Consider the following 72,089-nt stretch of genomic DNA (forward strand, 5'->3'; position numbering starts at 1 on the left):
TCAAGAGTATATCCAATAGCAGCACGATGCTTCTTCAGAGTTTTCAATAATCTTTCTTCTTCATGCTCTGAAAGGTTAGCACTAATAATAACAGGATATATCTTCTTTTCATCAAGATAAGCATATTTAAGATTATCAGGCAAAGGTTTAAGCTCGAACACGAGATCACCCTTGGGTGGAGGAGGATCCCCTAAGATTTCAACAGGCAAGTTGTGTTTCAGAACAGGTTCCTATTTAAACAATACTTCATCTATTTCCCTTCTTTTATTCATGAACATATCATTTTCATGGTCTAGCAAATAGTGTTCTAAAGGATCACTAGGAGGTACTGCAATAGAAGCAAGACCAATAATTTCATCCTTACTAGGTAATTCTTCCTCATGATGTTGTTTACTAAATTTAGAGAAATTAAACTCATGAACCATATCATCCAAGCCAACAGTAACAACATTCTTTGTGCAATCTATGGTAGCATTGACAGTATTTAAGAAGGGTCTACCAAATATAATGGGACAAAAACTATCTTGTGGGGAACCAAGAACAAGAAAATCAGCAGGATATTTAGTTTTCCCACACAAGACTTCAACATCTATGACAATTCCCATTCCTGAAATAGTATCTCTATTGGCAAGTTTAATTGTGACATCAATATCTCCTAACTCAACAAGTGCAATTTCATTCTTGATTTCTTCATATAAAGTATGCGGTATAACACTAGCACTAGCACCCATATCACATAAGCCATGATAACAATGATCCCCTATTTTAACAGAAATAACAGGCACGCCTACCACATGTCTATGTTTATCTTTAGCACAAGGTTTAGCAATTCTAGCAGTTTCACCTTCGAACTGAATAACATGCCCATCAATATTATTAGACAAGAGATCTTTAACAATAGCAATATTAGGTTCTACTTTAACTTGTTCAGGAGGTGTATAAGTTCTAATATTGCTTTTACGAACAACAGTTAAAGCTTTAGCATGATCCTTTATTCTAACAGGGAAAGGTGGTTTCTCAATATAAGAAGTAGGAACAATAGGATCATTATAAGTGACCGTCTTTTCTTCAACTTTAATAGGTGCAGCTACTTTTACTTCTATGGGAGGATGATATTTAAACCACTTCTCCTTAGGGAGATCAACATAATAGCAAAAGATTCACAGAAAGAAGCTACTATCTCGGAGTCAAGTCCATATTTAGTGCTAAACTTACAGAAAATATCGGTATCCATGAAAGATTTAACACAATCAAACTTAGGTGTCATACCTGACTCCTTACCTTCATCGAGGTCCCAATCTTCAGAGTTGCGTTTAATTCTATCCAATAAATTCCATCTGAATTCAATAGTCTTCATCAGAGCCAGCACAAGAAGTATCGAGTATGTTGCGATTGTTTTCAGAAAGTCGAGCATAAAAACTTTGCATAATTATTTCTCTCGGGAGCTCATGATTGGGGAATGAATATAACATTGATTTAAGCCTCCCCCAAGCTTGAGCAATGCTTTCTCCTTCACGAGGCCAGAAATTATATATGTAATTGCGATCACGATGAACAAGATGCATAGGGTAATACTTTTGATGAAATTCCAACTTCAATCTTTTATAGTCCCAGAATCTCATATCATCACATAGCCTATACCATATCAATGCGTCTCCCTTCAAAGATAAAGGGAAGACCTTCTTCTTAGCAACATCATCGGGTATACCTGCAAGCTTAAATAATCCACAAACTTCATCCACATATATTAAGTGCTCATCGGGATGCTTTGTTCCATCTCCTGTAAAAGGGTTAGCTAGCAGTTTTTCCATCATAGCCGCAGGAAATTCAAAAGGAGTTTCATTTTCAATAGGTTCAGTAGGTTGAGGAGCAACTCTTTGCTCTACTGGACGGGGTGAAGATACCCCGAACAAGACCCTCAGAGAATTACTTTCCATAGTAACAAGTGACAATAAATTTCAGCACACTATATAAATTTTTCCTTACCAAATTCCACCTACCAAAGGCACTACACTCTCCGACAACGGCGCCAGAAAAGAGTCTTGATGACCCACAAGTATAGGGGATCTATCGTAGTCCTTTCGATAAGTAAGGGTGTCGAACCCAACGAGGAGCAGAAGGAAATGATAAGCGGTTTTCAGCAAGGTATTCTCTGCAAGTACTGAAATAAGTGGTAACAGATAGTTTTGTGATAGGATAAATTTTAACGAGCAACAAGTAACAAAAGTAAATAAAGTGCAGCAAGGTGGCCCAATCCTTTTGTAGCAAAGGACAAGCCGGAACAAACTCTTATAATAGGAAAAAGCGCTCCCGAGGACATATAGGAATATCGTCAAGCCAGTTTTCATCACGTTCATATGATTCGCATTCGATACTTTGATAATTTGATATGTGGGTGGACCGGTGCTTGGGTGTTGTTCTTACTTGAACAAGCATCCCACTTATGATTAACCTCTATTGCAAGCATCCGCAACTACAACAAAAGTATTAAGGTAAACCTAACCATAGCATGAAACATATGGATCCAAATCAGCCCCTTACGAAGCAACGCATAAACTAGGGTTTAAGCTTCTGTCACTCTAGCAACCCATCATCTACTTATTACTTCCCAATGCCTTCCTCTAGGCCCAAATAATGGTGAAGTGTTATGTAGTCGACGTTCACATAACACCACTAGAGGCTAGACAACATACATCTTATCAAAATATCAAACGAATACCAAATTCACATGACTACTAATAGCAAGACTTCTCCCATGTCCTCAGGAACAAACGTAACTACTCACAAAGCATAAACATGTTCATAATCAGAGGGGTATTAATATGCATATAGGATCTGAACATTTGATCTTCCACCAAATAAACCAACTAGCATCAACTACAAGGAGTAATCAACACTACTAGCAACCTACTAGCACCAATCCCGGACTTTGAGACAAGAATTGGATGCAAGAGATGAACTAGGGTTTGGAGATGAGATGGTGCTGGTGAAGATGTTGATGCAGATTGCCCTCTCCCGATGAGAGGAGCGTTGGTGATGACAATGGTGATGATTTCCCCCTCCGGGAAGGAAGTATCCCCGGCAGAACAGCTCTGCCAGAGCTCTAGATTGGATCCGCCAAGGTTCCGCCTCGTGGCGGCGGAGTCTCGTCCTGAAAAGTTCCCTCCTATTTTTTCTCATTGAAAGACCTCATATAGGAGAAGATGGGCATCGGAGAGCCACCAGGGGGCCCACGAGATAGGGGCGCGCCCTAGGGGCGGGGGCGCCCCCCACCCTCGTGAGCAGGGTGTGGGCCCCCTGGCCTTCATATTTGGTGTGGATTTTTCTTTATTTCTTTTAAGACGTTCCGTGGAGTTTCAGGACTTTTGGAGTTGTGTAGAATAGGTCTCTAATATTTGCTCCTTTTCTAGACCAGAATTCCAGCTGTCGGCATTCTCCCTCTTTATGTAAACCTTGTAAAATAAGAGAGAATAGCCATAAGTATTGTGACATAAAGTGAAATAGCAGTCCATAATGCAATAAATGTCGATATAAAAGCATGATGCAAAGTTGACGTATCAGCTTCATGTTTATCTTCAATGTACTGATTTGGTTTCTGTCCTCTACAGTATTCACTTATAGCTATGTCTTCTAGTTAAATCTTTTGAACTAAGTGAATGTGATCGGACCCTGACCTTTCTATGCTCCCGTCTTAAGTCTATCTATCCAAATCATATGCATTCTATTGAAACTGTCAAAACGTCTTCTCTGCGTCCTTGTCAGCAGAAGACACAGAGACAAACATTAATCTGTTTTCAATGCTCAATCCTTTTTACCTGAAACCCGAAGAAGTGGGAACGACCACCCGACAATCCAGGTGTGCGTGGGAACATGGAACAACCTCCAATGTGTTGCATGATCACCACGTGTCCTTCAGATGTGAACCGCCAGGGGCACCTGTGTAATAACATTGTGTCATCCCTGTCCCTATAAATACACGCCTCATCCCAGTCATTATCTCTTCTTCCACTCTCGCACAAACCCTAGCACCACCGCTAGCCCTCGACGACGCCGGCGACGAAGCGCTTAGCTGCCGTGACCTCACCGACGCCGTCCTCACGCCGGCTGCGGACATCGTCTTCTCCATCGTCGCCGTAGGTGTCCTCCGTCGCCAAGTTAGGGCACGGAAGATCGAACTGCTCGGCCTCCTCTCCCACTCCGTCTAGCAGTTCCTCGTGTGGTAAATAAAACCTTTTTTACAGTATTTTTGATCCGATAGATTCATCCATTTTCAACCACAAGTGGTTTCTGTTCCTATAAGTTGGATCTATCTCATTCTGCATCTCATAGCATGCCTAGTATGTTCACTTATGCTTCATAAAGTAGTTAGATTACTCACTTGTACTTATCCGTGGATTCGTACAAATCTGGAACCAACTCTCTACATATGAGTGAATGTCTTCGCACTATGAGGTCAATGTCTTCTAAACTGATATATCTTCAAAATCTTCTAAGAATGCATATAACCTCTTCCCCTTCCCTCGCATCTCTAATGCTGTCACAGGTACATGTCCGTGGGAGAATCCCTTGGTTCTCATAGTCTGCATTCATTTGCAGAGTTCTTACAACGTCACATAAATTCTCCTGAAGCCAGTTCCTGTCTGACCAGTAGACGGAAGACTTCGACAGTGTTGAAGCCTTTCAGTCTAAACTTCAAAAATCAGTCAGGAAGGGCGGCAGACAACGCCGTGGAAACACTGCTAAGGACCTACCACCGGATCTCTATGAGTTATACAAGTCAGATCCAGAAGAAACCTATGGAGAACGCAAGAACCGAATCCAATGGATTCGAAGACATTGGGCAGAGGAATGGTTCAAGTACAGATTCGTCACCAAGGAGTATGCTGAGAAGAATGCCTTAAAGGGCCCCTGGGGAGATATAATTTACAAAGGTCTTCAGCCCAAGTCGAAGTCCGAAGCTATTGCTCAAGGCTTCTACCCCTGCATGATTCGTGGACCTCGGCCTGCTAATGCCGACCCATCCTCTCTGTTATGGTGTCGTGAAGATAGTCTGTTCAAGCGCAACTATCAGGCTGCAAAGAACTCGACCAAGGAAAACAAGAAGTCTTTGGGATTAGACTTCAACCCAGGCCCCTCTGCACCACGAGCTGATGGCACACGCGAAGCTGAACCCAATCTTATTGGGCCCTTCTAGAACTTAGAAGGTTCTCACATTCAGGTTCAAGGGGCAGCCGTGGACCACTCTGCAGATGAATCTGATTCTGATGAAGCGCCTGCACCTCCGAAGCCTGTGAAGCAATAGAAACCAAAGGCTTCAAAGCCCCCCTCTGCACCAAAGGTCTCACGGGCGAAGCCTCTGGCCACTGCACCTCCTGAAGCCAGTGTGCAGTCTGAAGATCTCTCACGCATCTCCAAGTCTGCCAAGTTGAAAAAGCCCATGCAACCCACTGGTCAAGCACTGACCCCTGCTGCTGTTTTGAGAAACGAGAATGACGCCATTGATCTGTCCAGCGATGATGATCTTGGCAATGATGCTCTTGAGCAGTTGATAAAGAGCAAGCAAGAGGCAAAAATATTCAATGCTCTTCCCCTCTTTGATGTGGAAATCTTATACAAGTTTATTGATGAGTGGTCTGACAGCCCAGATGTCCGTTTTGATGATCTTCAGCTTCCAATTGGCCTCAGCATCTCCTTCCATGGAGCCATTGCTCCTGAGCTGGCTCTTGCTCAGAAAATTATTGAGCTGAAGTATAAGATCGATTATGAAAAGGCTCAGTTCAAGAGGCACACGGCCAAGCTCAATGTTGAAGACATTCAAAACTTCAAGGTCATAATGCATGAGCTCAAGGAGGCATTCCACAAGAAACGAGAAGAAGCAAAAGGTTCTCGTGAGCGCATGAAGAATCTTGCTGCCAAATGTGTTCAAGGCTACAATGAAGCTGAAAAGCGCAAGGCTTTGGGGCGACCAGACATCGACACCAGAATGGCTGCTAAGAAGAAGAAGAAGCCAATTGTGGCTGAACCAGAAGCATCAAGGCAGGAAGAACCTCGCATTGTCTTCCCAGCCAGTATGACAGGCTCGAAGCCTAAGGTCCCCACATTGGCTTCAGAATTCAAGAAAACTAGAGCAGCTGAAGCCGAAGCCAGAAAGCGCAAGACCAAAGACACCACTGATGATGCTCCCCCAACCAAGAAAAGAAAAACAAAGAAGAGAGACCGGGCTGCTTCCACAGAGCCCCTTGTTGTCGAGCCAATTTCTATTGCTCGTCCTTCCTCTGCACATCGAGAACGTCGTTTGGTAGTTCATGAGCCTGCTTTCACAGAGGCTCCTGAAGCTGAAGAGAATCCAGCTGTTGACCCCACCGCAGCTGAAGACATTGGTCCTCACGACAATGTTGAAGATGATGAAGTCCTTCCTCAGATCGAGCATAATTTGGTATCATTGCCTGTTCTCACGAACAGCGAACTCATCAGCATTGGTCGTCCATTGACGCCAATTGCTCAGGATGACTCATGGGTTGATCACCCTCAAGAATCCCCTCGTGCTGAAGAAACACCAGTCACTCCCCCACCACAGGTCACCACTCCGGTGATTGACAGTGAAGACTTTGAGGCCCAACCAACTCCATCTCCACAGGCGTCGCCAGCATTTCGCAGGCTTCGCAAAGGACCAAGGCCACAGGTCACATTGTCAAGTTTTCCAGAAGGAGAAGAGCGCCAATCCGTTTCACGCGAAGTCTTTCCTGAAGCCTCTCCTACTGTGAACATTCCTGAATCTGAAGCCAAAACGGCTGAAGATATTCCGACTGCATCAACCGATGACCATGAAGAAGAACCAAGAGAAGAAGAACGTTTTGGTACACCCCGTCCAACCCTGAAGTTGTTCTCGAGGAGAACGTGTTCGACCCTCCAGCTCCTGAAGTGGAGGTTACCAATACTGAGGCGGCCACCAACATCAAGACTGAAGCCAATGACGTTTTCATGGCTGAAGCTAATGTGGCGCCTGAAGCTAATGTGGTGCCAGAAGTGAATGCACCTGAAGCCAATGTAGCACCCGAAGCAAATCCGCTGCCTGAAGCCAATGCCTTTGCTCCTGTACCTCCTCCAAGGTCACACACACCATCGATCAAGCATATGATCGTGGATAGCTTGTTACCGTCCGATGGCCAATCCTGGTTCCTCCGCCTGCTCCCGGACCTCAGTTTGCCTATCATGTGGAGCACATGCCTCAGGTCCAGAAGCCAAAGCCAAGGCTACCACGGTTTCCATGTACTGCAACTTCACCAGGATCATTTAATCTGAATGGATTCAAGGCACACAACACATTCTTCAACAGTGCCAAGAACCCCTACACAAGGCCAAGAATCTCTTCGGACCGATTCTGGAGCTACCAGCAGCGAAGCTATTATTCATGCATCTTGTACAATCAGGGACGCATGTTCCCTCACATGCATCTTGATTGTGAAGCAATTGCTGGACTGCCATGCCTTGAAGAAGCCCTTGACTGCCTCTGTGATGCGGGTCTGCTTAATTTTGTGACTGCCAAGGAACACTGGAATGAAGAACTTTTGCTTCAATTCTATGCTACCCTCCACATTCGTGGATACAACAGGGATCCGAAGATTTGGATCCTTGAGTGGATGACAGGAGATGTTCATCATGAAGCTAAAGCTCAAGACATCATTGAGCTCACAACCCTGCCCACTCCTGGTGAATACTATGAACCAGGTTGTCACCAACACCAGAATGCTTTGGAGAGCATTTTCTAGAAGCCATAACCCAACATGAGCCAAATTGTGAGCATGATGAAGCCTTTGCCTCACGACGCTGAATACCCAACCGAATTCTTTGTTGAAGACATAGAGTATCTGCCCCGCACCATTTATCATATCATCAGAAAGACTCTATGGCCTGTCAAATGACATTCATCTGCAGCGAAGTTTGAAGGAGCAATGAAGACTTTGGTTTTCTATATCTTCAATGGCATAAGCTTCAATGCTCAAGACTTCTTCATCAGGCAGTTGGCTGCATCTGGCTCCGACATTTTTGGTCTGAAGTTCTATGCTCCATGGGTAATGCGCCTTATCAAGCTTCACTCTGCCTTCAACTATCAGCCGTCTCCGCGCAATCATCTTGTATTCTTGCCAGAGGTTGATCTGTCTGTTGAAGCTATTTACCCAGAGCCCGCTAAGGATCCAATCTATCTTCACAATGTTGATCGTCAAAGCTTCACCCAGCCCATTGAAGGAGTTCAGGCAGTCTCTCGTGTTTATCCCTTGGCTGGTAACACACGTGCCCCTCGTGCCCAAACTGACGCCACTAGAAGCACCATTGCCCAAAGGCCTCGGAAGTGATCTCGTGTTCTCAATGACCGAGAGCTTCTCGTCGCGCTACATCAGAAACAGGATAAGCATCATGACTGGCTTAAGCGTCAGATGCAAAGCCTCTTGGTGGATGTCAATCGCATTCGAAATCTTGCTACCGAGAATGCCTTTGTCACACATGAAACATGTCGGAGGTCTTGGAAGAGTTTGACTTTGCTCACCGCTGAAGAAGATCTTCAAGACGATGGCTTCACAGAAAGATTCAAGTTTGACTCCACTCCTCCAAGGAATGCTCACTTGCGTCGGACTCCCTCCCTTGAAGACTCTGACTATTCTTCCTCAGCTGCAACAGTGAATGCCAGAGTTATCGATGATCAAGATGATGCCACTTCACCACCTCCACCTTCAGTGCGTCTCGACACTGCACCAAGTTCTTCTGCACCACCGGACCTCAACGATGACCCTGCTGCTTCGCCTACTCCTCATGGGAATGAGTAGAAGCTCTATGTTTTCAAACCTTTTTGGTCATTACTGACAAAAGGGGGAGAAGCATATGAGTTGATAGTCTTCAAGCGGGTCCATATGGGTGGTTGCTTTACTTTTTGCCACTTTTGCCAAGTGCTTACAATTCTCGTTTTTGAAACATTTGGTTCGTTTTGAGTTGTAACACTTAAACTTGATGGTCATCTGCTACCTTTTTGACACTATGTGATGCGATGATAAATTTTGCATGTGCGACGATAAATTCCGCATGAAGTCATTTTGCAGACGTCCATTTTTTATTATGCATGTCATTATCTTCGATATATATCCTTTCATGTATGATGAATTGTCTTCATAAGTAAAAGAGGAGCTCCGCAAGTACAACCTGCCATGTGCATTTGCATTCAAAAGCAAAATACTTATATGCACATCTTCAGGGGAGCCTTTCTGGTACTTCCGAAGACAATACTTAAATCCTTTACAATTTCACATACTTTATCCCCGTTGAAAACTTCAACCAGTTTGTCATCAATCACCAAAAAGGGGGAGATTGTAAGTGCATCTAGTGCCACCCCTAGTTGGTTTTGGAGTATTGATGACAAACCTGGTTGAGGGACTAATGTGTTTGTGAGAATTGCAGGATAACACAGGTAGTAGTCCCTCACTGATTCAGTTTACCAACCGGAGATGACCCATAAAAATGTATGAAGACATTGAAGACAAAGGTGGTATGTGAAGGTATTCACATTGAAGTCTATGACAAGAGAAGACATTGTGTGAAGACTATGGAGCACGAAGACTTAGTTGTTTCGTCGTTCTGTGCTTTTCCTTGTTGAGTCATAGGAACCATCGTACTATTAAGTGGGGTCCAAGAGAACCAGTCAGAATGACTGAAGTGATGCTTAACCAAAATCCTATGTCTTCGAGTGAAGACTATGAGAGCAAATCTTGTCCAGAGTTGGATAAGTCAGCTTTGCTTGTAGCCCAAGTAAAGTTGTCGTGTGTGTTTGAAATCTGACGGTTGGAACACATGTCAGTTCCTTAGTGACCCAGGATCATTTCGGACAAATCAGGTCGGGTTGCCTAGTGGCTATAAATAGCCCACCCCCTACAACCATAAACGGTTGGCTGCTCAGAGTTAGTACACGGCTTTTGTCGTTTGAGAGCAACCCACCTCGAAGCCTTTGAGAGAGAATTCCTTGCGAGGATAAAGCCCTAACCACCCAGAGCCAAAGAGTGTTAGGCATCACTGAAGTCCTCCTGTCTGTGTGATCTGAAGACTTATTACACTTGAGGACTGTGAATCCTCCAGCCGGTTAGGCGTCGCGTTCTGAGCATCCAAGAGTCATTGTGGATCGCTGGTGAACGAAGTCTGTGAAGGTTTGGAAGTCTACCTTGAAGACTTACCAGAGTGATTGGGCGAGGTCTGTCTGACCTTAGCTCAAGGGGAATACGGTGAGGACTGAGTGTCCTGAGCTGCATGTTCAGGACTGGGTGTCCGAGACTGTGTGTCCTCAGGTTTAAATACCTAGCCGCCCTAACCAGACGTACAACTGTCACAGCAGTTGGAACTGGTCTACCAAATCTTTGTCTTCACCAAGCTCACTGGTTCTATCCTTCCCATCTCTTTATTTACAGTTGGTCCTTGTGAAGTCATTGCCTATTTGCATTGTCCATTTGTCTTCACTGTGTGACTGTTTGTTCAGATTGGTTTCATATTATCTTCCATCCTGATCCGTACTGCCTAGCTGCTGTTAGTCTTTGTGCTTTCACTTCATTGAATACTTGACTATGGCTTGTCTAGGGTAGTCTACCTTCCGGTGCATGGTTATAGGTTCATTTCTATCGTTTGTCTCCAAAACTCCCATGTATTGAAGACTTTCATAAAAATCGCCTATTCACCCCCCTCTAGTCGATATAACGCACTTTCAGAAGCAAACTAGTGACACTCTGTTTGTCTATGTATTCACACATGTACTAAGTTTCCGGTTAATACAATTCTAGCATGAATAATAAACATTTATCATGATATAAGGAAATATAAATAACAACTTTACTATTGCCTCTAGGGCATATTTCCTTCAGGAATTATAACTTGTAAGCATAATGAAGACAATGGATTTGTTGATACAACTCTGCGCCTAGTTGTAGGGGCTGAGACAGATTTCCGAAGACACAGAAGACTCCCCCCTATTCTCCTTGAGCTAAGATCACTTAGACCTCACCGAATCATGCGTGGCGGATCTTCAAGGCGACCTCCAAACTTTCATAAATTTGTTCTTCGGTTAGTCCACATGTTGAAGGTTCTGGGAACACCTAACTGCATGGAAGATGCACAATCTTCAACAGTAACAAGTCTTCAGTGAACTATAATCAGTTTCTTCAACGATGCTTAACCACTTAGGTTTTTAGGCTCTGGGTTTTCCCCCACTTAGGATTCACTCGAATTCTTAGAAAGGACGGGGTGCTTAGACAACTTGTTTCAAAACAGGTTGAGCAACCAACCAACTTATTGTGGAGGCAAGGGCTATTTATAGTCGGGGTCGCAACCCGAGGGCCGAAGCGATAGTTAGATGGGATGTGCCCACCAACATGCTGTTGCAATCTGTCTCAACAGTCAGAAATTTGAACTCTCAAATTCCCCACGGTAGGATAAACTTACAACAGGTTCCCTAACTCCTCAACGAAGAATTCAAACCCACATGTACTGAAGAATCACCTTCAACACGCAAGCTTGAAGACTTTGCCTGAAAAGGAGATTTCCAAGTCTTCAACTCTAAAGAAATTGGTTCCATTAAGCACAACTGAAGACACACTATCTTAGTAACACTTGGACCCTGTCAATAGCACATTTTTCCCTATTGACTCAGAATAATAAAGAAACTATAAACTAGCTAACTCTTCACGTTCTAGTTCTTCAGCTAATTCATCAAAGGGTGCACCGAAGCCTCCAATATTTCCATAACATTTTACGGGTCACAATCCTTGGTTAAACCAAAATCCTTAGGGTCTAATACCTTTGTATGCACTTAAATACATATTAGTTCCTTGATCACTTTTGACAAAATCAACCAAAACCTATAAGGAGTGCTAGATGCAATTACAGAAACATAAAAGAAGAAGCTAGGGCCACTGGAGGAGGAGATTGGGGTGCGATGGTGGTTGACCAGAGGTGAGTAAGACGGCCATGGCGTGATTGAATGGAGGGTTCACTCGCCGATTCCTTCGACAAGAATACCAAGGAGGATGAGGAGAATCTCCGAGACATTGTGGTTGGGCCGAGGAAGGCCGTGTGCTATGGTGAGGATGGCAACATGCGTGCTCTAGGTGTCAAACTCGGTGCTTGGGACAACAAAGAGGTAGAGACTTGGAAGGGGGGGTGGAAAGCGTCATCGAGCGGCTTGATCGCAACAATCGGGAGGGGGTGGATAGGGTTGCTCCAGGTGATAGACACCATCGATGAAGCCAATATCGGTATAGCTTGCGAGCTCGATTTTGTCACGGTTAGTGCATGATCATGGCGCATGAGTCAGCCATGGAATGGTCATCCTAGTGATCACGTTGGTGCTGAGAAACAACTCGATTGGTCAACAAGGGAAGGAAGCACAAGGTGGCATGGCGCGACCGTGCTATTTGCCACACGACTGCCTGAGGAAAAAGACGACATGCTTGAGGCGCTTCTGGTGCTGAGTTTGCCTTGCTGGGCTAGCTGGGTTGCAGTGTTAGACTGGAGACTGGAGAAGAAGGGTTAAAATTTGGTCATATGCTATCAACGGTAAATTGACATTTCATGTGCCATTTAACAACGTTAGTTAGTTCAAAAAATGATGAAAGTACTATATTTTAATTGAGTTTCTGAATTGATGGTAAACCTAACTGTCAAAACATCTTATATTTAGTAGAAACAAGGGGTGTAGGTAAAAAAAAATTCAGGGGAGCCACTATTTGGACGATGTGATTTTCTCTCTCTCTAATAAAACATCCCATTTAATCTCTCCCTAATAATAAAGCACGGATTGACTCCGTGGGTTCACCGTCACAATGCGCTTCTTCCCGTTATTTTACGCTTTCACTTTGAATTTTAAAACTTATTCGAGGTGGTACTATTCCTGTAGGTCAAAAACATTACGATCCTGCCGGTATGATTAAAACTTGGTCCTCTGTACGTTGGCCCAGCTTGCAACGCAGGGAGGAAAAAAGAACATTTTAAAAATAGAGAACAATTTTGAAATATGAACAATTTTTTACAAAAAGAACATTTTTGAAAATTCTGAACCATATTTGAACTTTTTGAAAAGCTTAAAAAGAAAAAGGAAAATATTAAAAAAGAAAAAACATAGAAAACGAGAAATAATAGAACAGAATAAGACTGTGAAGAAAAACCAGAAAGAACCAGTAGAAGGAAAAAAAGTGTTTTGGTATATATTCGCGAACTGGTTTTAGGTTTTGTCGTCCCTCTTAGTTTCTTAGTTTCTTTAGTTTCTTTAGGAAAAAAACGAGTCAGTCGTTGTGGCCACCTCGGCGTGTACCCCTTCTGTAGGTCGTGGGTTCGATTCCTAGCGAGATCATTTTTTGCGGTTTTTTAGTCTCACGAAGCGAAACCACTCAAATGGGCTGGCCCAGGTTGATCTGCGCCCCTATGCGAAGCGGCGACTACTTGCCGCAGTAAGCGGCGAATAGGGAATTCCGGAAAAAAGGCCCAGCTTGCAACTCAGGGAGGAAAAAACACTTAGGCCTTTTGGCTATACGTTGGCCCATCTTCAGTATAACGCAGGGAGGTAAAAAATACATGCTTGTGATAAAAAATGCATGCTTGCGATAGAATTTGAACTCGCAACCTTCCATGCAATACCTCTAGCACCATCCAACTGAACTAGATTGGCCTATGTTATTTATCTTCGCTTGGTTTTCTTAACAAATAGTATCACCTCATGTTAACTGTTTTTTTTCATAGGCCACACGCAGCTGCTGGAAAAAGAAAAAAAAATGGCAAAATGGCACGCACAAGAGTTTGAACACACGACCAGCAACTTTGGGGTTGCAATCTCTAGCCACGGGGCCAAACCACTAATGTGTCTTATTAAAGAGGGAATATATATATATTTATACATATGCGAGATAGCATAAAAAAAGTAAATAATCCCACCTCGCCCACATATATTGAATCACTTCTGTTTAAATATGTCCGCAAGTGGCCTAGGTAACAAGCTGGCTCAGGAGCAATATGAGGTGTATGGAAACACATAATTACCTTCCAGGAAGGAATTAGTCAGGAACGGAAGGCCTTGATTCGTGGGCTAATTAAACGAGATTTAAGGAAGGGAGGCCACAAAATGAGTCAGGAAGGAATTAATGCATGAGGAGGAGTGTTGGGGCCTCCCTGCCATTGGCTAATTCAACGAGATTTAATCCAAGCAAGGAAGGAAATAATTATCCATGAGCAGTAACGAATGTGATGAATTTGGATTTAAAGAGGCGTGAGGCCACGTAATAAAAGAGCAAGGAAGGAAATAATTATCCATGAGCAGGAACGAAGGTGATGAATTTGTGTTAGGTGGTGTGAAGTCTGAAGGAAGATGGAAGTCCATTGAATTCAGGTTGTCACATATGCGTAAGATTTACCTAATATTTTAGGTCAATTAAAAAGATTCTTTATTTTTTGAATTGCTATTTTGCTTTTGATCCAAACGATGTTCCATATTTTTTTTATATCATAACCATATTTATTCATATTCATGTACAAAATGTGTCATGCAACTGACCGGAGATCAACTATAAAGTTAAAAAGATTTACATAATATTTATTCTAAAATTTGTACTCTGAATTAAAATTGATTCAAATGATGTTCCATATTTTGTTTTGATATCGTAAACATATGTTTAGTCAAGTACAAAATTATTTTGAGACAATTAATTCACACTTGCTAGATTTCTTTGAGATGCTTCATGAAATGTCTGAACCTGAACTTATTCATAAACTTACATTTAATGTTAGACCACATTATCCTTAAATTTGATGATAACTGTGTAGCGGGGCAGTTCCTTGACCAGACCAATTGTGGATCATATGAATCAGTGTTTTCACCGTTGCAAAACACATACGTTGTGCTAGGGAGCATGGGTGTGGTGATGGTGCATGCATCAAGTGCAGTTGAGAAAATAACTCACCATCATTACAAGTTCGCAAAATTACAAGTCGGCACGGGAAGGGGCTGTTGAAACATCATGTTCAAGTATGATGATCAAGCTCATCGCCTTGGGATTGATCATGTTTGTTATAAATATGCGCACAACAAGACCATCATGAACAATGATGGCGAAGGGAAAGAAGTGGTAATGCAGAGGGTCAGTAGGGAAGTGTAAGGATTTGTTTCTCCCGTTGCAACGCACGGACATTTTTGCTAGTCCTATCTAAACTCACTTATCAGTCTATAACAGTTTAACAGTTTAGAGCAGGCGCCGTTTATTACGCCGTACACACACGAGCTCAAACTATGGAGCGTGAGGTCTCCCCTAACTCTGTGGACTAGTCCTAGTCGCTCCGATGAGGAATTGCTCCGGCGTGATCCTCATCGTCTCCCTCGCCGCCCTGCTCTTCCTCCTCTCGCCGTCCCCCCTCACCACCCACCAGCCCGCCACCTACCCCGCCGGCTCAGTCGCCGACCTCCTGCCCTCCCTCCCCGGGCTCTCGGGCCTTTACCCGGCGCCCGCCAACTCCACCTCGCACCTCTCCTGGCACCTCCTCCGCCCCATCCTTTCCCGCTCCGATGCGATCCCGGGCACCGCCGCGGGCGTCCTCGAGGCGGCCGCCGCCTGGCGCAACCTCACCGTCGCCGTCGCAGCCGGCAGCAACCAAGAGACCCGCGACGCGAGCTGCCGGGCGTCCGTGGATGGAGATCTGCGCGCCCGTGGGGTCAAGATCCCGTGCGGGCTCGCGGAGGGCGCCGCGGTGACGGTGGTGGCGGTGCCCAAGCAAGGGGCGGCCAGGTTCCAGGCGGAGTTGGTGGGGGGAGGCGGCGAGGTGGTGGCGTGCTTCAATGTGAGCCTCGGGCCTTCTGGGATGGTGGTGGAGCAGAGTTCTTGGACCCGTGAGGACGGCTGGGGGGAGTGGGAGCGGTGCCCGCCGCTTGGTCACATCGGCAGCAACAGCAGTTGGCAACTAAGGTGATACTTTTTCGTCGGTGTTGCTGAGATCTGCAAATTTGAACTCTTGAGGCACGCTCTTACCACCAGTTATCATGCTTTCAGTTGATGCGTCTAGAGATATCAGGGTGTGTTGGTATATTACTCAATGCAGAGATTATCTCATGCTATTAAACATTGTGCTATGCCATGCTATTAAACTTAGGTTGTTATAAGGAATACATTACATAAAAGACTGGTATGTTGCATCAGTGCATATTAGTGGTTAGACTTTGACTGGTTATGCAAGATGATAATGCAGTATTTCTCTGTGGTATCATCCTAGAGTATGCGGGCGCCACTTTTGATATGATAGCCTGCATTTAGGATCCCTGAGTTAAACATTGTGTTGATCTTCAGTTCATCATAACACAGATTCACAATAATTATGTATGCTAACAATGAGAGCGATCGACAAATGGGCCATAATAACTCGGTTAGATGCCATGTTGTGTCCTCAGCAAATTTATCACGACCAGCCTCTAATGGTGGTTGATGTCATTTTGAACAGACAGTAGATCAGAATATTCTACTGCCAGCTTCCAAATGGACGGATTTAGTTGGTACCAGGCTACCAGTGAACAGTCTTTATTTTCATTGTTTGTTGGGGTTTTAGTTGTTGATGGTCGTGGTTAAGTATATCTATATCCAAATAATTTTTGGGTAAAAGCAATATGTTAATTGCCATTAGGACTTGGATTTGCTATTTGAGTAGCTGCAGTGGTGATGACCAAAAGGTGCAGTAATCCCATATGCCGAATGAACGTTATGGTTTTGTTCTAGCGTCCTTTTATGGCTCTATCATGGGTCTTATTATTAATGATGTTCTTGTTATGGAAACAACTTTTGGCTAGTGTATCCTTAGTAGGGTGGTTAGAGAAATGTAATTAGGGCTGTGTACAACGGCCTTATAGCGAAGGTCATTGTACACCGACAAAGTGACACGGCTATGTTTTTTAAATAGGTTCAGCCGCCTCGTGGGAGGGTGACCTACGTCCTATGAAGAGAGCCGTTGGGAGAAGTGCTCTGCGCACGGAACATTTAGAACGTTGCCACTTCCAAAGTCCCACAACTCCCGACAGTCCGAGCCTTAAAAGGTCCCTCGGACTCCAAAACCTGGCCCTGGCCTCCTTCAACCTTGGTTCTGAGGGCTAAGTGTCTCTCCTCTTGAATTTATTCAAGTGTGAGTGAATGAGTTGCATGCCATGGGGGCTATTTATAGGCTAGGGGTCTTTGACAACTAACCGAGGTTACCATTGAACTAAGGAAGTGGAACCATGGAAGGGCAGAACTAGGTAATCTTTTGTCCATGAGTCCATGCGCTCATGGTGGGCTAGGAGGGGAATTGTGGCCCATGGGAGCCCATCACCATATAAAGGCTTTCCTCTTGGGCCTGGGCTCCTTTGCTTGTTTGCCTTCATTTTTGACCTGGTCTTTTATTTTTCTTCTCTTCCTTTGACTTGTTGACCACGAGGACTTGCTTGGACTTTTGTTGACTATATGGTTGCTTGCTTGGGCCCATGGTAGATTGCATGGAGTTGTGTTGACAGTCTTGTACTTGCGTTGACCATCCATGTGGATGCCATGCCATGTAGGACTTAAGTGGCTCTCCGGTATAATTTAGCCATTCCCTCAACAAATAAAAATATATCTGTATGTATTATTTGAATTATGTAATATTTTTCTTGTTCTTATAGTTTCTGGTGGTTATGATAAAACAAAAATTTCTTTTGATCAGTCCGGTCGATGCCCTTGTTCGTTGCAATCAGCAAGTGAGTGTGAATAACATTCAGGGGAGTAGCAACACCACACAGAATGTTAGTGCGAACCAGCTTGAAGATGAAAAGAGGCTCAAAGGACGTGCACATTTCAGTGGCAGTACTGCAATTGTCGAAGGAGAACCTTTTACAGCAACACTGTGGGCTGGTGCTGAGGGGTTCCATTTGACAGTAAATGGGAGGCACGAGACATCGTTTGCATACAGAGAGGTAAGCTTACGCTACGTGATAAGATTGCATTCATAAATGTTCATGGGTATTGGATACTTATGAATGCTGTTAGGTTTTTGATAGAGGTTGGAGCCATGGTCAGTAGCAGGAGTCAAGGTCTCTGGGGATTTGGAGCTCCTATCAATCTTGGCTAATGGATTGCCAGTTTCAGAAGATGTAGACATGGCTAGTGTTGAGCTTCTGAAGGCCCCACCTGTTCCAAAGAAGCGGATTTTTCTTCTTGTTGGTGTTTTCTCTACTGGAAACAACTTCAAGCGCCGGATGGCTTTGAGGCGAACATGGATGCAATATGAGTCTGTCCGCTCAGGCGAAGTAGCCGTGCGGTTTTTCACTGGCCTTGTAAGCTTACTTCAATCGCCTTGAGTGCAGTTACAGTTTTTCAGGTTCTTTCTTTTGCATCAATATTTCTGTTCAGTTTTTTTTTTGGCGGGGGAATATTTCTGTTCAGTTGTGATTGCTTATTGGATTGAGTGCCACTTGCTTATTTCTTGGATCTTCCTAATCCTAATTTCTCCAGTTTCCTGTAGGCAGTTATTATATCTACACAGACTAACTTCTACGCAGTAGTACATGAACACCAATTCCATTCAAGAGGGTACCATTCTGTGAGAGACTGACTATGTTTCTTGAAAATGAATATTAGATGAAACAACATCACAGTGTGTTGGATAACTTGATAAATTTTTGTTTTGGACTGAGGAACGTTTAGTTACTATATCCACACGTTTTGACAGATGGGTTGTCACTTACTCCCTCCGTCCCATAGTGTAAGACGTTTTTTCACACTACACTAGTGTCAAAAAACGTCTTACATTATGGGACAGAGGGAGTAGTTGCTTACTTAGTTACTTCAACGCTGATTAATGTGAGAAAAAGTTTTAAAGGAAGGGGAAGATAATAGAATAATTTTGGGGAGTCAATCCCGTATAGGAATGTTTTGGACCTAAGATGCAAATAGACCCTTACACTGCTTCTTATTGGACTAACAACTTCTTGTTATACTAATGCACCAATGAATAGATTAGGCCATTTATATACTTACTGTTTCCTACCTCTTACATTTGAAGTGGGCTTATATAGTCTTAACAATCCAGCTAGCACCTTGTTCAGTAGTTAAGTTGTTGCAGATAAAATTTAAAATGGCGAAAGATTACTAAAAATCCAGCTATATCCCAAAAATGCAGATCTTCTTTTTCCTTGGTTTTGTTTTATTCATGGCAGTGATGAAGGTTAAACTAGCACTGGGTAACCAAGGTGAATTTCCGCGAAGAATAACACGACAATGCTAAATTGAAGGAACAAATATTTTTTAAGCTCTTTTTTCATCCATAACAAATAAGGTGCTCAAGTGTTACTATGACCTAGTACTGGTTTCATCCAATGTGATCGTTATTTTTTTGGCCTCAAATGCAGCATAAGAATGAGCAGGTCAATATGGAATTATGGAGAGAAGCTCAGCTGTATGGTGATATCCAGTTTATGCCATTTGTTGACTACTATACCTTGATCACTCTAAAGACTGTTGCAATTTGTATGTTTGGGGTATGTATTCTCTTTCTGGTTTGCAGCTTATACGAACTTTATTTTCCTTGCTCTCTGTAGGGCATAACTAGATTTTTTTTAGTACTCCAAAATTACCATGGTTTTTGGAAAACACACAGTTTATTAACTTATGGTATTTACTGGATACAAACACCTTTGTCGTGGTTTTCTTATTATGCATGTTCTTGTATGTGTTAAGTAAACCTGAAATCACCATGGGTTTAGCACGTTCTCAAATTCCAGATATGGGCTATAGCCTATATCTAGTAATGTATGCATATCCTGGCAACATAAACTTATATTTTGTCTACAAATTTGCAGACCAAAATTATGCCTGCAAAGTACATCATGAAAACAGATGACGATGCTTTTGTTAGGATCGATGAAGTCATCTCTAGCCTGAAGAAGGCGAACCCCCATGGTCTCTTGTATGGTCTTATGTCTTTCCAGTCTTCACCACACAGAGACAAGGATAGCAAGTGGTTTATCAGTCCAAAGGTACGGCATGTTTCCAGTTACCCTGCCCTGCACACGTTCATTCTTAGGCTGCTTTTCTTACCCTTGAGGAACACAGGAATGGCCTCTTGAAACATATCCGCCGTGGGCTCATGGTCCCGGATACATAATTTCAAGGGACGTTGCTAAATTTGTGGTTCAAGGTCACCAAGAACGAACACTTCAGGTTCGAAGATAAATCATCTCGCAATACATTCGTAAACTTCTTCTTGTGCTTACCCATTGATGACAAACCTCTTGATTGGTCTCGTTTGCTGCGTCAGCTATTTAGACTTGAGGATGTGGCCATGGGAATATGGATCCAGCAATACAAAGACAGTGGTCAGCAAGTGAACTACGCCAACGATGAGCGGTTCTACAACGAAGGATGCGACTCTGATTACGTCCTCGCCCACTATCAGAGCCCGAGGCTCATGATGTGCTTGTGGGAGAAGCTCCAGAAGGAATCTCAAGCGGTATGCTGCGAATAACTCTGAATCGGCGTCAGCAAGGGGCTGTGCAAGGACGTGATAGATTTGGTAGCGTTGTTGTTGTTGTTGTTGGTGGTGGTGGTGGTGGTGGTGGTGGTGGTGGTGGTGGTGGTGTGCATCCAGCATTTTTATGTTGGTGGGAAGTTTGTGTGTAACGGTTGTAACAACCGGCGACCATCGTTCTTTTGTTCCGATCAACATTTCGTTTCACGGAAGAGAGTGTTGATCCATGCATATGGATGTTGTTCTCAAATGATACTTTGAAAGATATTGCTAACTAGAGATCTTGAGCTTTTGATATGTTTGTTCCCAGCGATGAAGTTAATGGTAAATAAACCATGCATAACTCCAAAATTTCAACTTGAGAATGATAGATTTACGAAAATGCCGCTGTTGAAATAGATTGATTGAATGAGAAGCATGTCATGTTTTTCTAGTGGTTCTGAAAGAGAAGTGGGGATAGCAAAATAAATTGACTTGTGAGGGCAGAGCCTCCCCAGGATCCCAGTGGTCTACAAGGGCATATCCATCCTTTGCAGGATTGGGCGTTGGCTGTGAGCCAGCAACATCCCTCTCGGCCCAACGTACGGCGGCAACACAAACACATTCCCGCCACGTACGGCCCGGGCCCGGTAGAGAACAAATAACTTTCATCGACGCTTCCCATCCTCTCTCCCGTCGAAGAAAGGAAACAGAGGAAGATGGCGCTGGCTATCCTGGCGAGGCGGAGGGCGGCGGCGCTGTCCGCGTGGAGGGCGTACGCGGCGGCGGCGGAGGAGAGCGACGTCGTGGTGGTCGGCGGCGGGCCGGGAGGGTACGTGGCGGCCATCAAGGCGGCGCAGCTGGGGCTCAAGACCACCTGCATCGAGAAGCGGGGCACCCTCGGCGGCACCTGCCTCAACGTCGGCTGCATCCCCTCCAAGGTGATTGACCTCTCCGTTTGTTTGCTGCCCCGTTCATTCGCGGTGCGATAAGAGGTGACGCCGAGTGTTTTTAGATCTGTGATGCATGGCTATTACCCAAAAACGCTCTTATATTATGGGACGGAGGGAGTAGATTATTGTCGTTCGTTGTAGCTCATGTGGTGTCACTTTTATTGATTGATGTGATTATGAAGCGCCTGTTTGCGATGCATCAACTCTGGTCTTGCAGCGGGGTAGCATTTTGGGCTATGCAGCTAGGGTTTGAGATCCCTTGATTAGAGGTCTTTTGCAATCTACCGCCATGATTAGAGGTCTTTATGCGGTATCTTTTGTGGCCCGGAATCAAAATTACGTCAAATTCAGTTTTATTATGTGTTTGTAAATTTCTTCCACTGCGAGATTTGGTTGGTTTTCATTAAGCTTGGGTAATAAGGCATAATATTTGTTATTCCAACTTGTGAGCATCATCTGAGTAGATTAATTTTGTTTGCTTTATAGCTAATTTTTGTTCCAGTTAGACTTTGTACCCTTATAAATTCTGTATACAGTACACTTGCGAGGACTTCATTTGCAATCAGTTAAATGGGTCTATTTTTTACCTTGCTAACAATATAGTACGTCATAAATGGTGAAGGGTTTACTGCAGTTTTTCCCCAAACAGTTGACCAGAATACTGTTCCTGCTAAAACAAAAGTATCAAGTCTCATCTTTACACGTGAGAGCGAAACATCTTTCTTACATGTTTATCCTTCCTACATGTCCAATGTACATGATTTAGGCTATACAATACAAGCTAAACTTACTCTTGTTCGAGATAAATATCTACACGGTAACTCAACTTCTCATAAGGTAGGAAGATTGGTTAGGACTTAGGAAGAGACGTGGTTGGGATGGATAGATAAGTTAGCTGTGTAGGGATAGCAACTAGCCAACTACTCCCTCCGTTCGGAATTACTTGTCTCGGAAATGGATGTATCTAGATACATCCATTTCCGAGACAAGTAATTCCGAACGGAGGGAGTAGGAGGGAAAGAGTTCATTTCCTGCTTCCCTCTTACAATAGGGATACATCTCTCATATAGACATTCTAAGTCGGTTACACTGAACAGCAAGTCCAGTTTGTAGCAGCTGGAACCATATCCTAACATACAAAGTCAACAACATAATTTGACCCCAAGACAAGGACTCTTAATTGGATACAAACTCTAGCATAGTTGGACACACTAATGCAAGGTTGGATATTACTAATATATATGTCTACAACATCTTTCTTTCAGGCCTATCATCTGTATAGCTCCTAAGCTTTATGCTGTTAGAAATCTTAGCATAAGATGAGCACCTTTATCCGGAATCTAAACATTTGATGTATTTCTTCTATGTGAACTAGTGCACCTAGAGAATTATGTACGTTGGTTATATATCCTTGCAGACGTGACTGGGAACACTTCTAACTCCCTTTGATGCTTCTGATCTGCCAGGCTCTGTTGCACTCTTCTCATATGTACCATGAAGCAAAGACTTCTTTTGCACACCATGGAGTGAAAATCTCTAATCTGGAAGTGGATCTCCCAGCCATGATGGCGCAGAAAGACAAGGCCGTGGCCGGGTTAACAAAAGGAATCGAAGGCCTCTTTAAGAAGAACAAAGTGACATATGTCAAAGGCTTTGGGAAACTTACTTCCCCTTCAGAAGTATCGGTTGATTTGGTTGATGGTGGCAACACTGTTGTCAAAGGAAAGAACATCATCATTGCCACTGGATCTGATGTAAAATCACTTCCTGGGATCACAATTGATGAGAAGAAGATTGTCTCATCTACTGGCGCCCTGTGCTTGTCAGGTATCCCAAAGAAAATGGTTGTCATTGGAGCTGGTTACATTGGCCTGGAAATGGGTTCAGTCTGGAACCGTCTTGGGACAGAGGTCACTGTTGTTGAATTTGCTCCAGACATAGTCCCATCAATGGATGGTGAAATCAGGAAGCAGTTCCAGCGCATGTTGCAGAAGCAGAAAATGAAGTTTATGCTCAAGACAAAGGTGGTCGGAGTTGATACCTCTGGAGACGGGGTGAAGCTAACACTTGAGCCTTCAGCTGGAGGTGAGCAGAGCATTCTTGAAGCAGATATCGTTCTCGTCTCTGCTGGAAGAACCCCATATACTGCCGGGCTCGGGCTGGATGCCATTGGGGTTGAGATGGACAAGGCTGGCAGGATCCTCGTCGATAAGCGGTTCATGACCAATGTGAGTGGAGTTTATGCGATCGGCGATGCCATCCCTGGGCCCATGCTTGCCCACAAAGCCGAAGAGGATGGTGTGGCATGTGTTGAGTTCCTCGCTGGCAAGGAAGGTCACGTCGACTATGACTTGGTGCCTGGTGTGGTCTACACACACCCGGAGGTGGCATCCGTTGGGAAGACGGAGGAGCAGGTGAAGGCCTCAGGAATTGCCTACCGAGTCGGCAAATTCCCGCTCATGGCAAACAGCCGTGCGAAGGCTATCGATGATGCCGAGGGGATGGTTAAGGTCGTGGCTGACAAGGAAACCGACAAGATTCTTGGTGTGCACATAATGGCGCAGAATGCTGGAGAGATCATCCATGAAGCTGTGCTTGCCCTACAGTATGGAGCATCCAGCGAGGATGTTGCCCGAATATGCCATGCACATCCCACTGTGAGTGAAGCCCTCAAGGAGGCTTGCTTGCAAACCCATTCTAAGGCCATCCACATATGATTTTTCCTTTTTCTGTTATCACTTGTCTCAGGAAGTTCCAAAATTTTGTAATAATTTTGGATGTATGGGAACAAAAAGCGTATGATTGTCATTTCGCCCTGTCGGCGATACTGTGAATTAACAGTTGCCAGTGCCACAGGTTCATTGTACATGCCATTGAATTTATGTTTACTTCTTAGGCCCTGCTACATTGGAGTGAGGCGTGTTGGAGACCGGGCTCCAGGGAACCTGGTATATTGAAGAAGAAAACAAAAAAAATCTATTTACAAGTTTTAGATGTTTTTTCATGCCTGTACGCAGAAAAGAAAAATTCCTGGCCCAGGAAGAACAGAAGGAAGGCCCATCTTTATACACATATTTGTCCATTTTGTGTACTTCAGGTATGAAAATGTATGTTGCTGGAAATTCATACACATATACTATACAGTTATGTACTAGCTAATTGCCTGCACTTCGTAACCAAGGCAAACATATTTTAGTGATTCAAAATACCAATTATGAGTGGCTCGACAGAGACGTTGTGAGTTTTTTTATTCCTTCCCACATCGTGTTGCAGAATGTGAAGATGATGAAAAGGGAATGAGGGATTTTAGGAGGAGCCCACATAAATCATATTTTCCCTATACTAAGATGATCCTAAGATGATGAAAAGGGAATGAGAGATTTTAGGAGGAGCCCACATAAATAATATTTCCCCTAATTAAGGGGATCCTCGTTTGACAGCGCCTGGGCCATTATTCCTGCACAAGAGAGATGTAGGTGTGTTTGATAGCCTGCATTCCCTTATCTATTATCTACTTAACCCATTTTTCAACGTTTGGTAGGGTGTACTCTCTTCGTACCGAAATACTTATAGTTGGGGGAAACTAGAGTAGCGCATTTTGGAGACCGAGCTCCATGAAACCTTTTATTTTGAAAAATTCAAAATTCATAAATTTCAGTTTCAAAAAATCCGAAAATTTTTATACATGTATGCAGGGATGTAAAGTGTATGTGTTAAAAATTTCAGGATAAAATACCTTGAACCACGAGCTGCACAAAAAAAAACAAATCAGGGACTTTAAAGATAAACAGTACATATGCTAAAAAGTCCCAGATTTGTTTTTTTTTGTAGCTCACATTTTAATGTATTTCGACCTGAAAATTTGCACACATGTACATTATGTATCTAGGTATGTGTGTATTTATTTTTAGAATTTTTTTAAACTGAAAAGTTTGAATTTTGAAGTTTCCAAATAAAGGCCTCCATAGAGCTCGGTCACCGGTTGGCATTTTCGGGAAAAACTAGTACAAGTCCCTAAATTACAAGTATTTCCGTATAAGTCCCTTAGCCATGCTCGCCTCATACCCAAACAGGCCGATAGCCATGCTCATAGGAACATGTCGATGGAGGTTCGCTGCTCGTCCACGCTACGTTCGACCCAGAAAAAAAAATCTCCATCAAACCCCTGCCTCGGGTGCTCCTATTCATCAACCAGGAAACGCGCACCCTGCCCTCCCCGCACGTGTTTTTTGGCTCACACATGTGTGAGGCCGGATGCCCCTGTTTTTGCGAATTATTTTAACCTTTTGTTTTATCTTTTCTGTTTTTGTTTTGTTCTTCTTTAAAATGATTCAGGATTTCAAAAAAGCCCAAATTTCAAAACAAATTACAATTTTTAAAAAATATTTGTGAATTTGAAAAAATATTCAAGACTTTAAAAAATATTCATGAATTTTAAAAAAACACTCATGAGTTTGAAAACTGTTCACTCATTTCAAAAATTGTTTGTGAGTTTGATTTTTTTTTAAAATCATGAATTCAAAAAAATGTCCGTGAGTTTAAAAAAATCGCGACATTCAAAAAAATGATCGTGAGTGCGCACAAGTTCATGAATTTTAAAAAATTGTTCTCCATTTCAAAAAAAATGTTCACGACTTCCAAAATATATTCAAGAATTTCAAAAAAGGATTGCTAATTCAAAGAAAGTATTCACGCATTCAAAATCTTTGCGAGTTTTAAAAAATGTCCATGATTTTTTAAAAAACTTTTGCTAAATCTGAAAATGTTCACAAATTTGGAAATTATGTTCATGAATTCAAACTTGTTCACGAATTCAAAAAATGTTCGCGTGTATGAAAAATGGTCACAAAATCAAAAAGAAAAAAGGAAGAAGAAATAAATTTGAAAAATAATTAATCAGTGCCATGCCTACAAGTTCTATCTTAATTGTTGAAGATATACATCTCAACTCTAGTAACGAGCACATACAGGCGACACGCGCTTCCCGGCGTCGACAACTTCTCTCCCTCAGATCCAAACACCCGCAGCAGTGCTTGTAGCCGATGCCTCATGGTCCGGTGCAAGGGCGCTGGTGTGGTGACCCTGATGCTCCTCTCCTCTCTTCTGAACGGGCTGTTGCGGTGTCTGCTGTGGTCGGCGCTCGTTGGTGCTCCTTTTCATTGTCAGCCGCCGGATGCGGCTCTAGTTCCCGCAGCTATGGCCCAAGACGGCGACTTGCCTCCCATCCTCCAGTCTGCACTGCTCCAACGGTCTTTGAGGGTGGTTGGACTTGGACGGCGGCAAATCCCTGCAGGCGGTTGCTGATGCGGACAACGATAACGCTTGTGGGTGTTGTATCCTTCTTGGAGGCATTGTCTTGGCATGGTCCACTCCCTTCTTGTGCATCAGGGGAAACCCTAGGTCCAGTTTGTTGGGCGTTGCCTAGGTGTCTGTGAAGCCAACCGGAGCGGAAGATGTTTGGCGGCAAGGCTTGGGGCGGTGCGCTCGCCCGGTGGTCACCGCCGTGGGCATGAGCTTTTGGGGCGCAATGTACACCATTGTTGGCGCCATTTGGATGACATCTTCCTCGGGTCTGGCTGGCTCCAGCTGTCCACTTGTCGTTCCTTGGCGCTTTCGGTGGATGGTGCATTAATCCAGTTTGGCTCGATGTTATGGTCATGCCTTCGAGGTTTTCGGCTTTGGTTGTGACGCGGCCATCGTGCTCTGTGTCCTATCTCTTTGCCATTTGTGGCTTGAGGTTGGCAAGGCGGGTTTAGCTAGCTTGTCCGAGGGCCGAGCACCCCTTGTTCTGCTCATTCCCACACCTTGTGTGGTGTCCTCCTTTCATATCTATTCTATGTTGTTGTTATTGTTCTCTTCTACCTATCATGAAAAGATACACAAGCTTTGTGTATTCAGCAAAAATAGTAACGGACACATATAGGTACTACACTCCAAAAGTATACAAAAAGTTGTCCCTCAAATGGAGAGACAATATTGGGACACACTTTTTCGGACGGAGGGAGTACTTCCCTATTTAGAATGCCTAGTTAGATTTTATTTGAAATATATGCCTGGACCAGATCTCTTTCTGACTGCTAGGTAAAATCCATGTTTGAACAGGAGGCAAAGCCCATTATCAGGGATATAGGAAGAGGTACCGTGAGTTTAGTAAACCCTCTTCCTAGACGTGAATGCCCAGAAAGATGTGAGACGGCCTGTGGGCATTCAGTAATATGCCTATGGAAGGAAGACTCTGTTCCGCCACTGTAATACTCCATCCGTTCCAAAATAAGTGTCATGGTTTTAGTTCAAATTTGAATTAAAACCAAGACATTTATTTGGGAATGGAGGAGTAAATAAGAAACAGGTTGAAGGTTAACGAGGTGTGTTGGCCTCAAGCAGAAACAGAAGCTCAGATTCAAAGAAAAACAACTCAGACTCAGTCCATTATAACCCCAGCTGAAAAGAAAACAATCTAGAAAAAGGCAATGGTACCCATTTGCAAAGGTTTTTGGGTTCCTATTTTGCGCCGCATTAGAGTTGAATCGTCATCTAGAAACTAGAAACTGTAAATCACCTTCCTGTCTCATAAAGGTGGCAGGATACATCCACTCAAAAAAAAAAGTGGCAGGATACATTCTCAATGTATTATAGGCCAATCTTAAGGATATTGCTTATCATTAGCATCTTGGTCGGCCGGGGATTAGAGAGTAATCAGAACTCGGATAATTAATCAATTTTATCGGTCCACTATTAATCGGTCATTTTATGCAAATCTCAGGTTCCCAGCACGAAAATATGCTATACTTAACACAAAAACAATATTGGACAGAAGTGTTACCTTGATTCCTTGCCTTTAAATCATTATACAATACTAAAATCTCAGGTTCTCTGATTCTCTCATAGTCGCAAACAAAATAAATTGCTAGCAAACAACAGTACAACACACACAGTGGAATAGGCCCGATTTATCGGTAAATTCTGTTGGAGTTAAACACGACTCAGTCCCCCTGTTAGCCGGTACGTGTTCAAGTTGGCTTGCATGCATGTATCCGAGTAGTACAAGACTTGGTCTCCGAGTAGTATTGTCCTGGATAGCTAGGTGCTAGTACTATTTATACGCGTGTAATCAGCCATGTAACTTGTACCTTGGATTTGTGAAGTAATACAAATCAAACCAGGAGCGATACGCTCCTGTGGCAATCAGCCGAACCGTCTACGCGTACGTTATTACTAGTAGCGCTGTAACGATCAAAGTCAAAGATCGTCCAGCAGGTTGTGTACGTGCGAGTCTTATCTCGGTGTTGCTAATTCATTGCTCGAAGGTCTAGCCAGCTTGGGGCAGAAACCAAGACAGTCAGCGTTGCTTCGCTTCATCGTCGTTCGTCGTTGGTTGTATCACCGTCGTCGGAAAGTACTCGGCGTCGGGTCCGGGCCAACAATTGGTATCTAGAGCAAGGTTGATCTTCTAGTAACAGAGAATCATGGCAGACGACGAGAAGGATAAGTAGCTGGCGGAGTACTCCGGTGCGGCTAAAGTATTTGCTGCTCCGGCGAGTTCGTCGTACCCATAATTTGATCGCGATAACTTCAGGGTCTGGAAGGCCCTCATGGAGTGTGGTCCCCGCGCCAACGAGCTATGGGACGCGGTGGATCCCGGAGGTGACGCGTTCAAGAAGGAGGGAGCCGAGCACCGGAAGGATCGGCAGGCGGCGTCAACGATTTACTCGGTGATGCCGATGGATGTCCTCCAGCACCTGATCGCCAAAGAAACGGCGAAGGAGGTGTGGGATACTTTGAAGCTCATGTTCGAAGGACACACCCGCGTCAAGCAAGCTAATCTCCAAACTCTCTTAAGGAACTATGAGACTTTGGTCATGGGCGACGATGAGTCCGTCGACGCGTTCGCTTCACGGGTGGCTACTCTCGTCAATCGGATCCGTGCGCTTGGAAAAAACATCACGGAGGCCTCAGTTGTCCGGCGGTTCTTGCGCGCGGCCCCTCCCAGGTACCTGCAAATTGTCACGGCGATCGAGCAGTGCTTCGATCTCGCGACTCTCTCCATCGACGATCTTGTCGGACGGTACAAGGCTCACGATGAGCGGATGCGGTACAGTCTTGGGGACGGGAGGAACGACGAGCTTGTGATGCTCACAAAGGCGCAGTGGATCGCCCTTGAAAAGCAAGGCAGGTCCAAAAGCAGCAGCAAGAAGAAGGGGAAGCAGCGTTCGGCGAGAAAGAACTTCGCCGACTAGGATGATGACTCAGACAATGAGGCTGCACCACCACCGAGGAGAAAGTTTGATATCAGGAAAGTGAGGGGGTATAACTGTGGACTCCTCGGCCACTTCAAGGCTGACTGCGAGAAAGCACCGAAGCAGAAGGCGCTCATGGCTCAGCAAGGAGATGATGGTAACATGATGTTGATGAGCGAACTCGTGGACGAGGAGGATCCAGACTCACAAGTGTTGACTAAAGAAATTGTCGAGTTTGCGGAAGAAAAAGTTTGCCATCAAGATTATAGTTCGGAAACTCATGTCGAAGCTACAGACGCGGGAAGTGAATTCGGAAGTTATGTTGATGTTACGGGTATAAGTGCTAACTTTGCTGGAGTGGATGCAGCAATTGCCACGTGTGCTCGGCCATGGAGAAGCAGTTTTTGTGTGACGCGTCCAGAAAAATCGAAGACGTATGTGGCGTCAGAAGTCGACGAAAAGAGGAGCACTGGTGTTGTGTCGCGGTGCAGACCGGATGTGCTGGGAAGATGTGTAACCCGCGTGAGTGCAGCGGGCGCTGCGTGTCATCGGCCTGACGGTGTAGTGCCAGCCGCACATGCAAGTAAGAAGTGCCCTTGTGCTGGAGGCATACCAAGCAGTGCAGACGGCAATATCAGCAGTGGCTCAGTACACACAACAGATGGGCTTGGCCCATCAGGAAGCAGTGCTCCACCAGGTAGCAGGCAACAAGATAGCAGTGGTCCAGCAAGCACCAATCCAGTAGAGGAAGGCAGCCCATCACGTGCAGCTGCTGTGGTGGACGGGCTAAGGAACTATGGCATTCCACCACTCACTGAATGTGGTGCTCCACGAGGGCTAGCTAGCTCACGTGGAAGACAAGTTTTGCTAATTGCAACGTGCAAAGCAAATAGCGAGGTGTCGCTTCTGAATGTACAAGGAGCCACACAAGCAATGTCGTCTCCGATAGTAATGGAGGAAAGGACACCATCACCTACACCCATACAGCTACAGCCGATGTTACACCCATATCTGGAGAAAACTCTTCAGACAATTGACCCGGTAAAGATGAAAAGAAGTGGACGACGGTGTCTAGGAAGTGCCGAGGAACCGGCAGAATTTGAAGACGCAAATACGAAGGAGTGTTGGCGTCAGGCTATGGAAGAAGAGTTGAGGTTGATCCAAGACAACAAAACATGGGAACTTGTGAATCTTCCCAACAATGATAATGTCATAGAGCTCAAGTGGGAATTCAAGATCAAGAGAGATGTCGAAGGAAATTGTGTGAAACACAAAGCAAGGCTAGTAGCCAAAAGATACATGCAAAAGAAAGGTGTGGACTTTGAAGAAGTGTTCGTTCCCATTGCAAAGATGGAGTCGGTGAGATTACTCATCGCTCTCACGGCTCAGGAATCATGAAAAATACATCACATGGATGTAAACTCCTCGTTTTACAATGGGTCAACAGATTCTGGATAAATCACTTTTCAGAGCGATAAATCGGCCCAAGCATGCCATAATCGTATCAGTCACGCCTCGAGTAGTGATAAATTGGCGATTTTTTGAAAAGTACTTATAGCCCATATACAGAATCCAAAGGATTGTAACAATCGGTATGGCCTATGCTTATATACGCTGCACAAATATGTTACTGTGTCAGGGATCTACGCTACCTGCAAAAAAGATGGGAGGAACTGACATTTTTCTTTTTGGACGAAAAACAAACTAAATAGTCAGTCAAATGTGATTATGTGTCAAGTCACAGTATCATATAAACAAGCTTGCAGATACTGAATAGAATCAGATAGTAAGTAAAAAAATGTTGATGTTTAGGACCTGTTCGGAGACCCGCCGCTCCACGAGGCCACTCCCGGAGCGGGCGGAGTTCCAGTTAAAAATCGTGGAGCGCGCATGTGGGTACTTTCCAGATTCCAAAATTTCAGGGAGCAGGTGGTTATCCGAACAAGCCCTTATTTGCAAATATTTCATACATATATGAGTACAAGATAATGAGAAGGTTTGGATGGAACATCGTCAAACAATGAAACTCAGGGACATTTCGGCAATGTTTAAGGTCCTACTCACCTCCTCGATTCACCAATATGCACCCACACCTGATTGTCGAAAGAATAGTCTCAGTCCTCTTTGAACAGCGCATGTCCAATTATCATTCTTCTTATCTCACTATAGTGCCAGCTCCAACCTCAAACAATTTTGCGTCTTTCAGGAAAAGGGCAGTTGGGTACGTATTCATGTCTCCATTGCATTCAAGACGATGGATTGCCTGCCATAGGAAACGTTTAAGATTAATCAGTGGACCAAAAAAGAAATCGATCTGCAACTCACTATACACTAAACAAGTTACAAATAGTAAATCATTTTCCCCCGAATAGTCGGGGGGTTCATCCCCTCTTGGCATCACAGCAGATAAGGAAGAAGAGATAAATAAAAAAAAACTGAAAACACATACAGCAAGGGAGAAACAAAGGGGTCACTCCAGTAAGCCTCGGAGACAGCTGCCCGAGAGAAAAAACCCGTCATGGCCCAAGCACAACTACTACCCAGAGGAGCCAACAGAATATGACAACGGGAAACAAGTCACAGAAAGGAGCACCACCGGCGTAATCGAAAGGCATCGGTGAATGGTGAACCAAGATCAAACCACGACACTGCACCGCCGACATAATCGAACAGTGACGTGCATCCGAGATTGCACTACGCCGCAACATCACCTGTGTCGCAGGATGCGGTTGAAAGGCCACGCGACAGCACCTGTGTACCACCGACGTAGTCGAAGGGCATCACCGAGCAGAGACCCACCATAGAGTGCTCGCTCCCACACGTATGGGCTGCTGGCGAAGTCGAACCATAGCACCACGGAGGCCACATCACCGATCCCACCTGGGTCAGGTGTACCAGAAGGGCAGGCTAACCGAGAACACGCCAGAGACTACCCATGTCAGGCCCGTCACAAAGCGGTAACAAAAATTGGATGAGGCAAGAAACAAGCAAGGAGCGCCACCACCACATCTGCCACAGCTCACCCAGCATCGGGAGGTTGCCACCACCATGGCTACCATCTGCAGATCCATGGAACTCTCCAGGACGGCCGAAACAGTGTCCTCCACCGTTGGTAGCAAGATGGACAGGGCTCAACACCCAGCCACGACGGCCCACCACGTAGGGAGCGCGTCACCACAATTGGCCACTGTCTGCGAAGCCGTGGAGAAAGCTGACCCTAGGGGCATACCCTGACTGAGCAGAAAAGGTGGGGACACCTCGTGACCACCAGAGGGAGGAGGAGAGCCCCATGAGTCGATCAAGGGTAGCCTCCGCTAACTCCAGTCGTGCCAGCCGGCAACGCCACCTCCCGTCCCACAGCGACACCACTTTGCTCATGTCGTGCGACTACCGGCCACCACGACCTGCCCAGGGCTGCGACCCTACCGCCGCCCCCCCAGAAGGGCAAATACTGAATAGAATCAGATAGTAAGTAAAAAAATGTTGATGTTTAGGGCCTGTTCGGAGACCCGCCGCTCCACGAGGCCACTCCCGGAGCGGGCGGAGTTCCAGTTAAAAATCGTGGAGCGCGCATGTGGTACTCTCCAGATTCCAAAATTTCAGGGAGCAGGTGGTTATCCGAACAAGCCCTTATTTGCAAATATTTCATACATATATGAGTACAAGATAATGAGAAGGTTTGGATGGAATATCGTCAAACAATGAAACTCAGGGACATTTCGGCAATGTTTAAGGTCCTACTCACCTCCTCGATTCACCAATATGCACCCACACCTGATTGTCGAAAGAATAGTCTCATTCCTCTTTGAACAGCGCATGTCCAATTACCATTCTTCTTATCTCACTATAGTGCCAGCTCCAACATCAAACAATTTTGCGTCTTTCGGGAAAAGGGCAGTTGGGTACGTATTCATGTCTCCATTGCATTCAAGACAATGGATTGCCTGCCATAGGAAACGTTTAAGATTAATTAGTGGACCAAAAAAGAAGTCGATCTGCAACTCACTATACACTAAACAAGGTACAAATAGTAAATCATTTTCCCCCGAATAGTCGGGGGGTTCATCCCCTCCTGGCATCACAGCAGATAAGGAAGAAGAGATAAATCAAAAAAAAACTGAAAACACATACAGGAAGGGAGAAACAAAGGGGTCACTCCAAGAAGCCTCGGAGACAGCTGCCCGACGAGAAAAAACCCGTCATGGCCCAAGCACAACTACTACCCAGAGGAGCCAACAGAATATGACAACGGGAAACAAGTCACAGAAAGGAGCACCACCGACGTAATCGAAAGGCATCGGTGAACGGTGAACCAAGATCAAACCACGACACTGCACCGCCGACATAATCGAACAGTGACGTGCATCCGAGATTGCACTACGCCGCAACATCACCTGTGTCGCAGGATGCGGTTGAAAGGCCACGCGACAGCACCTGTGTACCACCGACGTAGTCGAAGGGCATCACCGAGCAGAGACCCACCATAGAGTGCTCGCTCCCACACGTATGGGCTGCTGGCGAAGTCGAACCATAGCACCACGGAGGCCACATCACCGATCCCACCTGGGTCAGGTGTACCAGAAGGGCAGGCTAACCGAGAACACGCCAGAGACTACCCATGTCAGGCCCGTCACGAAGCTGTAACAAAAATTGGATGAGGCAAGAAACAAGCAAGGAGCGCCACCACCACATCTGCCACAGCTCACCCAGCATCGGGAGGTTGCCACCACCATGGCTACCATCTGCAGATCCATGGAACTCTCCAGGACGGCCGAAACAGTGTCCTCCACCGTTGGTAGCAAGATGGACAGGGCTCAACACCCAGCCACGACGGCCCACCACGTAGGGGGCGCGTCACCACAATTGGCCGCTGTCTACGAAGCCGTGGAGAAAGCTGACCCTAGGGGCATACCCTAACTGAGCAGAAAAGGTGGGGACACCTTGTGACCACCAGAGGGAGGAGGAGAGCCCCATGAGTCGATCAAGGGCAGCCTCCGCTAACTCCAGTCGTGCCAGCCGGCAACGCCACCTCCCGTCCCACAGCGACACCACTTTGCTCATGTCGTGCGACTACCGTCCACCACGACCTGCCCAGGGCTGCGACCCTACCCCCCCAGAAGGGCAGATACTGAATAGAATCAGATAGTAAGTAAAAAAAATGTTGATGTTTAGGGCCTGTTCGGAGACCCGCCGCTCCACGAGGCCACTCCCGGAGCGGGCGGAGTTCCAGTTAAAAATCGTGGAGCGCGCATGTGGGTACTTTCCAGATTCCGAAATTTCAGGGAGCAGGTGGTTATCCGAACAAGCCCTTATTTGCAAATATTTCATACATATATGAGTACAAGATAATGAGAAGGTTTGGATGGAATATCGTCAAACAATGAAACTCAGGGACATTTCGGCAATGTTTAAGGTCCTACTCACCTCCTTGATTCACCAATATGCACCCACACCTGATTGTCAAAAGAATAGTCTCAGTCCTCTTTGAACAGCGCATGTCCAATTACCATTCTTCTTATCTCACTATAGTGCCAGCTCCAACCTCAAACAATTTTGCGTCTTTCAGGAAAAGGGCAGTTGGGTACGTATTCATGTCTCCATTGCATTCAAGACAATGGATTGCCTGCCATAGGAAACGTTTAAGATTAATTAGTGGACCAAAAAAGAAGTCGATCTGCAACTCACTATACACTAAACAAGTTACAAATAGTAAATCATTTCCCCCCGAATAGTCGGGGGGTTCATCCCCTCCTGGCATCACAGCAGATAAGGAAGAAGAGATAAATCAAAAAAAACTGAAAACACATACAGCAAGGGAGAAACAAAGGGGTCACTCCAAGAAGCCTCGGAGACAGCTGCCCAACGAGAAAAAACCCGTCATGGCCCAAGCACAACTACTACCCAGAGGAGCCAACAGAATATGACAACGGGAAACAAGTCACAGAAAGGAGCACCACCGGCGTAATCGAAAGGCATCGGTGAACGGTGAACCAAGATCAAACCACGACACTGCACCGCCGACATAATCGAACAGTGACGTGCATCCGAGATTGCACTACGCCGCAACATCACCTGTGTCGCAGGATGCGGTTGAAAGGCCACGCGACAGCACCTGTGTACCACCGACGTAGTCGAAGGGCATCACCGAGCAGAGACCCACCATAGAGTGCTCGCTCCCACACGTATGGGCTGCTGGCGAAGTCGAACCATAGCACCACGGAGGCCACATCACCGATCCCACCTGGGTCAGGTGTACCAGAAGGGCAGGCTAACAGAGAACACGCCAGAGACTACCCATGTCAGGCCCGTCACAAAGCTGTAACAAAAATTGGATGAGGCAAGAAACAAGCAAGGAGCGCCACCACCACATCTGCCACAGCTCGCCCAGCATCGGGAGGTTGCCACCACCATGGCTACCATCTGCAGATCCATGGAACTCTCCAGGACGGCCGAAACAGTGTCCTCCACCGTTGGTAGCAAGATGGACAGGGCTCAACACCCAGCCACGACGGCCCACCACGTAGGGGGCGCGTCACCACAATTGGCCGCTGTCTACGAAGCCGTGGAGAAAGCTGATCCTAGGGGCATACCCTGACTGAGCAGAAAAGGTGGGGACACCTCGTGACCACCAGAGGGAGGAGGAGAGCCCCATGAGTCGATCAAGGGCAGCCTCCGCTAACTCCAGTCGTGCCAGCCGGCAACGCCACCTCCCGTCCCACAGCGACACCACTTTGCTCATGTCGTGCGACTACCGGCCACCACGACCTGCCCAGGGCTGCGACCCTACCCCCCCCCCCCCCGGTTGGCAAACATCGCCCCCCCAAAAAGGTGGCCAGACCGCATCAGATCAGGGTAGACAACATGAGCACTGCAGCCGAGCAGTGACCAAGACACCGCACAACCCTCTCGCAAGGGACTTTTTTCTAGGGTTTTGGGAAACCCCCGGGTCGCCCACATGCTGGGGGGGGGCCTTAGGAACATAAGAACATGTGATCAATAGGAAATCATTTTAGAGTGCTTGGATGGCACAGGTGCATAGTCAAGGAAGAAAGCTTGAGAGTGGTTGGATGACACAAGTGCATATTGTAAAAAGAACTTTGCCCAAGGAAGAAAAAATGAGAGTGCTTGGATGATGCAGGTGCAGAACTTGAGAGTCAACTATTATCTGTCAAATGAAGGGTGGCATTTCACAGTACTAGATTGAATTCCAAATAAATATATATCATAAAAAAGAGCAACACATGCGACATCATATGGAATGAATTGAAGGTTTTTAAGTGAGCTGCAACTTGAGTTGAGCAGAGAAGGAAATTACGAAATTCACTGACTGGATGGCCACATTTTCCCTCTAGCAAACATGATGAAGAACACGTCAAGGCATGCCTGCAAGAGCTATTTCCAGATTATAAGACCATACATCATAACATAAACACCTGCACCAAGAAAATGTATTGAGATTATTTGATATCCAACTTGATATTGAACACATGCAACTAACTATAAACATGAAGATCTTAAAATAGCAATAGTAGAATAAAAAAAGGCCTTGGGGTACAAACATCCCTGGCATATTCAGGGAGGATGTGAACCTTGAGCATGGACATGGCGTGCAGACTAGGGGCAATGTCCATAGGATGCACATCCAGCAGCCACAAACGTTGGGCCAAAACACCATGGTGGAACCAAGCCACCAATGCCAAGCTCGATCTTGGTGAGCACATGGAAGAGAACTCATATCAACATCACTGAGAGGAAGCTCCAAACCACAGCAATGGTTTTCTGTCTAGTGCTCAACTAAATCCATCGAAACATTGGTACTTTACAGGGAGCAAATTTATTTGTCCCCGATATTTCCCTTCACTTGAAAAGAGACGTATCAGCAACGAAGTAGTTCTAGCTTCAAGTGAGATGCTCCTGCCATCAACTTTAGACATATAATTTCCAGCCTTGACAATCTCACTTTTCTCTAATGATATTCTGATAATGTCATTTATAAGACGAGAGTCTGGAGAACAACCACTGTTCTCCATTAATGAGAACATATTTTCAGCTTTTTCCACTGATCCTTCTCTTAGAAGATTTTTATCATTACACCGTAGGTAGAAGCATTAGGTACCAATCCACTGGCTGATACTGCAGCAAATAAATCGTTAGCTTCTTCTCTTCTCTGAACCTTGAACATTGCATTGATCATGGTATTGAGTATTGCAATATCCAACTTCACATTCATTGCTCCTAATATCTGGAACAGGGTGATCACTTCGTCCTCACAACTATTCCTGCAAAGTCCTCCAAGGACTGTCCTGTATGTGGAACTGCTCACTGTTATTCCACTTTCGATCATCTCATGGAACATTTTCATTGCAGCAACTGTTTCCCCAGCACAAAATTACCCACCCAGTATGATGTTATATGTAACTGTTGTAGGTTTAACTTTCTTCAGCATTTCTCAGAATATGGTCAATCCATCATCGATCCTTCCATTTTTGAAACAGCCATTAATGAGGACGGTCAGGCTCAATGCCAACTGAGGCCATGGTATCAAGTACTCCGAAAGCTTTCTTCATCTTGCCAACTAGGCAATATCCGTCAATCAGCAAATTAAATGTAATGATGCTAGGCCTCTCACCAAAGTGTATAACGAAGTCAAGGATACTGTGTGCATCTGTAACCCTTCCTTCTTTGCATAGACTACTCATTATATTGAATTAAAGAACACAATGTCAGGAGGAGGAATACCTCTGTTCATCATTTCAGAAACCAATCCCTTTGCTTTCACCAAATCACCAACTGTACAATAACCCTGAATTAGAGCTTAATAAACAACTGCGTCTGGTTGTATGCCAATAGAAATCATCTGATTGGATCTATCCATGGCATCCGCCAGCCTACCCGTTCTTCTAAGTGCAGATATAAGAGTTGAATAGGTTCATACATCTGGACTCAGTCCTTGTCCCCGCATTTCAGTAAATATAAGCATAGCTTCATCCATCATTCCACGCTTAGCATATGCATCAACTAATATGTTGAAAACCTGGCAATTGGGTACAATACCATTGCTTGCCATTGAATTGTAGAGATCAACCATATCTGCAAAGCACCCTTCTGTAGCATACCCTTGGAGCAGAACACGATACGAGACAACATCAGGCTTGTGGCCCTTCGCAGCCATGGAATGCAAAATTTCTGCAGCTTCTTTGCTTCTTCCATGCTTACATAGGGAGGCCATGAATGAGTTCCAAGTGACAGTATTTGGTACAAGACCGCGGCTTGTCATTTCTCTGAACATTTTAGTTGCCTTTTTCCACTGGCCCAAAGTGTAATTGTCGTGATATTCTCACGGGGGGTGCAAGACGACAGATACCACAAGGTGGCTTGAGTGTGAGGGCGGGACCGCTGCCGGAATATCCAGGGACGGGTATGCGAGTAGCACACGCTAGTTTACCCAGATTCGGGGCTCTCCGGAGAGATAACACCTCTACTCCTGCATGTCTAAGTATATCTGGTATATCTGGTATAGAGTGCTCCTGGAGCTGTATCTGAGGTCAATGCCGTAGGCATCTGGCCTCGTATATATGTGGATGACCGGATGAGCATGCAAGCTCCAGTGGCCGAATGGTATGTGTGTGTTAGCTAGCTATCTTGCTAGCTAGTATGCATGGTGTCTTCATCCTGGATGGATGGATGGATAGCTAGTTAGCTTGCTAGCCTGTGTGAGGCCCTGTGGCCATACGTGTGTGTGAGCCTCCCCTGATGCTCCTTATAAAGGGGAGCCCAAGGGACAAGGGATGGCTCACGTGACCAACTTCACTATTTGGGAGACAACGATGTGACATCTTACACCTGCTACAGTGTATCACTATTGCTCAGTAGTGTCTGGGTACAGTCGTCTTGTCCGCGGTATGGCCATCGTGTCAGTGTCCGTCTTGTCAGTGTCGGGTCAGGCTGCAGTCAGCAGCTGGCTGGTCGGCGCTGTCGGTAGCCGGCTGGTTGGCGCAGTCGGCAGCTGGCAGCCGGCCGGGCAGAGCAGATGGACGGGGAGCCGGCAGGAGTGGCCGGGCAGTCGGACTGATGGGATTTGCTAGCCCTGATGTCTTGATTTATTGTCTCGCCGTCTTCGGGGTATCCATGGCCAATTACTCCGACAATAGCCCCCAAGCCTCCGGGCAACTTGGCAAAGTTGGGCGAGATTCGGGCCGACTGCTGAGCAGTCGGGCCGGATCTCCCGTCAACTACTTTGTCTTCTTTTTCGCGGGGCGCGTCAGCGCACCCGCTGGGTGTAGCCCCCGAGATTCGGGCCGACTGCTGAGCAGTCGGGCCGGATCTCCCGACGACTACTTTGTCTTCTTTTCTTTTTCTCGTCAGCTGGCCGAATGTGGGTATCCGGCCTTTTCTTCAGTCGGCTCTGGGAGCCGAATGCACACACCTCTACTTTTTTTTTGTTGCAAGTGGACCGTGGGGATCCGTCATTTTCTTCAGCCGGATCTGAGCAGCCAGATGCACACACATTTTATTTTTTTCTATCTTTTCCTTCTTCTAGCATCCAACCACTGACTTTTCTCCACCCGGCATCTTGGTTTTTTTTTTGGAGCCAGCAGCCGGCGTCTGACTTCCTTTCTTTTCTTTGCCCACAGAAGGCGGCAGCAGCGAGCAGCGCGCGCCGGGTGCAGGCTGAAGCCGGCGACCGGGTTGGCGGAGCCGGCCGGAGGCGCGGCGCCTGGCGGGGCCAGCGCGGAGGGGGCTGGGCCAGCTGCAGCGTGCAGCCCCGGCGGTGGAGTGGGGCGGCCGGGTTGGCGAGGCAGAGGAGGCGTGGGTGGCCGGCGCGAAGATGGCGGCCGGGGCGGCAACCGGCACGGGCGGCGGTCGGAGCAAGCGGTGCAGGCGGCCGAGGTGACAGCCGGCGCGGCATGAAGCGGCCCGCCCAGTTGGCCGCCTGGCAGCGGCGCTCGAGGCGCGGCCGGGCTCAGCGCGCAGGGAAGGAGAGCTGGGCTCGAGCTCGGGGAAGCCGGCCAGCCCGTCGGAGCCGCGGAGGAGCGAGGCGGGGGCGACGGATGACACGCGGGAGGCGGTCTGGGCGAGCTAGCACGCAGGCGGAGGGGCACGGCGACCAGGCCCATCGCCAGGCGCGCGACGCGGAGGCGCACGGATGCGGGTGCGTAGCAGCAGCCGGCCGGGACAACAAGCGCGCGCGAATGGAGCAGTCGGCGACCGCATAAGGAGCACAGCAGGCTGGACGCGTGCGACAGGTAAGGTGCAGCGAGTGAGGACCGAGGCCAGGGGACAGACGGCACAACAGCCGGGCCGCGGAGCAACAGCTGAAGCAGAACGCAGTTGGACGAGGTCGGAGCCGGGCGGCCTGATCCAGTATACGCCGTGGTGGGAAGCCGGCCAAGGCTGGCCAAGCAGCCGGCTATGCGCGCATGTGCAGTCCCGCACACGACCAACACGCATGCAGCCGGTGCGTGCGTGCACAGGACTAGGCCATGGCCGTAGCTAGCGAGTGCAGCAGCATTGGTGCAAGAGACCATGATATTTCTGGAGATTGTTTGGGTAGTCTTTGACTAATGTATGGTCATTGTCTGATGCGTGTTTGGCTAATGGTTTAACAATGGTTTGACTCACATCTAGCTAGCTAGCATAAATGATATATGGAGTAGCGGACGTGCGTGTCGGCCGGAGCAAGGCGCAACGCGGAGGAAAGCAGACGCGAGCGATGCGTGGACGGGCATGGCCGACCAAAGCGAGGCCCCGCGCGCGGACAGATGGCCGGTGTTGCGGTAATGGTGAAGAAGGCAAGGCCGACGGTGAGGACGCGCCGCCCCTCACGGCCATTCCGGGGGCATGCCGATGTCGAGCCCCCGACCGCTATCGGAGAGACGGCGTGACGCCGTGGTGGTGAAGACGAAGAGGCCGACGGCGAGGACGTGCCGCCCCTCGCGGCCGCTCCGAGGGCGCGTCGACATCGGGCCTCCGAGTGCTACCGGAGAGACGGCGGCGACGCCACGGTGATGACAAAGATGGTCCCGCCCGAACTGCGAAAACAGCAGCAGCGCGGTAGCATAGTACCGTCCCACGGTGGACGCCAAACTGTCGTGGTATTCTCACGGGGGATGCAAGACGACAGATGCCACAAGGTGGCTTGAGTGTGAGGGAAAGACCGCTGCCGGAATATCCAGGGACGGGTATGCGAATAGTACGCGCTAGTTTACCCAGGTTCGGGGCTCTCCGGAAAGATAACACCCTTACTCCTGCATGTCTGAGTATATCTGGTACAGAATGCTCTTGGAGCTATATCTGAGGTCATGCCGTAGGCATCTGGCCTCGTATATATGTGAATAGCCGGATGAGTATGCAAGCTCCAGTGGCCGAATGATATGTGTGTTAGCTAGCTAGTATGCATGCGTGAGGGTGTCTCTATCCTGGATGGATGGATGGATAGCTGTTAGCTTGCTAGCCTGTGTGAGGCCTTGTGGCCATACGTGTGTGTGAGCCTCGCCTGGTGCTCCTTATAAAGGGGAGCCCAGGGGATAAGGGATGGCTCACGTGACCGACTTCACTATTTGAAAGACAACGATGTGACATCTTACACCTGCTACAGTGTATCACTATTGCTCAGTAGTGTCCGGATACAGCCGTCTTGTCCGTGGTATGGCCATCGTGTCGGTGTCTTGTCAGTGTCGGGTCAGGCTGCAGTGGTCGGCGCTGTCGGCAGCCGGCTGGTTGGCGCAGTCGGCAGCTGGCAGCCGGCCGGGCAGAGCAGTCGGACGGGCAGAGCAGTCGGACGAGGAGTCGGCAGGAGCGGCCGGGCAGTCGGACTGAGGGGCTTTACTAGCCCTGATGTCTTAATTTATTGTCTTGCCGTCTTCGGAGTATCCATGACCAATTACTCCGACAGGAATATCCATGAACCACTGCAGTATATGTCAGGTTATCTGGTCGAACACCGTTATCAACCATCTGCCTTAGGAACTACTCCGCCTTGCCCATAGCTCTGGCCTTGCACAGCGCATCAATAATCGAGTTATACGTCACCAGTTCACCACATCAGGCACAACCCCTTGCTGCATCATTTCATGGTATAGATTGCATGCCTTGCTTACTTGTCCTTCCTTGAAGAAGCCGTGGATGACCGTGTTATATTTGACCAGACTAGGGGAGCAGACACCTCCTTCTTTTGCCATCATCTGGAGCAGGTCGAGCGCTTGCTGGCTCCTGCTATCTTCGCACAAGCTCTTTAGAACTGTGTTGTATGAGATGCAGTTAGGCGCACAACCGAGGTCGGACATCCTATGAAGCAGCACGCTGACAGCCTCGTCGGTCCGTTTTGCGTGGCAGAGGCACTTGAGGAGGTTGTTGGCGGCGATCTGGTTTGTCTTGAGGCCCGTCCTCACGAGGCGGCCGAAGAAGGCAAGCCCTAGGTCCCGGCGACGCGCGCGGCAGCAGCAGTCCATGAGGATGCAGTAGGTGCAGATGGCGGGCGTGGCCACCCGCAGGCCGACTTCTTCTCGGGAGATGCGGTTGAAGATGGCGAGGACGAGGGCGGGGCCGTCTTTGCACGCGGAGGAGTCCGGCGCGCGCGTGAGGGCGGCAAGGAAGCCGTTCAGGGAGCGCTCGGGGACTGGAGTGGCCTGCCGAAGCAATTTGTCGAACAGGTGGTGCACGTGCTCCGGACTGAGCGTGCCGGCGCGGACACGCTCTGTGGCAGTGGCGAAGGCGGCATGGGGACACCAGGAGGGTGACGACGAAGAGGTGGTGGTGGAGGAGGAGGACAGCCGGCGGCGGAGGCGGGTGTTGGACATGGGCCTGGTGGAGTAGAGGCGACGAGGCATCAGGTTCCGCCGGCCGAAATGAGGCAGCCAGGCCGCCCCCGAGGCGGAGGCGGCGAGCGTACTACCAGCGAGACGGCGAGAAGATTTCCTCCTCCAGGCGCCGCCTCCGCGCTCAGTTACCTCCGCCGCGTCGGAATCCCACTCCACCGCTCCGTCCCCGGGAGATTGGATCATATGCCCCAGTTTACTTGGGCATTTGATAATTTGCCCCACTTTACATAGGATTAGATGATTTGCCCTGCTTTTCTTTTCTCTTTAGATAATATGCCCTTTTTATTTACTATAATCATTTTTGACTTTTTATCCCTATTTTCACGACGCGAAATGACTCTACTGCCCCTGTGGCAAATTTGCAATTCTTCTTCTTATCTTCTCTCCCTACGTTGCTATACCCAACCAAACAAACAGATCAAGAAATCATAGATTGATTCTGTTATTAGTTTTTAGGGTGTGTCTAGGGCACATCTAGATGTGCTCTAGTTATTGCACATCTAAATGAGTGAATCAAACATAAAGAGAAAAAGAAAAAGAAAAAAAGAAAATATTCACACGAATCTCAATGTAAGATCAATGACATATGACTTAGATGTGCAATACTTATGGCACATCTAGATGTGCTTTAGCAAAACTGTGGTTTTCATCTCCATGTCCGCACCCAGCAGAGAGGCGAATGCACCGCCGGCCACCAAGCCATCAACCCCAGCGCCTCCCGGACAGGGAGGGCTCACACAGGCCGGCGGCGAGGTGATTCCTCAAACTACCGGTCAGGCAGACGACTTCTGCATCCATGGATCATCACGAGATGCTGCAGATTGGTTAGTATCTGATCAACCCACACCCTCCTCTCCCATAGCTGTTGCGGCGAGCACTAACACCTTGAGGATCATGATCCTAGATCCCACTTCCCAGTACAACACAAGCAGACCATGCATTTCACAACATCATCAGTCACGTACATCTAATCCTATTGAACTCGCTTCATGGTGTACATGTGTGCGCCTGTACATGGATCCTGGCTTTGATTAACCTAGGATCCCATTTCCCATGGTTATTGCAGCTAGAACAACACTTCTCCGCCGTTAATGAACCTGTACAGAAAGTAGAGTAAACTAAGATGAAGCATGAAAAAACAAACCTTCAGATCTAGCATAGTTTTGTTATTTGATAAAATGTTCTATAAATAATTGGATGATGCCCTTATGTTAAAATGTTTATTTGTTCTCCAAGTAGGCCAACGGTGGTTGCAACAAATGATATACATGTATCAACAATGGAAGGAGGCATTGATTGGTCCCAGATTGAGATAGCACCGATGAATGATGACGAAATTGATGTTCCTATAACAGAAGAGAACATGTGCACGGTTCTTGGCATCAATGACGAACCTGAGCATCGGAAAATTGTATCTGAAGCAGCTATGAAAGCCTCCATTGCACATGTTGATGCATGTGTGGTTGATATTGATGAGGATTTACTTGCTGATGCGGCTCTTCCTGTGCCTGACCATATGCCTGAAGAGAATCACTTCTGGTATGATAAGGAACATCCTGTGATAGAGTAAGGATCTTTGTTTCGTTCAATGAAAGAGTTCAGGATGCTCATGAGAACATTTGCTATTAGAGGTAAGTTTGACATCAAGATCAAGGATAGTGACACTACTAGATTTTTGGGTCACTGTAAAGGGAATGGATGTCCTTGGAGAATAACTGCTAGGACAATAGAAGATGGAAAAACAGTCAGGGTACAAACTTATCCAACATGAATCATTTTTTATGTTGAAACTATTTTACTTGCAACTGATGGTTGGTGTTATGTTTTGTGCAGGTTAACAAGATAGTAAAGCCTCATAAGTGTTCATCAACCGCTGCAGTGATTACAAGCATGACAGACCAAGCATGGGTGGCAGAAAAGGCAATGGGGTATCTTCAAACTGAACCAAACATTGGTTCCAGGGAGCTCCAAAAAAAGCTACAAGTCGAGTACAAATGTACTATTGGGTATCATACTGTTAACAAGGGAAAAGAAAGGGCCAAGAATAGTTTATATGGGACCTGGGGAAAAAGCTTTCAGTCTTTATTGAACTTCAAAGCTGAGATTGATAAAAGATCTCCTTGTAGCATTGTCGAGGTTGATGTCAAGAGGGAAGGAGGTGAACTGCATTTCCGCAGATTTTTTATGGCACTTAAGCCGTGCATTGATGGCTTCTTGGCTGGTTGTAGACCATATGTCAGTATAGACTCCACATTTTTGACTGGAAAGTGGAATGGTCAATTAGCAGCATGTACAGCACTAGATGGGCAAAATTGGATGTTTCCTTTAGCATTTGGTTTCTTTGGTACAGAGACCGAGGATAACTGGATTTGGTTTATGCAACAACTGCATAGGGCAATAGGACATATTCAAACTCTAGCTGTTTGTACTGATGCATGCAAAGGGTTAGAGAATGCAGTTAAAATTGTGTTTCCCCAAGCTGAGCAAAGAGAATGCTTTAGGCATCTGATGGCAAACTTAAAAAAATAATTCATGGAGATGTTTTTGGTCACATGTGGCCAGCAGCCAAGGCTTACCGTCTGGAAACATTTAACTATCATATGGGCAAGATATTTGAAGCTGAACCTGCAGTGAGTGCCTACTTGTGTACCTATCATAACTTAAAGTGGATGAGATGTGACTTCAACACAGAAATCAAATGTGATTACATTCACAATAATCTGGCCGAGTGCTTCAATAGTTGGATCAAAGGAACAAAGGAGCTGCCCATGGATGAGCTAGCCGATACAATAAGAGAGAAAATTATGATACTTGTTTATAGAAGGAGAAGAATTGGGGAAATGCTCCAGGGAAAGATGTTGCCTGCCATCATTCAACAAATAAATAATAGAACTAGGCAACTTGACCATTTGGTTGTTGGAAGATCAACCGGAGAAAGTTGTGAGGTCAAGGACACTAGCAAGAATAATCTTAGGCATGTTGTGAAGATAGGCAGCCGTGAGTGCACTTGCCTAGAATGGCAACACACTGGAAAGCCCTGTGAGCATGCAATTGCATTCCTTATAGAGACAGCAGATGTAAACTTTGAACCATATGTACATGAGTACTACTCCGTGAGTAGGTTCCGGGTTGCCTATGCTGGAGAGATTGAACCAATCACAGACAAGTCTCAATGGCCTCATGTTAATCTAGATATTGAGATGGTGCCACCAGTTTTAAAGAGCTCTGTTGGGAGACGGAGGAAGCAGAGAATCAGAAGTTGCCTTGAAGACGATGGTCGTGGTGGCAGCAAACGGAAGAAGAAAGATGATAATGGCAAAACAAATGACCAACAAGGAGGTGACAAAGAGAAGGAAAAAGAAAAGAAGAGATTTGGTAGCAAAAATAGGTGCAAAGAATGTGGGATATTGGGGCACAGGAAAGCAACTTGCAAACAAAATGAAGCTAAAGAGAGGTAACCCATGCACTAGTATCTCATCTATATTAGTATCAAATTAGTACTATTATACCATCTATAACATCCGGTGTGATTGGACTTTCTAGTGACGTGTCTACTCACAAGCTCGCTCCAGCTGTTGTTGCGACACCTACACACACAACAACAATCACACTGCCTCCCAGCCTTCATAACAGCCCTGGGCCTATCACAAGGAGGTAAAAATTATATTTCTCATATGCACATTTGATTTCTACTTTTATAACATTGGTGTGTAAACATGTAGGAGGCTTGCTATGGCCATAGCTGGAGACGATGCATCACAACCATCTAGGACAACTATTAATTCTGTAGCATCACCTACCTCTCACTTCCCTTCAAGCTCTACGACGCGCAAGAAAAAATTGACCCCAAAAAGGAAGAAGCTCCAATTTTAGTGCATTAAATTTCTATTTTAAATTCTGAGAGATGTTCACATCTGTCAGTTTCAAAGATATGGAGTCGGAAGAATTATTATTTTGCTTGGTGTAAACTCGGATTAATTTGTCATGTCATTTGAACCGAGCAACCTTTTTGTGACATTACTTTGTGATTTCGGTGTGATATATTCTGCCAATTCCATGTGCTAAGTGAACATATGTTGTCACTTTATTTTTAAAATCTATGAAATTGTTATATGCTGCCAAATTCCAACGAAGTGCATATGCGAGGATGCACAACATATATACAGACCCCTGACCTGTGACTAGAGGAGATCCAGCAAGAGATGAACTCAAAATCATATGTGATTTAGTTAGAAAGTACTCTTCAGCATCTACGCATTTTTTAGTGTGTGATACAATTTAAGTCTCAAGCATATGGAGGAGATCACTCAGCGAAGTATTTTAAACAACCCACCCAGCTTCATGACTGAAGCAGGACCAACAACTGCTAGGGTAATTATTAGTACTATATATAAAACACTATAGTCCAGCCATGGCTATTACCGGCGAAGCAACGAACTCACACAAAAAAAAATCTGTATATCCATCAATCACTTAAAAAGTTAGCTTTTACCAGCAACGAGGGCGCCATCCGCGGCTCCGAGTTGCAGCCGGTGCCCCGGGACCTGCCGGTCCGCCGAGCTGCAGCTGGAGTCGCCGAGCTGCCGACATGCAGCGGGAATCGCCGCGGCGGGCCGCCGACCTGCAGCCGGAGCGAGACGCCGCGGGCCGTCGACCTGCAGCGGCAGTCACCGCGCCGGGCCGAGGAGCTGCAATGGGAGCCGCCGCCGCGGGGCGCCGAGCTGCAGCGGGAGCCACCGCGCCGGGCCGAGAAGCTGCACCGGGAGCCGCCACGTTGAGCTGCTGCTGCCGGGGGCCAAGGTGCCGTTGTCGTCATCCTCCAGTAGGTTGGGGAAAAAAGAACAGAGTAGAGGCGTTGAACTGGGGAAAAGACGAGCTGGTCGATGGAACTCACACACAGCAGAGAAGATAAGAAGAAGAATTGCAAATTTGTCACAGGGGCAGTAGAGTCATTTCGCGTCGTGAAAATAGGGATAAAAAGTCAAAAATGATTACAGTAAATAAAAAAACATATTATCTAAAGAGAAAAAAAAGCAAGGCAAATCATCTAATCCTATGTAAAGTGGGGCAAATTATCAAATGCCCAAGTAAATTGGGGCATATGATCCAATCTCCCGGTCACGTAGTAGTCCAAAGAGTCCTAGTACTACTCGTTTTAATGTTCATGAAAGTAAATCGGATAAGTGTTTGTACGAGTCCGGGTCTCCATCGTGTTGGTTGCCGACTCGGCGATGTGTTGGATGGGGTGGCTGTATCCCTTTATATACTGAGCAAATAAACGAAAAGGTGCAAGTCGATCGCACCGCAAAAAGAATTTTTTCTGTTCCTTCGCAAGTTTACGTGTGAGTGTCGCCGGCTACGCACCCACGTACAAGCCAGCCTTGTGTACGCACGCATGGCCAGATCGATCAAGCTGCTTGCTTGATAGCTAGCTAGCTTTGTATGTATCTTGTGTAGCTCCTGGGCAATTTGGTTTAGTGATCAAAAGCCAACAAGCACATTTTAGCATTTATGTTAGATAAGGCAGAAAAAAAATTCCGATGTTAAATAGGGCAAAAAATTAAGCCAGTATTAAATAAGAAATTCTCTCACAAACTTGCCACGACAGGCCGTTTTGGTCTGAAGGCTTTGAAGTGTGACTAGCAAAACCTTGGCAACCACTTCCTGCCACTTGTGTCATTTTGGTCTAGAGGTTTTGAAGTGTTGCATGGTTGTGTAGCATGTTTTCCTTGCTTGCTCTCTTGGTGTTCAACTGTGTCCTGTCTGCGGGATGCATGTCTTCTGCATGGTTCGAAAAAAAAAATACTCCCTGCATCCTAAAACGTAACACGTTTTTTGACAACTATCATACATCTTACATTTCGGGACGGAGGGATTTGGGGACGGGGAGTAGCTAGGAAGCATTTTGTTCTATAATAAATTTACATGGAAACTAAGGATCGATACAGTTCTTCTGGTATTAATAAAATATAAGTGAAGTGTTTAATTGGCAGCTACCAGGCTAGCTGTAATACTGGCGATATATTGAGCTAGCGCTCACGAGTCTAAACGCAAGTAGGTAGGAGTAACACGAACAGGACATGATGGAGGCGACTGTACTAGCAACCTATAGCTAGTTAGTCCGCCTGGACCGGCGTAGCTGCTCGTACATGACAGCGTTGGCCTGCATGCACCTGCGCAGCGCCTCCGCCGCCTGGGCGCAGGCCTCCACGTCCCGCACCGGCGCGTCGGGGTTGCACACCCTGACGAAGCTTTGCCTGCACCCGGCGCCGTAGAGGCTGGACTTGACGATCTCGTCGATGACCGGATCAGCAGCCGAGGACGACGACGATGACCAGGCGCTCCCCATCACCGCTCCACCAGCAAACAGCAGTAGGTACAGAAACAAGTTTTTGCCCTTCGAGATGAGAGAGACTCCATGGTTTTCGTCTCTCCAATTTAAACAGACGTCGCTCAAATTGTGCAGGTCTGGGAATGGTGTCAAAACAACCCAACCCCAACCTAACCCAGTCTTCAGTCCGTCAGGAAACCTTCAACCCCGAACCAAACTGTCCACCTGCGGTTTTCACCCACATCTACACTACTGTAAAAAGGGTTATAGATAGGATTGATACTAATGGCGCACCATAAAAGCAGTGCGCCATTACTATATACTAATGGCGCACCGGTTGGTGATGCGTCATTAGTGTGGAAGACACTAATGGCGCACCAGAAACAGGGTGCGCCACTAGTATTAAATTATTATTTTTTCCATTTTTCCATACATACTAATGACGCATCAGGTCGAAGTGCGTCATTATTAGTTCTAAGTAGTAATGGCGCACCAAGCAGACAGTGCGCCATTACTGTAAAAAAAAATTATTCTTTTTTTGCAAAACTACTAATGGCGCACCACCTGCAGGTGCGCCATTAGTAACCAGGGTTACTAATGGCGCATTTGCTGGTGGTGCGCCATTAGTAACCTGGGACCCCAACAAGATATTTTGGATAGCCCCACACCTACCCACTCACTTTCCTCACTTCATCCCCTCCACCTCCTTCTCCAAGCTTTCGGCCATCTCCTCCTCCTCACCTCATTTCCACCATAGATTCATCAAAATTAAGTGGTGAAATTACCTTTTTTGATAGGTAAGTAAGGAGAAAGCTATCTTCATGATGTAGATCTACTTTTTTTCTCCCTAACTCGCTCCAACAACGTGCAGATGCACTTTTTGTGGCCTAGCTAGATCTATGTATGTTTGTGGTGTTGCATGTGTTTGTGGTGTTGCATATATGTTTGTGTTTGAAGGTACCGGTATTTGAAATGCGATAGTTGCCAATATTTTGCCGGAATGTTTTGATTCATTTCCGTTTCGGCGAGAATTTTGGCACTATGCATTCTTTTTGGTCCTATTTTTAGGGAAGGTCATGCCAAATTTTTTCTTGGTTCTAAAATATCGTTTTGCTCTACCCCGCAGGCGACCATGGTCCGCACGATGATTGAAGGCATCGTGAATAGGTTTTTGAGCTCCGCGAAGGCCGAGATGCTTCAAAAGAATGAGACGGAGATAAGATGTCCGTGTCGAAGATGCAAGCTGAAGAGCCTTATTGCGGACCCGGATTCCGGGCAGGTACGGGACCACCTGCTCTTGCGTGGTTTCATGGATGGCTATCGGTGGCAAGGTGATGAAGATGACTATGAAGTTGTCCATGGGGGCCGGGCAAGAAATGAGGAAGGGCAACAAGACAAGTACCACCGCGGCGAGGGCGGGCGAGAAGACGAAGAATCTCCAGGACATGATCACGACGGTGATGCTGTACACAGTCATCATGTAGAAGATGTCGTACATGATGATGAGGAAGATCAAGACGAAGGGCATGATCATGAAGATGAAGATGCCAGAGCAGACGACGATGGAGGCTGGGTGCAGGACCCTCATATTCAAGAGCTGCTTCTCAAGCAGACGGATAACGCAAGAGCTGCCGCCCGAGAAAAAGCCAAGTTGGATCAACTGGAGATAGACGCGGTTACTCCATTGTATGAAGGATGCAGGCCTGAGGATACCCGCCTGAAAGTAACGCTCATGGCTCTGGAGATGAAGATAAAACACAAAATGACCGACGCATGCTTCGACGAGAACATGTCATTCTGGCACGAACGTCTTTCCAAGGGGAACAAGTGTCCGACCAGTTTCGAGGAGGCGAAGAAAATCGTGTGTCCTCTGGATTTACCGCACATGAAATACCATGTGTGCATGAACAATTGTATCATTTATCGGGACGAGCACGCGGAGTCTACCATATGTCCGGTGTGCGGCGTCACTCGATACAAGAAGAGGAAGAAAGCTCCTCGAAAATCGGTGTGGTACTTTCCGATCACTCCTCGTCTGCAGCGGTATTTCGCGGACCCTAAGGTAGCAAAGCTCCTGCGTTGGCACGCGGATAGGGAGGAGAAGAAGCGGGAAGATGACGGAAATGATCCGGAGATAAATAAAAAAGACAAGATGCTGAGTCACCCTAAGGATGCGAGCCAGTGGCAAGCGTTGAACTTCGAATACCCAGAATTTGGGAAGGATCCAAGGAACATCGTGCTGGGCGCGAGCACCGATGGAGTCAATCCGTTTGGCAGCTAGAGAAGCACACATAGCACCTGGCCTGTGTTTGTGTGGATGTACAACCTTCCCCCCTGGTTATGCATGAAGAGGGAGTACATTCACATGAGTATGCTAATTGAAGGGCCGAAACAACCAGGGAACGACATCAATCTGTATCTGGGGCTGCTGAAGGAGGAGCTAGACACGCTGTGGAAAACGCCAGCCAATACGTGGGACGCCGCAGAGAAAGAATATTTCCCTATGAGAGCCGCACTGCTCACGACGGTGCACGACTATCTCGGTTACGGATATCTCGCGGGGCAGGTAGTCCACGGATTTTCTGGATGCGTAAGGTGCATGGATGACACAACGTATCGCCAGCTAGATAGAGATCCCGATTCTTCGAAAACCGTGTTCATGGGACATCGAAGGTGGCTTCGCGACGATGACCCGTGGAGGAAACGCAAGGATCTGTTCGATGGTGAAACCGAACCCCGAAAACGCCCGTGTACGAGGAGCGGCGAGGAAATAGACGAGCTGTTGAAAAATTGGAAAGACTACCCACTGCCGGGAAAGAAGCGAAAGGCGCCAGAGCCGCTGCTGAAGGTATGGAAAACGAGGTCTGTTTTCTGGGACTTGCCGTACTGGAAGATCCACCGTGTGCCTCACAGCCTTGATGTCATGCATATCATGAAGAACGTGTGCGAGAGTCTGCTTGGTACCCTGCTCAACATGCCAAAGAGGACCAAAGATGGGCCGAAAGCAAGGGCAGACTTGAAATCAATGGGCATCAGGCAGGAGCTTCACGCTAATGATGATGATGATGATGAGGCAAAGCAGGACACATAAAGTCGTCGCAAAGGCAAAAAGGCCAAGAAGACCGGAAATGACTACCCTCCCGCGTGCTTCACTCTAAGTCAGGAGGAGATCGAGCAGTTTTTCACCTGCCTCCTAGGAGTAAAACTTCCTTACGGTTACGCGGGGAAGATAAGCACATACCTAGACCCAGCGAAGCAGAAGTTCAGCGGGATGAAGTCTCACGACTGTCACGTGTTGATGATGCAGATACTTCCAGTTGCAATCCGTGGGATCATGGACGTGCGCGTCCATGAAATGCTATTTGGCCTATGCAACTTTTTCGACGTCATCTCTCGGAAGTCGATTGGCGTGAGGCAACTCAGAAGGCTACAGGAAAAGATCGTGGTGATACTATGCGAGATTGAGATGTACTTCCCGCCCGCATTCTTCGACGTTATGGTGCATCTGCTGGTCCATATCATGGAGGATATCATCCAACTCGGGCCGACGTTCCTGCACAGCATGATGCCGTTCGAAAGGATGAATGGTGTCATCAAAGGATACGTTCGCAACATGTCATGTCCAGAGGGAAGTATAGCCAGGGGCTTTCTGACCGAAGAGTGCATCTCCTACTGCACGAATTATCTAGGCATTGAGAACCCCGTTGGTCTGCCCGTCAACAGGCACCTCGGCAGGCTCGCTGGATGGGGTCACCGTGTGGGTCGCCACGAAATGCATGTCGACTTCGAGGGTCGACTCGCTGACTTTGAAAGAGCAAACCTAGTCGCGCTACAACACATAGACGTGGTCGATCCTTGGGTGGTAGAGCACAAAACCTTTATTGAGAAGACGTACAATGACCGAGGCCAACAGAGGACGGACGGAGATATACTCAAAGAGCACAACTCATGTTTCACGCGTTGGTTCAAGCAGAAGCTTCTGTCGTACCCTTTACATGAGGATTCTTCCGCGGAAGAACAACTCATATTCACCTTGTCACAGGGCGCCGAGCATAATCTGATGACCTATGAGGCGTACGATATCAACGGCTACACATTCTACACCGAGAACAAGGACATGAAGAGCGATGGTTATCAGAACTCCGGGGTAACGATGGAATCCTACACCGGTAACGACAAGGACAGATACTACGGAAGGACCGAGGAGATCTAGGAGCTGAGCTACGCTGGAGAGAAGGTCCCGATGTTCCGTGTCAGATGGGCCAAGAGCGTCCTAAAAGAAGACCGGTATTTCACCACCACGGTTATACCCGAAGCCAAATCCAAGACCGCGGGCGCAAACGTCACCGCGAAAAATGAGCCATGGGTACTGGCTTCCCAAGTGGACCAATGCTTCTTCATTACCGACCCATCAAAGCCCAGTCGTGTTGTCGTGAGGAGAGGCAAAAGGAAGATCATCGGAATGGATGGAGTAGCCAATGAGCAAGACTTCGACAAGTACGGCGACCCGAAGATCGAACATGACGACGACGATGAAGTAGCAGCACACACCACAAGAAGAAGCAGGACCACCCTACCTAAAGTACGTCCGTTCCACAGAAGAACTTCATTTGCGAAAAAGAAGGGCAAGAAGATTGTGAACAGATAGCTAGCTAAGATCGATTGTATTTAAATCATAGTCTTCATTTCTCGATTGTATTTCATGGGCACTTTTTGATATCATGAATATTTTTAAATTTCATGGGAACTTTTTGAATTCATGAGGACACTTTATCTCGATCCCCCTCCATCTCGATCTCGATTCCCCCTCCATCTCGATCTCGATCCCCCTCCATCTCGATCCCACCCGCACCCTCCCCCGCTCCACCGTCACAAATGAATGCAACTAAAAATCAAAAAAAACAAATTTGATTATATTTTCAAATAACAAATTTGATGATATTTTCAAATAACAAATTTGATGATATATTTTTAAAAATTGTTACTGTTTTTATAAAAATTTATTACTGTTTCATATTCATATGCATTTTCCAAAAAATTATTAGATGCAACAAAAAATAATAAAAAATTACTTATGGCGCACCGCTGGCTGGTGCGCCATTGCATTGCAATAAAAAAGATTACTTATGGCGCACCGCTTGGGGGTGCGCCATTGCTATCAAAAAAACATTCTAATGGCGCACCGCCAGGGGGTGCGCCATTAGTAATGTCCCCCCTAGCCAGATCCACTTCCCCCCTCGCCACACCCTCACGCGCACCCCCTCCTTCCACCGCCCGCTCCACCGTCGCCGACCTGCCTCCTCGGGCTCCACCGTCGTCGCCCTGCCTCCTCGAGCCGGGCAGCCACACGCGCCCAGCCTCCGCGGCCCTGACTCCGGCACCGCAGCGCCTCCCTCCCTGTCCCCGGAGCAGCCGCCCCCGCCTAGGAACGCCGCCGCCGAAGCTACGTCGGCGACCGGTCCATAGGCAGGTAGCCACCACCCCTCCTTCCTCCTCCCTCCCCCTCCCTCCTTCCCTATTGCATCCTATGCCCGCTCAAAATCCCCCCTGATTTCTGCACTGGATGAGCACCTGCCCTGCTGCTGCCCGCCCTCGCCCTGCTTGCACCGGCCCCCGCCTCTGCTCTAGCCCCGCGCATCGCGCTCGGCCTACCGCCGGCTGAGCCCCGACCCCACCCGCGCGACCTTGCTGTCGCTGCTCTGTCGTGGTTGCACGCCTGCGCCGCTGCGCTGCTCTGCTGCTATCGCCGCCTCCTTTCCTCGTCCTTGTTGCTCCTCTCCCCTCGCCCCTAGTGCTGCTACTCCACTTCTCTAAATCCTTCTTGCTGCCGCTCTCTACTGCTTCTACTCCATCTTTATGCTATGAGAAATAACTGTCATCGAAATCTTGCTTTATGATTGAGTAATCTGCTAGTATAATTGTGTGATTGAGTAATCTGCTAGTATAATTGGTGATGTTGCAAATAGAAGTAGAGTACTGCTTGTTGTACTTGTGATCTTGCAAATAGGAGTTGGAGTAATTTAACTTAACTGGAGTAATTTGTTGCATCTATTGTAGGTGGTCTAGTGCTGCCCATCTACTGCCCATTTCCTCTGGTACCGGAGTTGGAGTTTAGTGTACTGGACACTTTCATAGATTGCTAGGGTACTTCCTCTCCTTTCTCTCCTTTAGTGTACTAGAAACTTCCATAAATTTCAGAAACTTCATATAAATTCACTGCTGCTGATGTACTACTTGTGATGCTGCTGCACTACTTGTGATGCTGCTGCTACTTGGTTAAATTTTATTCACTGCTGCTGATGTACTACTTGTGATGTTGCTGCCGCTGCACTACTTGTGATGCTGCTGCTGCACTACTTGTGATGCTGCTGCTACTTGTGATTTTGTCAACTTGTGATGCTGCTGCTACTTGTGATCTTTTGAAATGACCCCTTTCTCCTGAAATGTTGATTAATTTCCATTTCGGTTGAGAATGGGGCACTCCTAGGTCAAGAAAATTAGCAAAGGTCATGCCCAATTTTCTTGACCTAGAAGGTGCCTGATTCTCAACCGAAACAAAAATTAATCAACATTTATAGTTTGACCTAGAAGATGCCCAATTTGTTAACTCTAGTTCAGGTGTTGAATGTTAATCTGAGTGTGTGTGATGGTGACTGAACAGATAAATCATGTCTCCCAACATTTTCAGCTAAGTGGACTCTCACACACACACTATCTAGCTTTACACTTAAGCAGTGGCGAGATCTGCTCCCTCTACACAATGTGCAACAAGCAAGCAGGTGGATCTAGATAGCTTGGCTAGATTAGCTATGAGCCAATGTGGTCAAGTCAAAAGAGATGATGCAGATGGATGGATAGATGGATGGATGGGGATGCAGCACCACTCCACCACCTTCACTTGTCTAGCTTGTGGTTTACCCCTCACTCTCTCATGCACCAGAAGTATATGATACATACATCCACTTTGATAAGCTAAAACTAGTAAGAGAAGCAGGGCAAAAAATAATTTTTGTATTTATTTTAGATCACATACACAAAATAACCTACCAGCAATACAAATCTAGTTTTAGAAACATGTGATACATACATCCACTTTGATAAGCTAAAACTAGTAAGAGCAACAGGGCAAAAAATAAATCTATGTACGATATAGGGGTGCTATAGCTATATCCTCCATCCCGTCCCACCGGAGCAAGAAAACCTACAAGCTGCTCCTCATGTTTTTCCCTCTACTAGTAGACTGGAACTTCCCAATGCTGGCTAGTTTGCACCCTCTACAAGTTGCTACTGCTTCCGAATAACCTAACAGCCATCGAAATCTAGTTTGAATCAGAAAAATGTGAGAAAACCCATCGATTGAGGCGGACAACTAGTTGTAGATGAGGAAGGGCATTTGAGGCCCCATCGAGTCTATGAAGATGTGATGGGTCCTGATATATTGACTTGCGGATTTATTTTTTCCTAGACTGCCTCGGTGTCAACAAACCCTAAATGATGAGACCATGATCTTGTTCCTTGACAATAACCAACTTTTTGACCAAACTTTTTTCCTATTTAGAGTGAAACATGGCCCACAACGATGAGGCCGGCGGTTCAGGCGGCAAGCAATTCTGGGAGCTGTCCCAGGAGATGGAGGAAGAACCTCACCGCTATGAGGACGCCGCGGAAGACACCGATCCTGACTACACAACCCCTAGTGGCGTCGGGGATGACACCACTGATGGTGCTGCTGAGGATGCCACCACAGATGATGGCGGCGCACACACAGATGGCAGCCAACCGAAGAAGCAAAGGAAGGACCGGTGCCCGAATGCGCTCCGCACCCTCAAGGAGGAATTCACTCAAGTGGACTCCGACGGGAATCCAACAGAGCCCAAACATATAGTCAAGGGGTACTCGGTTCAGCTCGGGTGCATTCTCCGGAGCACCGTCTCGATCAACACCGAGAACCTTAGGCATAAGGACCGAGGGAATTTGCGCAACCTCCTTTTCACGAAGCTGCACGAACGATACAAGTTCCCCGCCGAATTTGAAAACACACGCCTCTTAGGGAATAAAGTGAACAGTGCCGCCCTCACGAAGATGAGCACGGCCCTGTCTACTTGGAAAAGCGCGGTGAAGAGAATGATTGATAAAGGTGATAGTTATGAGAAGATCAAGGCGAAATATCCTTTGATGAGCGAAGATGAGTACAAGGAGTTCAAGATCAAGTGCGAGAGCAGTGCAACCTCCGAATCAAGTCAGTGGGGGAAAGAAATGCGGGAGTTGAACTTAGGGGAACACAAACTCGGTCCCGGCGGTTACAGAGTGGCGGAGCCTATATGGGACAAGGAGGACGCAGAGCGTGCCGAGCAAGGCCTACCGCCCTGCTTCGAGAAATACAGCGGTGACAAGCAGACCAGGAACTATGTCAGGGCCCGGTACAAGGAGGACCCGATAACAAAGGAGCTTACCATGGATCCGAAGACCAGGGCGCTTGAGCTTCTTCTGGTAAGGAATACACCCCCGCGTAATTAGCTCCATATGGTTGCACTCTAATTAATCCCCAATATTTCTAAATGGTTCATGTTCCTTTCACAGGACACTGAAAGCAGTAGCGCGGAGTCGTCTAAGAGCTCCCCTTTCGACACCCCTTTAAATAGGGCGTTGAACGTAATGAAAAACAAGGATAAGCTCACTAAGCCGACGTCAGCTGGTCATGTGGACGGCAAAGGCTTGTCCACAAAATGGGGGTCATACTATACCGCTGGTGTGCGGAAGGAGAAAAAGACCAGCTCGGAAAGCCAGACGCGCGAGGTTGAAGAACTCAAGGCACAAGTGGCGCGGATTCTGGAGCTTGTCCAAGAGCAAGTGCAACAACAACTTGGAACAACGCTCAACGCCATGGTGCCTACGTTGATTCATGGGCTGACGACGTGGATTGCGGGCGGCCAACAGGGGCCTCCCCCGGTTCCCAGCTTCACGGCCAGCAACTCGCACAGCGTGCAGGCGGCTCCATTGGTGTCCCCGGCGGCGCCATTGGTGTCTCCGGCGGAGGCGGTATTCGTGTCTCTGGCGACGGCACGGGCATTGGAGCTTAATGCACCCGGGTGTACGCCGGCCGGCACCTCGCCAGCAAGCGCCCCCTCCGTCAGTTGCACGCCCGCCGTTGGCGGTGCCTCGACATTAGCCGACCTCGACGGCATCACGGTAACTAAGCCTCTCGGCCGATGACTTCATCTCCTTGCCTTTGACTGGGCATCCCTGACGCCCTGTACATGTTTTCGCAGGGCACCGCCGACGTTCCTTGCACTCTTCTGCACTTCGTGGGCGCCGAGTTGGTCGATGTCGCCAAGGGCAGAATCGTTCAACCGGGCAACCCCATGTTCCACGGTAATCCGATGCCACCCACAATGTATAGGGTTGAAGTGGTTCGGGTGCTGCCAGGCTGCGACGAGCTGTTACCTCCGATTCGACCCGCTGGGGCCGACGAAGAAGATGCGATGACCCTCAGCACCTGCGTAAACTGGCCCCTGCTTTGGCCGAAGAGCCAGATTCATTTGGGGGCGGGGGACACCACCCCACAGACAAGACCGCCAGTCGTGCCGGCGCCAAGCCATGGCAAGAACGCCGCAACGCTACCGGACCTGCCGGACATCCCTATGGCACAGGATCCGGACAGCCCTATGGCACAGGATCCGGACGGCGACGACAACGACGATGGTACATTTACCAAAGTTGATAAGTACTTTGCCGAACATGGGTACGCTGACGAGTTCTGCGGGCCTCTTTCTCAAGAACCCAACCAAGACGACTGCGATCTAGCTGGTACGGCGGAGAAATCCAATTGCAACAGGCGTCGTCTGGCGTTCAGTTCTCAGGACACGCCTCCAGCTCCCGCCTTCACCGAGCCTCAGATAGCTGAGGTGCGAAATATTATCAGCCCCAACACGCTCAAGAAGGCGGTCTGTGAGCAGAACTCGGTCCCATTACAGGAGATCAAGAAGAAGGGACGGAAACGAAAGACTAACAAGGGCGCCGGTGCGAGCCAACCGGCACCGAGTTCGATCCATGCTCAGGACGGGCCACCTTCACCTAAGGATATCTCGAGGAGGGTGCATGTGGCGGGTAGGGCGATGCTACCGCCAAATATGCTGAATGCTGCAACCGGTGCTATGCGGAGTCTGCACAACAGTGTTCTTTCTTTGGAGAAGCGGCGTCTCAGAGAGAAGGATGTGGCATACCTGGTTTTCGTGGCCAAGGTGCCAGAGGGCAAGGGCTTTGTGGATGGCGACATCGGGGGTACGATCGTCCTGCGGTTTGATGACATCTTTGCTATGTTTAACCTTCATCCGCTGCACTACACCTTCGTTCGGCTGTTTTCACTGAGTATGGAGATGCGGATCATTAGAGACAAGACCCCGGACATCGTGATAGTCGACCCCTTCTACATGCATGCCAAGCACTTGAGCAGCGCTGGGGACCGCCAAGTTGCGAGTTCACACCTCGAAGGCGTCATTCTGGCAAACCCAGATAAGGATAACTTCATTGTGGCTTACTTTCCCGAGTAAGTCATCCCTTAACCGCCCCGTAACATATGATTTCTTAGATTTCGATCGTTCTTTTTTTCTAACATTCTGTGTTCTGTGCAGTGACACACATTGCACACTCATCCTCTTAAGCCCGAAATATTCCATGGCCACGTATTTAGACCCGAACTGTAACTCTAAGATAGACTACACAAATGTCAAGAAAGTTCTTGATGATGTTCTCCCCGCCTACGCCAAATCTGGAGGCACCTTCACCAGGGCAGTTCGTAAGTACGGCAAGCACATGTTCTCACACAATACGAAGTTCTGCTGCGTCAAGCAGCCGCCTGGCGGTCAGAAGGATGCCTACTACGCCCTCCATCACATGCGGGCGATCGTAAGGGACCATCATCAACTTCTGTTACCAGATAATCTCAAAGATTGGGCCGCGAGCTTGTCGGCAGTCCAGGACGCGGACCTCAGACAAGAATTCTTTCGCATCCAGTCGGAGTTTGCGGACATCATCCATCAAGATGTCCTTCATACCTCGGGGCAGTTCTTCCTCAGATATCAACCGTCCAACAATGAGATAGATGAAATGCTACAAATGCAGGGTGACAACGACCACGATTTCATGACCATCACGGCAGACGGCGGCTTCATCCACGTTCCTGTCCGATGAGTCGAGTCGAAAGTAGTGATGTGTAGTTCTGAAACATTGATTGGCTCATGTTGTAATTATACTTTAATGAATTCGTATGTCTCTTTGGTTTGGACAGTCGTTCAACTTAGATGTAATCGATGCTATTTATTAGTAGGACCATGAATCGTGCTATTAATGTCTTGCTTTTCTCTTCCGATCCTTTTGTTGCATACTTACATATTGCTTATGTATTGTCTGTTGTTTGGCTTGTGCATAGAGATGCCGTCGTATGTCGTGTACAAGGGTAAGGTTCCCGGAGTCTACGACGACTGGGAGGAGTGTCGGAGACAGGTTCACCATTTCAACGGTAATAGTTACAAAGGGTACACCACTAGGGCGGAGGCCGAATGTAGATACGCCCGCTATCTAGAGGGAGAGAGGAGGGAGCGTTGGAGGAACCGGATGAAGACCAGTTTGATCGCGATGATGCTCATCGTGATGACCACAGCTCTCTTCTATGTGATGGTAGTTTAGATGATCGATATCGACTTGTAATGTGAAGGAAACTCGATACTCGCGGTCTTGAGACTTGTAATGTCTTATCTTTGTTCGGTCTTTTGAATTCAGAGACTAATATGATGAATTGTATTCGGAAACTAATCTTCTATTGTATTCGATGAATCTGATGTTGCTGTCTATATTTTGTCCAATAATATATTTTGTAACCTGTGCAAAAATCAGAAAAGCAAAAAAATAAAACCTAATATTCATACTAATGGCGCACCACACAAGACACTAATGGCGCACTGTGATCATCACACTAATGGTGCATTAACTGCTGGTGCGCCATTAGAATGCCAAAGCACATGGGTACATATGGCCCCCTGGGAGGCATTCTAATGGCGCACTGCAGGCTATACTAATGGTGCACTACGTGGTGCGCCATTAGAACACCAGATACTAATGGCGCACCGGTGGTGCGCCATTAGAATTTAATTCTAATGGCGTGATGCGAGTGGTGCACCGGTAGTGCGCCATTAGAAGGAAAATTCGGTGCGCCACTAGCATGCCTTTTCCTAGTAGTGCTACTAGCTATCAACATAAAATGATTTGCTGCAGTGTGTGGCTACCAGGTGACATATATTAAGAACCTGCCATGACTTAGGGCCTGCTCTGCAACGCTCCAGCTCCGCCTGGCTCTGCAACGCTCCAGCTCCCAGCTTCGTCAACTCCACGTATGAAGCTGAGCCGAATGCTCTAGCTTCACGGAGTCGAAATCTGAGAAGATGGCGGGCGTCTACGTGCAAAAATTGAGGAGTTTCCGAAGCTAGCATTTGCCAGCTCCCAGAAAACAGAGAAGACAGAGTTGGGTGAAATTACAAAGCAATGCCACCGCCAAGTGAACGATCGAACCGGTATGAGGAAAACTTCACGAGCGAACATAACGATTCACTAGCCAACCTGCCACATGGGCTAAAAATAACTTCCACACCCACCAATCCGACCAGGCCCATGTCTCTTTCATAGCCACTTGGGCTCTCAGCCCACTCCAAAACGCTAACTTCAGAAGCTCACGCTGCCGAACGATTTCCAGATCGCCATCAGAAGCGAGAAGCCACGCGAGAAGCCAGATTTGAGAAGTTTTGCAGAAGCTGGGGCGTTGCAGAACAGGCCCTTAGATTCGACTTTCCAGAAGCTCGACAACATTGCACGTGTGTATTGTAACCACTGAGCAGTCAGCGCTGTGAGCCTGTCAGTTACCAAGAGGAAATCCATGTATTAGTTTTTTATTTCGGAAATGATAAGGATGTGGCGTCAGATACGTGCACACGGCAAATTGAACGTTTCCGATGGCAATTCTAGTAACACAAGGATGGCAACTTAGTTGACACACACGGCAATTTTCTATCAAAAAATAAACTGAAGCACGAAGTTGGCATGCTTGCCAATTAAAGTTGTCATCCTCGCTTCAATAAATTTGCCATCGAAAACGTTTGATTTGTCATATGCATGTGACATCAAATACTTAACAGATTCCTATTATTTTTGTAGATGTTTGCAGTCAAGTAATCCATCAAATTGTTGAACAGTTTACTCTAAATATTATACTCCCACCGTCTGAAAATACTTGTCATTAAAATGGATGAAAAGAAATGTATCTATTACTAAAATCGAAATTTGTAACTACCAAACGTTCCGATCTTGTGATTAGATCCGAGCGAACTGGATCACCATCGGATCTCAATCGCGCGGTCCACCTTTCCCATATAATGCGCTCGGTTTTCTCTCCTTTCCCCATATTAATTATGAGATTTATTTCTCTGCGTGCATCTATTAAACGGCACTTGCATGCGAAACATTAGCTATGACATTAACTACGAGATTTGTTTCCTGATTATTCATTGTGCATATAAATTAACCGTTTCCAGAAGGAAGGATTTCCCCCCTAATTATTCGCTGCATGCATGGCTGGTTCCATAGATTGAAAAGAAAAATAAAGTGCATGCAAGGATTTGAACTCAGGTCGGCTGGGATATTATCCAACCCAATAACCAACCAAACGAAGTTTAGTTGTTATTTACTATTTGAAAACTAGATTTCTTTATGCTTCTCTGACTACCATGTCAGCCACAAAATGCATCCCATAAAAATTTATTGAAAACTTACTTCAATATTTTCTTTGTAAATAAGTAGATAATTGATAACTTATGTGGTAACTTCGATCTTGTTGAAAAAAATACTCTAGTAATTTCTATGTAAATAGCATGGTATGTAGCCTCGTTGTAAGTATCATGGCAACTTCACATGAGGGATTTTTTTGGTTGAAACATACCCCGGAAACTTCTGTGCAAATGGCATGGTAATTTGTGCATCAGGACCTGATAACTTACGTATAAATGTCATGGTAATTTCGACCGGGGGTGAAAAAATTTATTGAAACATCTCCCCGATAATTTATGTGCAAACAACACGGTAATTTCTGCATGGCAACCCTGATAACTTAGGCACAAACACCACGACAACTTTGACCTAAAGGAAAAAAGTTGTCAAAAATGCACCCCGGTTTGTATAAACATCAGGATAATAATGCATCATATACATGATAACTTAGGTATAAACACCATGATAACTTGGACCCCGAGGAAAAATTGTTGAAAAATATAACCTTAATAATGTTTGCGTGAATATCATGGTAATAGAAAGCACATCATACCTGATACTTAGGTGAACTGCGCGGCGGGGGGGGGGGGATTTGTTGAAAACATATTCCCGGTACTTTATGTGCAAATAACACGGTATTATACACACAATGAAGTTGATAACTCACTACAAACTCTACAGTAACTTTTGACCCCGGGATAAAAGTTTGTTGTACCCTAATAACTTGTGTGTAAATAACATGGTAATATACATATAACAGAGCTGATAACTTACTTAATCCATACATGATAACTTTTTGACCAAGAAAAAATGTTGTTAAAAAATACATCCCAATAACTCATGTGTAAAACCACATGATAATACACGCACATGAGAGCTGATAACTCATATACAAATATCGTGGTAATTTTTTGCCCGAGTTAATGAAAATTGTTGAAAAAACATATGTTGGAAATATGCCCTAGAGGCAATAATAAAATGGTTATTATTATATTTCCTTGTTCATGATAATTGTCTATTGTTCATACTATAATTGTGTTATCCGGAAATCGTAATACATGTGTGAATATATAGACCACAACATGTCCCTAGTAAGCCTCTAGATGACTAGCTCGTTGATCAATAGATGATTACGGTTTCCTGACCATGGACATTGGATGTCATTGATAACGGGATCACATCATTAGGAGAATAATGTGATGGACAAGACCCAATCCTAAGCATAGCACAAGATCGTGTAGTTTGTTTGGTAGAGCTTTTCTAAGTGTCAAGTATCATTTCCTTAGACCATGAGATTGTGCAACTCCCGGATACTGTAGGAGTGCTTTGGGTGTGCCAAACGTCACAATGTAACTGGGTGGCTATAAAGGTACACTATAGGTATCTCCGAAAGTGTCTGTTGGGTTGGCATGAATCGAGACTGGGATTTGTCATTCCGTATGACGGAGAGGTATCTCTGGGCCCACTCGGTAATGCATCATCATAATGAGCTCAGTGTGACTAAGTAGTTGGTCACGGGATGATGTGTTACGATACGAGTAAAGTGACTTGCCGGTAACGAGATTGAACAAGGTATTGGGATACCGACGATCGAATCTCGGGCAAGTAACGTATCGATTGACAAAGGGAATTGAATACGGGATTGATTGAATCCTCGAAATCATGGTTCATCCGATGAGATCATCGTGGAATATGTGGGAGCCAACATGGGTATCCAGATCCCGCTGTTGGTTATTGGCCGGAGAGTTGTCTCGGTCATGTCTGCATGGTTCCCGTGAAGGAAATATGCCCTAGAGGCAATAATAAAGTTATTATTTATTTCCTTATATCATGATAAATGTTTATTATTCATGCTAGAATTGTATTAACCGGAAACATAATACATGTGTGAATACATAGACAAACAGAGTGTCACTAGTATGCCTCTACTTGACTAGCTCGTTAATCAAAGATGGTTATGTTTCCTAACCATGAACAAGGAGTTGTTATTTGATTAAGCGAGATCACATCATTAGGTGAATGATCTGATTGACATGACCCATTTCATTAGCTTAGCACCCGATCGTTTAGTATGTTGCTATTGCTTTCTTCATGACTTATATATGTTCCTATGACTATGAGATTATGCAACTCCCGTTTGCCAGAGGAACACTTTGTGTGCTACCAAACGTCACAACGTAACTGGGTGATTATAAAGGAGATCTACAGGTGTCTCCAAAGGTACATGTTGGGTTGGCGTATTTCGAGATTAGGATTTGTCAATCCGATTGTCGGAGAGGTATCTCTGGGCCCTCTCGGTAATGCACATCACTTAAGCCTTGCAAGCATTGCAACTAATAAGTTAGTTGCGGGATGATGTATTACAGAACGAGTAAAGAGACTTGCCGGTAACGAGATTGAACTAGGTATTGAGATACCGACGATCGAATCTCGGGCAAGTAACATACCGATGACAAAGGGAACGACGTATGTTGTTATGCGGTCTGACCGATAAAGATCTTCGTAGAATATGTAGGAGCCAATATGAGCATCCAGGTTCCGCTATTGGTTATTGACCGGAGACATGTCTCGGTCATGTCTACATTGTTCTCGAACCCGTAGGGTCCGCACGCTTAAGGTTTCGATGACAGTTATATTATGAGTTTATGAGTTTTGATGTACCGAAGTTAGTTCGGAGTCCCGGATGTGATCACGGACATGACGAGGAGTCTCGAAATGGTCGAGACATAAAAATTGATATATTGGACGGCTATATTCGGACACCGGAAGCGTTCCGGGTGATTTCAGAGAAAACCGGAGAGCCGGAGGGTTACCGGAACCCCCCCGGGAGAAGTAATGGGCCATATGGGCCTTAGTGGAGAGAGAGGGGCTGCCAGAGGTGGGCTGCGCGCCTCCTCCCCCCTGGTCCGAATTGGACTAGGAGAGGGGGGCGGCGCCCCCCCTTTTCCCTCTCCCTCCCCACTTCTTTCCCCCTCCTAGTAGGAGTCCTACTCCTACTAGGAGGAGGACTCCTCCTTGGCGCGCCATAGAAGGCCGGCCGGCCTCCTCCCCTAGATCCTTTATATACGGGGGTAGAGGGCACCCCTAGACACACAAGTTGATCTTCGTGATCGTTCCTTAGCCGTGTGCGGTGCCCCCTTCCACCATATTCCACCTCGGTCATATTGTAGCGGTGCTTAGGCGAAGCCCTGCGACGGTAGAACATCAAGATCGTCACCATGCCGTCGTGCTGACGGAACTCCTCCCCGACGCTTTGCTGGATCGGAGCCCGGGGATCGTCATCGAGCTGAACGTGTGCTAGAACTCGGAGGTGCCGTAGTTTCAGTGCTTGATCAGTCGGGCCGTGAAGACGTACGACTACATCAACCAAACGCTTCCGTTGTCGATCTACAAGGGTACGTAGATCACACTCTCCCCTCTCGTTGCTATACATCACCATGATCTTGCGTGTGAGTAGGAAAATTTTGAAATTACTACGTTCCCCAACATCCCGAACCCGTAGGGTCTACACACTTAAGGTTCGGTGACGCTAGGGTTGTAGAGATATTTGTATGCGGTAACCCGAAAGTTGTTCGGAGTCCCGGATGAGATCCCGGACATCACGAGGAGTTCCGGAATGGTCTGGAAGTAAAGATTTATATACAGGAAGACCAGTTTCGGCCACCGGGAAAGTTTCGAGGGTCACCGGTATTGTACCGGGACCATTGGAAGGGTCCTGGGGGTCCATCGGGTGGGGCCACCTATCCCGGAGGGCCCTATGGGCTGAAGTGGGAAAGGAACCAGCCCCTGGTGGGCTGGTGCGCCCCCCTTGGGCCTCCCCCTGCGCTTAGGGTTAGAAACCCTAGGGGTGGGGGGCGCCTCCACTTGGCTTGGGGGCTAAGCCACCCCCTTGGCCGCCGCCGCCCCCCCATCTAGATCTAGAGGGGGCAGCGCCCTCCTTGGCCCCTATATATAGTGGAGGGGAGGGAGGGCAGCCCCACCCCAAGTCTCTGGCGCCTCCCTCTCCCTCCGTGACACCTCTCCCTCTCGTTGGTGCTTGGCGAAGCCCTGCCGAGATCCCGCTGCTTCCACCACCACGCCGTCGTGCCGCTGGATCTCCATCAACCTCTCCTCTCCCCTTGCTGGATCAAGGAGGAGACGTCTCTCCCAACCGTATGTGTGTTGAACGCGGAGGTGTCCTCTGTTCGGCGCTTGGTCATCGGTGATTTGGATCACGACGAGCATGACTCCATCAACCCCGTTCTCTTGAACGCTTCCGCTCGCGATCTACAAGGGTATGTAGATGCACTCCTCTTCCCTTCGTTGCTAGATGACTCCATAGATTGATCTTGGTGATGCGTAGAATTTTTTTAAATTTCTGCTACGTTCCCCAACTAGGCAGTGGTATCAGAGCTAGGTCTATGCGTAGTTTCTATGCACGAGTCGAACACAAGTTGTTGTGGGCGTTGATTTTGTCAATTTACTTGCCGTTACTAGTCTTATCTTGATTCGGCAGCATCGTGGGATGAAGCGGCCCGGACCGACCTTACACATACGCTTACGTGAGACTGGTTCCACCAACTAACATGCACTAGTTGCATAAGGTGGCTAGCGGGTGTCTGTCTCTCCCACTTTAGTTGGATCGGATTCGATGAAAATGGTCCTTATGAAGGGTAAATAGAAATTGGCATATCACGTTGTGGTTTTGGCGTAGGTAAGAAACGTTCTTGCTATAAACCTATAGCAGCCACGTTAAAACTTGCAACAACAATTAGAGGACATCTAACTTGTTTTTGCAGCATATGCCGTGTGATGTGATATGGCCAAAAGGATGTGATGAATGATATATGTGATGTATGAGATTGATCATGTTCTTGTAATAGGAATCACGACTTGCATGTTGATGCGTATGACAACCGGCAGGAGCCTAGGAGTTGTCTTAATTTATTTATGACCTGCCTGTCAACATAAACGTCATGTAATTACTTTACTTTATCGCTAACCGTTAGCCATAGTAGTAGAAGTAATAGTTGACGAGACAACTTCATGAAGACACGATGATGGAGATCATGATGATGGAGATCATGGTGTCATGCCGGTGACGACGATGATCATGGCGCCCCGAAGATGGAGATCAAAAGGAGCAAAATGATATTGGCCATATCATGTCACTATTTGATTGCATGTGATGTTTAGAATGTTTTACATCTTATTTTCTTAGAACGACAGTAGCATAAATAAGATGATCCCTCGCAATAATTTCAAGAAAGTGTTCCCCCTAACTGTGCACCGTTGCTAAGGCCCGTTGTTCCGAAGCACCACGTGATGATCGGGTGTGATAGGTTCTAACGTTCGCATACAACGGGTGTAAGCTAGATTTACACACGTAATACACTTAGGTTGACTTGACGAGCCTAGCATGTACAGACATGGCCTCGGAACACGGAAGACCGAAAGGTCGAACATGAGTCGTATAGAAGATACGATCAACATGAAGATGTTCACCGATGATGACTAGTCCGTCTCACGTGATGATCGGACACGGCCTAGTTGAATCGGATCATGTATCACTTACATGACTAGAGGGATGTCTATCTGAGTGGGAGTTCATTAATAATTTGATTAGATGAACTTAATTATCATGAACATAGTCTAAAATCTTTGCAATATGCCTTGTAGATCAAATGGCCCACGCTAATGTTGTCCTCAACTTCAATGCGTTCCTAGAGAAAACCAAGCTGAAAGACGATGGTAGCAACTATACGGACTGGGTCCGGAACTTGAGGATCATCCTCATAGCTGCCAAGAAAGCATATGTCCTTGAAGCACCACTAGGTGAAGCACCACCCCCAGCAAACCAAGACGTTATGAACGCTTGGCAGTCCCGTGTTGATGATTACTCCCTGGTTCAGTGCGGCATGCTTTACAACTTAGAACCGGGGCTCCAGAAGCGTTTTGAGCAACACGGAGAATATGAGATGTTCCAAGAGCCGAAAATGGTTTTCCAAGCTCATGCCCAGGTCGAGAGATATGAAGTCTCCGACAAGTTCTATAGTTGTAAGATGGAGGAGAATAGTTCCGTCAGCGAGCACATACTCAAAATGTCTGGGTTGCACAACCGCTTATCTCAGCTGGGAGTTAATCTCCCGGATGATGCGGTCATTGACAGAATCCTTCAGTCACTCCCACCTAGCTACAAGAGCTTTGTGATGAACTTCAATATGCAAGGGATGGAAAAGACCATTCCTGAGGTATATTCGATGCTGAAATCAGCGGAAGTGGAAATCAAAAAAGGAACATCAAGTGTTGATGGTGAATAAAACCACTAAGTTCAAGAAAGGCAAGGGTAAAAATTAACTTCAAGAAGGACGGCAAGGGGGTTGCCGCGCCCGGTAAGCAAGCTGTCGGGAAGAAGCCAAAGAATGGACCCAAGCCCGAGACTGAGTGTTTTTATTGCAAGGGAAGTGGTCACTGGAAGCGGAACTGCCCCCAGTACTTAGCGGACAAGAAGGCCGGCAACACCAAAGGTATATGTGATATACATGTTATTGATGTGTACCTTACTAGTACTCATAGTAGCTCCTGGGTATTTGATACCGGTGCGGTTGCTCATATTTGTAACTCAAAACAGGAGCTGCGGAATAAGCGGAGACTGACGAAGGACGAGGTGACGATGCGCGTCGGGAATGGTTCCAAGGTCGATGTGATCGCCGTCGGCACGCTACCTCTACATTTACCTACGAGATTAGTTTTAAACCTCAATAATTGTTATTTAGTGCCAGCTTTGAGCATGAACATTGTATCAGGATCTTGTTTAATACGAGATGGCTACTCATTTAAATCCGAGAATAATGGTTGTTCTATTTATATGAGAGATATGTTTTATGGTCATGCCCCGCTGGTCAATGGTTTATTCTTATTTAATCTCGAACGTGATGTTGCACATATTCATAGTGTGAATACCAAAAGATGTAAAGTTGATAATGATAGTCCCACATACTTTTGGCACTGCCGCCTTGGTCACATTGGTGTCAAACGCATGAAGAAACTCCATGCAGATGGACTTTTGGAGTCTCTTGATTATGAATCATTTGACACGTGCGAACCATGCCTCATGGGTAAAATGACCAAGACTCTGTTCTCCGGAACAATGGAGCGAGCAACCAACTTGTTGGAAATCATACATACTGATGTGTGCGGTCCAATGAGTGTTGAGGCTCGCGGTGGCTATCGTTATGTTCTCACTCTCACTGATGACTTGAGTAGATATGGGTATGTCTACTTAATGAAACACAGGTCTGAAACCTTTGAAAAGTTCAAGGAATTTCAGAGTGAGGTTGAGAATCAACATGACAGGAAAATCAAATTCTTGCGATTAGATCGTGGGGGAGAATATTTGAGTCACGAATTTGGCACGCACTTAAGGAAATGTGGAATAGTTTCACAACTCACGCTGCCTGGAACACCTCAGCGTAATGGTGTGTCCGAACGTCGTAATCGCACTCTATTGGATATGGTGTGATCTATGATGTCTCTTACCGATCTACCGCTGTCATTTTGGGGCTATGCTTTAGAGACTGCCGCATTCACTTTAAATAGGGCTCCGTCGAAATCCGTTGAGACGACACCGCATGAATTATGGTTTGGGAAGAAACCTAAGCTGTCGTTTCTAAAAGTTTGGGGATGCGATGCTTATGTGAAGAAACTTCAACCTGAAAAGCTCAAACCCAAATCGGAAAAGTGCGTCTTCATAGGATACCCTAAAGAAACTATTGGGTATACCTTCTACCTCAGATCCGAAGGCAAGATCTTTGTTGCCAAGAATGGATCCTTTCTCGAGAAAGAGTTTCTCTCGAAAGAAGTAAGTGGGAGGAAGGTAGAACTTGATGAAGTATTGCCTCTTGAACCGGAGAGTGGCGCAGCTCAGGAAAATGTTCCTGAGGTGCCTGCACCGGCTAGAGAGGAAGTTAATGATGATGATCATGAAACTTCAGATCAAGTTGCTACTGAACTTCATAGGTCCACAAGGACACGTTCCGCACCAGAGTGGTACGGCAACCCTGTCCTGGAAATCATGTTGTTAGACAACGGTGAACCTTCGAACTATGAAGAAGCAATGGCGGGCCCAGATTCCGACAAATGGCTGGAAGCCATGAAATCCGAGATAGGATCCATGTATGAAAACGAAGTATGGATTTTGACTGACTTGCCCGATGATCGGCGAGCCATAGAAAATAAATGGATCTTTAAGAAGAAGACAGACGCGGATGGTAATGTGACCATCTATAAAGCTCGGCTTGTCGCTAAGGGTTATCGACAAGTTCAAGGGGTTGACTACGATGAGACTTTCTCACCCGTAGCGAAGCTGAAGTCCGTCCGAATCATGTTAGCAATCGCCGCATTCTATGATTATGAGATATGGCAAATGGACGTCAAAACGGCATTCCTT

At 46.7% G+C, this 72,089-nt stretch overlaps 2 protein-coding genes and 3 pseudogenes across 3 annotated transcripts; 4 read left to right on the plus strand and 1 right to left on the minus strand.

The window, feature by feature from the left end:
* Window positions 1-15,266: 15,266 nt before the first annotated feature.
* Window positions 15,267-20,821, plus strand: LOC125546121 (Galactosyltransferase family protein). The gene is made up of 7 exons (XM_048710269.2): window positions 15,267-15,971; window positions 17,728-17,977; window positions 18,062-18,337; window positions 19,412-19,540; window positions 19,862-20,038; window positions 20,115-20,222; window positions 20,320-20,821. The coding sequence occupies exons 1-7, from the start codon at window positions 15,352-15,354 to the stop codon at window positions 20,524-20,526; spliced, it is 1,767 nt and encodes a 588-aa protein (XP_048566226.1). The 5' UTR covers window positions 15,267-15,351; the 3' UTR covers window positions 20,527-20,821.
* Window positions 20,822-21,127: 306 nt separating this feature from the next.
* LOC125546125 (dihydrolipoyl dehydrogenase, mitochondrial) lies at window positions 21,128-24,327 on the plus strand. The gene is made up of 2 exons (XM_048710284.2): window positions 21,128-21,449; window positions 22,928-24,327. The coding sequence occupies exons 1-2, from the start codon at window positions 21,228-21,230 to the stop codon at window positions 24,176-24,178; spliced, it is 1,473 nt and encodes a 490-aa protein (XP_048566241.1). The 5' UTR covers window positions 21,128-21,227; the 3' UTR covers window positions 24,179-24,327.
* Window positions 24,328-28,927: 4,600 nt separating this feature from the next.
* Window positions 28,928-31,096, plus strand: LOC147989999 (uncharacterized; annotated as a pseudogene).
* A 6,238-nt stretch (window positions 31,097-37,334) lies between these two features.
* LOC125546214 (uncharacterized) lies at window positions 37,335-43,834 on the minus strand (annotated as a pseudogene).
* An 801-nt stretch (window positions 43,835-44,635) lies between these two features.
* Window positions 44,636-47,971, plus strand: LOC147990000 (uncharacterized; annotated as a pseudogene). Its single transcript, XR_015618596.1, has 2 exons — window positions 44,636-45,268; window positions 45,352-47,971. The product of XR_015618596.1 is annotated as an uncharacterized LOC147990000 (transcript).
* The last annotated feature ends 24,118 nt before the right edge of the window (window positions 47,972-72,089 follow it).

The sequence above is a fragment of the Triticum urartu genome, chromosome 1A, assembly GCF_056163025.1.
Source record: "Triticum urartu cultivar PI428250 chromosome 1A, HENAU_Tu73, whole genome shotgun sequence".
Taxonomy (NCBI): Eukaryota; Viridiplantae; Streptophyta; class Magnoliopsida; order Poales; family Poaceae; genus Triticum; species Triticum urartu.

Excerpts from the sequence above, each read along its gene's own strand:
- LOC125546125 (XM_048710284.2), top strand. The coding sequence starts at position 21,228 with ATGGCGCTGGCTATCCTGGCGAGGCGGAGGGCGGCGGCGCTGTCCGCG. Across the intron at positions 21,450-22,927 it reads TCGGCTGCATCCCCTCCAAG|GCTCTGTTGCACTCTTCTCA; the intron begins GTGATTGACCTC and ends CTGATCTGCCAG.
- LOC125546121 (XM_048710269.2), top strand. The coding sequence starts at position 15,352 with ATGAGGAATTGCTCCGGCGTGATCCTCATCGTCTCCCTCGCCGCCCTG. Across the intron at positions 18,338-19,411 it reads TGCGGTTTTTCACTGGCCTT|CATAAGAATGAGCAGGTCAA; the intron begins GTAAGCTTACTT and ends CCTCAAATGCAG. Across the intron at positions 19,541-19,861 it reads TTGCAATTTGTATGTTTGGG|ACCAAAATTATGCCTGCAAA; the intron begins GTATGTATTCTC and ends ACAAATTTGCAG.